The sequence below is a fragment of the Thalassophryne amazonica genome, chromosome 3, assembly GCF_902500255.1.
Source record: "Thalassophryne amazonica chromosome 3, fThaAma1.1, whole genome shotgun sequence".
NCBI lineage: Eukaryota > Metazoa > Chordata > Actinopteri > Batrachoidiformes > Batrachoididae > Thalassophryne > Thalassophryne amazonica.
This window is the reverse complement of record NC_047105.1, coordinates 126,312,351-126,384,439: the sequence shown is the minus strand read 5'-3', so window position 1 is coordinate 126,384,439 and position 72,089 is coordinate 126,312,351. Positions and strand designations below refer to the sequence as shown.

At 44.6% G+C, this 72,089-nt stretch overlaps 1 long non-coding RNA gene across 1 annotated transcript; it reads left to right on the top strand.

Moving 5' to 3' along the window:
• The first annotated feature begins 37,456 nt into the window (after window positions 1-37,456).
• LOC117507555 lies at window positions 37,457-41,413 on the top strand. The gene is made up of 3 exons (XR_004559747.1): window positions 37,457-37,470; window positions 39,971-39,975; window positions 41,092-41,413. It is a non-coding gene; the product is annotated as an uncharacterized LOC117507555 (long non-coding RNA).
• The last annotated feature ends 30,676 nt before the right edge of the window (window positions 41,414-72,089 follow it).

Below are 72,089 nucleotides of genomic sequence, written 5' to 3'. Positions count from 1 at the left end.
CGGCCATGAACTACACTTGGCAGTGACCCATATAGTCTATGGTCGGGACCACAGCAACGTCAGATCACATGGGGCTTCCCCCAACTTGCCAAGCGATGCTGGGAAGCACATGACAACAGCCAACCAGAGCAGACAAAGGCACGGCGATGTCAGCTGGCTGCTCACTCAAACAAAATAAACCAAGATGATGGAAAAATCTCAGGATTAGCGTATTTCTGTATAAATCTAATATGTTTCTTATATATTTTGTTAGTGAGAAATAAAGATTTTTAAATCTTAAAACACTGATTCTGGAAGCAAATATCACCTCTAATGTGATTTACAAGACACCTTATGGATGTCAGCATGCACGGCGTGTACACGCATCATGCGAGGTCAAAGGTAATTGCTGGTAATTTCAAAACCTTACGTGCACATGCACATCAGCATTAAGAAGAAAAAAAAATATTGATTGTTGAATTGCTTCCAGCTGAATATGTTCTCTCCATTAAAATAAGCTCTAATTTTGGACCATGTTTCAGAAATAAACTGACATTATAATACTTGGATTTCATTGGAAACTTAATTTGGTCAATTTTGTGAAATTGGAAAGGATCTACAACTTTAAGTTCCACAAAATAAAAATTCTAGAATTATTATTATTGACCTTATTTACTAAAGTCTAAAGTTGTCTAAAGATGTCTAAAGTGTATTTTACGTTATATTGCTGAAAATTTTTTTGATGCATCAATTATTTGAGTTAACTTACTAAATCGTGGAAAAAAAAAGTTGAGTCAACTTAAAAATGTAACTCAACCAACTGTGAAAGGTTTTTAAGTTTTCTCAACTTCAGGCCTGATAGTGCTGACTTGTTCTCTTGAATAAATCTTTGAGTTCACACAGAAGAGGAGGTTAATAAAAAAAAATAAATCATTGGTTTAGAGACTGTGACATAAAAACCTCTGATAGAAGAACTGACTTTATGATATTAGAAAGATCTACAGTGTGGCCAGAAAGTATTCACAGCACTTCACTTTTCCACATTTTCTGGATGCACTGTACGTACAGTCTTGATCTTGAATAACTGCAAACCCAGATACTCCCACTCCTCGCTCACCTTCTCAAGTACTGCAGTCAGGACATCAACTGATTCCTCAGTGATCACAGCATTGTCCACAAAGTCAAGGTCAGTGAACCTTTCCTCACAGGACTCCACAACAAACCACACAGTGGCGAGGTGGAGATGATGGTCTAGTGGTTAAGGCGTTGTGCTTGAGACCAGAAGATCCTCGGTTCAAATCCCAGCCTGACTGGAAAATCACTAAGGGCAAGGTCTTAAATCCCCTACTGCTCCCGGCGTGTAGCAGCGCCTTGCATGGCAGCACCCTCACATCGGAGTGAACGTGAGGCATTGTTTGTAAAGCGCTTTGAGTGTCTGATGAAGATGGAAAAGCGCTATATAAATACAGTCCATTTACCATTTTACCATTACAGTCTGTGGAAGTACTGAGCAGAGTAGGCAAAAATAAATGGCCAATCTTGATGCTTGCATCTCATTTCTACACTCATAACTAGAAGGGTTGATGGTTTCCTTCTTGGGTGTGAAGCCAGAATGCTCAAGGTTCTGAACTGCACATAGCTGCAACTGAATTCTATTAAAAACTGACCCATGCAAGTACCTTGCACAGCACAAAGAGCGGTGTAATACCCTTGTAGTTGCTGCAGTTGAGATGAACAGCATCTCCATCTGCCTGTGGGAGGTCAGACACCTCATCAGCAACTTCAGGCATTGGAAAAAAAGTTATTTTGTTGCTGCTCGGGTTTTTATGTTGACCTGAATCCTTTGCCTGTGATGGGGGTGTTGGAGAGGAGGATGTTGAGAAAACTGCTCACCATCAGTGACAACACCTCCCACCCCCCTGCATGCCACATTGACATCCTGTCAGAGCACCTTCAGCCAAAGATTGAGGACACTGAGGTTCCACCACAGAACACCACAGGAGGTCCTTCCTACCTGTGGCAATCAGACTGTATAACTCCTCCCCCTTCTGCCGGATGAATACATAATGATCAGACTTTTTCAGTTACTGGGAGTAGGGAGGGGTGTTATTTAAAAAAAAAAAATAAATAATTGGAAATCTGTAAATGTTTGCATGGAATATGGAAATATACACGGAATAAACCATAGCAGGACAAATTTTGGGCCATTTGGTTCCAAAAACCCATATGGACGGAGCCAGTGAAGATATCAGGTTCAAAAATCTTGAGAACCGCTGCACCTAGAGACTTGAAATTTGGCTCCAAATGTTGCTTGACCCCAAGTTTATGTTCAACTTCTATAGTAAAAATAAGCCTATCTGGTGTTTTTAAGAGTAATTGACAAAAAAAACCTAATTTCAGTACATATGTTACGATCAATTGTAACAAACAAAATCTACGTAGTTTTTATTTCAGGAACATCAGTTGAGTATAATCATCACATGTAAAGAATGACATGGTCACAATGAACTAATTATAAGCAACAGAGTGGTTTTCTACGTCAACAGCACATATACGACACACGCGTTACTTGGAATTTTCAAACGTTACGTCCATATGGGTTTTTGGAACCAAATGACCCAAAAATGATACTGTTATGGTTTATTCCATGTATATTTCCATATTCCATGCAAAATTTATAGATTTCAAAAATTTTTGAAATAACACCCCTCCCTACTCAGAGCTATGTGCAATACTGCCACACATCTTGTGCATAAACATGTTGTACTTATTGTTCTCATTGTAAAAAAAAAAAAAAAAAAATCCATGTTAAATTTTCATGTCAAATCAGATCTGCATTGTTATCTCCATATGCAATAGCTGATATGCCTTTGCTTTAGAAACTATTTAACACTCTTTGCTATGGGGTAAGATGCATTATCATCCTGACACATCATCATCTTCAAACCTATTTTCAGCTGACTGAATACAAAAATGTCACTGTTCATCTGTGCAGTGACTGTTGAGGTAATGTTTGCCATCTCTTCTGGTTGTTTCCCAGAAGACATTGAACCATGTGTCACAAACGAGTGGGGAAATTTGTTTGCTTTAGGCTGTAATCTTTATATGTTCCGGCACCAGACAAAAGTTCCAGCATCATCTCTCTGGCCAACACAGAGCTGTAATTTATCACTGAATAGCACGTTCATCAGTCATACCCACTCTGTTTCTGCATTACTCCAACCAGCTGTACCCTTTCTTTCTTCTCTTTAGGAGATTGTGCTGGTTCCTGTGTGGTTTTTCTACATGCATGACATTCAGCTGATTTCTTACAGACCTGCATCAAACCATGACTCCTGCTTCTACCATTTGGATTTATTTCTTTATTTTTTGTGTGTGCATTTTCTATTTCCAGATCATACGGCATCACCTTTTCAATTGCCAGGTCTCTTGTTGGTGACATATTGCTTTTCGGTAGAGCTCTTCTGAGCTCTCTGTTGCTCTAATGAGGACGTATAAACTTTACTGCATACAGAAAAGGAGCAAAGTTAACCACCTGTGCCTGGAAGGCTACATACGAGGTCTGTCAATAAAGTATAGGTCCTTTTTATTTTTTTCAAAAACTATATGGATTTCATTCATATGTTTTTACGTCAGACATGCTTGAACGCTCGTGCGCATGCGTGAGTTTTTCCACGCCTGTCGGTGACGTCATTCGCCTGTGAGCACTCCTTGTGGGAGGAGTCGTCCAGCCCCTCGTCGGAATTCCTTTGCCTGAGAAGTTGCTGAGAGACTGGTGCTTTGTTTGATCAAAATTTTTTCTAAACCTGTGAGACACATCGAAGTGGACACGGTTCGAAAAATTAAGCTGGTTTTCAGTGAAAATTTTAACGGCTGATGAGAGATTTTGAGGTGATACTGTTGCTTCAAGGACTTCCCACGGTGCAAGACGTCGCGCAGCGCTCTCAGGCGCCGTCGTCAGCCTGTTTCAAGCTGAAAACCTCCACATTTCAGGCTCTATTGATCCAGGACGTCGTGAGAGAACAGAGAAGTTTCAGAAGAAGTCGGTTTCAGCATTTTATCCGGATATTCCACTGTTAAAGGAGATTTTTTTTCATGAAAGACGTGCGGACGGATTGCAGCGTCGGCTCGCAGCCCCCGTGACGCTCCGCCACAGGAAAAACACCTCCGTTGGAAGCCTTAAGGACAAGTTGGAACATGTCCAGCTGTTAAACAATTTCTCATATACTCACTCCACTGAAAGCCATCAAAAGCCGCCTGGATTTTACAAATGGTTATCAACACGGAGGTGTTTTTCCTGTGCCGCCGCACCGCGCCAGCTGCGTCCCGACGCGCGGACCCGTCCGCACGTCTTTCATTAAAAAAATCTCCTTTAACAGTGGAATATCCGGATAAAATGCTGAAACCGACTTCTTCTGAAACTTCTCTGTTCTCTCACGATGTCCTGGATCAATAGAGCCTGAAATGTGGAGGTTTTCAGCTTGAAACAGGCTGACGGCAGCGCCTGAGAGCGCTGCGCGACGTCTCGCACCGTGGGAAGTCCTTAAAGTCACAGTATCACCTCAAAATCTCTCATCAGCCGTTAAAATTTTCACTGAAAACCAGCTTAATTTTTCGAACCGTGTCCACTTCGATGTGTCTCACAGGTTTAGAAAACATTTTGATCAAACAAAGTGCCAGTCTCTCAGCAACTTCTCAGACAAAGGAATTCCAGCGAGGGGCTGGACGACTCCTCCCACAAGGAGTGCTCACAGGCGAATGACGTCACCGACAGGCGTGGAAAAACTCACGCATGCGCACGAGGGTTCAAGCATGTCTGATGTAAAACTATATGAATGAAATCCATATAGTTTTTGAAATAAATAAAAAGGACCTATACTTTATTGACAGCCCTCGTATGTTCCAGCCAAGGTGGTGGAAATGCATTCTAACCCAGCATATGTGAATCACCTATCCTGCCCATTCACCAGTCCATAACAAAGCCATTGAGTAAGGCAGGGGTTGAACTGAAACACAGCCTGTCCCGAGTGGTTGCCACCAATTGGTAGCATTTTTGTTATCTCAATTTGAAGAGATCTCAGAAGATCCTAACTAGCCAAGTCCAAATACTTATGCTCCTTTAACTGCAGACTAATTCACAGTTTTGGACTTGTGCCGGTATTTGGTTAAATGTTTATATTTGGCCATGCCAACTATGAAAACCGTTTTACCCCGCCTCTCACTCTATAACTGCTGGGATAGGCTATAGCCCCCCTTATCCCCCACCCCGCCTTTGACCCTTGACTGGATTCAGCAGGTAGAGAAAATGAATGAATGAATGAATGATCCACTCAGGCAGACAATAAGTCTATCCCTATACCACTCAATAGAAACCATCTATCTGACACAGGCAGGTGAAATGTGGGTGCCCCCTTGGGCTTCTCTCGTTGCTGGGGTCCTCAACACAGAAGCAATGTCGGCATGCTGGACCATACACAGAGAAAAGCCACATGGCAAAAATGTCATGGCTGGCAGTCTTTCACAATGCAAGTGAAACTGCTCATCTTTGTCTCCATTACCAACACAAAGTCATTTTAGAGGTACCCAAGAATCCTTTGAATACAGTGTACAAGTATTTGATCCACTGTCAGTTTTCCCACCTACAAAAAATGGAGAGGTCTGTAATTAATATCATAGGTACACTTCAACTGTGAGAGACAGAATCCAAAAAAAAAAAAAAAAAAAAGATCCAGAAAATCACATTGTATGATTTTTAAATAATTAATTTGCATTTTATTGCATGAAATAAGTATTTGATCCCCTACCAACCAGCAAGAATTCTGGCTCTCACAGACCTGTTAATTTTTCTTTAAGAAGCCCTCCTATTCTGCACTCTTTACCTGTATTAATTGCACCTGTTTGAACTTGTTACCTGTATAAAAGACACCTGTTCACACACTCAATCAATCACACTCCAACCTGTCCACCATAGCCAAGACCAAAGAGCTGTCTAAGGACACCAGGGACAAAACTGTAGACCTGTACAAGGCTGGGATGCGCTACAGGACAACAGGCAAGCAGCTTGGTGAGAAGACAACAACTGTTATGATTATTTATTAGAAAGTGGAAGAAACACAAGATGACTGTCAGTCTCCCTCCTTCTGGGATTCCATGCAAGATCTCACTTCGTGGGGTAAGGATGAGTCTGAGAAAGCTCAGAACTACACAGGAGGACCTGGTCAATGACCTGAAGAGAGCTGGGACCACAGTCACAAAGATTACATTAGTAACACATGTTGCTGTCGTGGTTTAAAATCCTGCAGGGCAGCAAGGTCCCCCTGCTCACGCCAGCACATGTCAAGGTCCGTTTGAAGTTCACCAGTGACCATCTGAATGATCCAGAGGAGGCATGGGAGAAGGTCATGTGGTCAGATAAGACCAAAATAGACCTTTCTGGAATCAACTCCACTTGCCGTGTTGAGAGGATGAGAACAACCCCAAGAAAACCATCCCAACCATAAAGCATGGGGGTGGAAACATCATACTCTAGGGGTGCTCTTCTGCAAAGGGGACAAGATGACTGTACCGTATTGAAGGGAGGATGGATGGGGTCATGTATTGTGAGATTTTGGCAAACAACCTCCTTCCCTCAGTAAGAGCATTGAAGATGGGTCGTGGCTGGGTCTTCCAGCATGACAATGACCCTAAACACACAGCCAGGGCAACTAAGGAGGGGCTCCGTAAGAAGCATTTCAAGGCCCTGGAGTGGCCTGGCCAGTCTCCCAATGAAGTTGGGACATTGTGTGAAATGTAAATGAAAACAGAATACAATGATTTGCAAATCCTCTTCAACCTTTATTCAATTGAATACTGTTGTGAAAGTGTAAGTACACGGACCCACAACAGGGGGCGCAAATGAACGGACAATGGAATAGGTCAAATAACACACTTTACTGTTGTGAATATGCACAACAAGTACAACAGATTACAATAATAGACAAAGTCAAATTCACACAGGTGTCGTGTGGGCAGGCTCGAAGATAGGAGACGCCTCTCCAAAGTAGACCCGGAACCACACGGTTTCCTCCGCCACCAGACCCCGGGAATACTGGAGCCGCCAAGTCCCGAACTCCCAGGTGGCCACTGCCTCCGCGTGTCGGACCTGGTACTGCTGGCGAGGAACAAAGGACAATTAAAGGAGGGCGCGTTCGCACCCAGGAATCCGAACGGCAGGTAAGTTACCTCCACCTCTCGTTGGAAAATACTCAGAGCAAAACACAAAAGTCACAAAGATCACTGTTAAACAGTCAGCTGAGCACGTTACCTTCTCAGTAGAAACGATATCTCGGCGATGAGGTGGAGATGCCGTCCTGCTGATATACCCCTGCAGATCCGATGATTGATGACAGCTGTCGCAGGTGATGGGTGACAGCTGTCACTCTGGCTGCTCCTGCAAGGCGGCAGCGCCCTCTAGTGCCTGGAGCCCGCACTCCAGGCAGGGCGCCCTCTGGTGGTGGTGGGTCAGCAGTACCTCCTCTTCAGCGGCCCACACAACAGGACCCCCCCCTCAACGGGCGCCTCCTGGCGCCCGACCAGGCTTGTCCGGATGGCGGCGGTAGAAGTTGGCCAGGAGGGCCGGGTCCAGGATGAAGCTCTTCTTCACCCAGGAGCGTTCTTTGGGGCCGTACCCCTCCCAGTCCACCAAATACTGGAAGCCCCGGCCCATCCGTCGGACATCCAAAAGCCGGCGCACAGTCCAAGCCGGCTCGCCATCGATGATCCGGGCAGGAGGTGGTGCCGGACCCGGAGTACAGAGGGGTGAGGTGTGATGTGGTTTGATCCTTGACACGTGAAACACGGGATGGATCCGCAGTGAGGCCGGAAGCTGAAGCCTCACTGCGGCGGGACTGATGACCTTGAGGATTTTAAAAGGACCTATGTACTGTTCCTGTAGTTTCGGGGAGGCTACTTGGAGTGGAATGTCCTTGGTCGACAACCACACCTCCTGCCCTGGACGATACGTAGGGGCCGGGGTCCGCCGACGGTCTGCATGGGCCTTTGCCCTCATCCGGGCCTTCAGCAAAGCAGAACGGGCGGCTCGCCACACCCGATGGCACTTCCGCAGGTGGGCCTGGACCGAGGGCACACCGACCTCTCCCTCAACCACCGGAAACAACGGGGGCTGATACCCTAGACATACCTCAAAAGGGGAGAGGCCGGTGGCTGACGACACTTGGCTGTTGTGGGTATACTCGATCCAGGCCAGATGGGTACTCCAGGCCACCGGGTGCGCGGCTGTCACGCAACGCAGGGTCTGCTCCATCTCTTGGTTGGCCCGTTCTGCTTGCCTGTTGGTTTGGGGATGATACCCAGATGAGAGACTGACCGTGGCCCCCAGTTCCCGGCAGAAGCTCCTCCAGACGTGCGAGGAGAACTGGGGACCGCGATCGGAGACGATGTCTGTTGGGATCCCATGCAGCCGGACGACGTGGTGGACCAGGAGGTCCGCTGTCTCCTGGGCCGTTGGGAGCTTCGGGAGGGCCACGAAGTGGGCCGCCTTGGAGAATCGGTCCACTATCGTGAGGATGACGGTGTTGCCCTGGGACGGCAGGAGGCACGTGACAAAATCCAGGCCGATGTGAGACCAGGGGCGATGAGGCACGGGTAGCGGCTGTAGCAATCCCGATACCTTGCGATGGTCGGCCTTGCCCCTGGCGCAGGTGGTACAGGCCTGGATATAATCCCGGACGTCTGCCTCCAGGGACGCCCACCAGAAGCGCTGCCGGACAACTGCCACGGTTCTTCGCACCCCTGGATGACAGGAGAGCTTAGAGCCGTGACAGAAGTCCAGGACTGCAGCCCTAGCTTCTGGTGGGACGTAAAGTCTATTCTTCGGCCCGGTTCCGGGGTCCAGGCTTCGTGCCAGGGCCTCCCGGACGGTTCTCTCTATGTCCCAGGTGAGGGTGGCCACGATAGTGGACTCCGGGATGATGGGTTCCGGTGGATCCGACAACTCTGTTTTGACTTCGTCTTCATGTACCCGGGACAAGGCATCCGATCTCTGGTTTTTGGTCCCGGGACGGTAGGTGATCCAGAAGTCAAAACGGCCGAAGAACAGTGACCAGCGGGCTTGCCTGGGGTTCAGCCGCTTGGCGGTCCTGATATACTCCAGGTTCCGGTGGTCAGTGAAAACCGTGAATGGCACGGACGTTCCCTCCAACAGATGTCTCCACTCTTCAAGGGCCTCTTTCACCGCAAGGAGCTCTCGATTGCCGACGTCATAGTTCCGTTCGGCCGGGGTCAACCTGCGGGAAAAATAGGCACACGGGTGAAGGACCTTATCGGTCTTCCCGCTCTGGGAAAGCACAGCTCCTATCCCTGAGTCCAAGGCGTCCACTTCAACCACTAACTGGCAACTAGGATCGGGCTGCACCAGAACGGGTGCAGATGAGAAGCGCCGTTTCAACTCCTTGAACGCGGCATTGCAACGATCCGACCAGGTGAAGGGGACTTTTGGTGAGGTCAGGGCTGTCAGGGGGCTAACTACCTGACTGTAGCCCTTAATGAACCTCCTGTAGAAATTTGCAAAGCCGAGGAACTGTTGCAGCTTCCTACGGCTAGTGGGTTGGGGCCAGTCTCTCACCGCCGCAACCTTGGCCGGATCAGGAGCGACGGAGTTGGAGGAGATGATAAACCCCAGGAAGGACAAAGATGTGCGGTGAAACTCACACTTCTCGCCCTTCACAAACAGCCGGTTCTCCAACAACCGCTGCAGGACCTGACGTACATGCCGGACATGAGTCTCAGGATCCGGAGAAAAGATGAGTATATCGTCTAGATATACGAAGACGAATCGGTGCAGGAAATCCCGCAAGACATCATTAACTAATGCTTGGAACGTCGCGGGGGCGTTTGTGAGGCCGAACGGCATGACCAGGTACTCAAAGTGACCTAATGGGGTGTTGAATGCCGTCTTCCATTCGTCTCCCTTCCGGATCCGAACCAGGTGATACGCATTTCTAAGATCCAGCTTAGTAAAGATTTTGGCTCCATGCAGGGGGGTGAACACGGAATCTAATAATGGCAACGGGTATCGGTTGTGAACCGTAATCTCATTCAGCCCCCTGTAATCAATACATGGACGAAGTCCGCCATCTTTCTTGCCCACAAAAAAGAAACCTGCCCCCATCGGGGAGGTGGAGTTCCGGATCAGCCCGGCAGCTAATGAGTCCCGGATGTAGGTCTCCATTGATTCGCGCTCAGGTCGTGAGAGGTTGTACAGCCTGCTGGACGGGAACTCAGCGCCTGGAACCAAATCAATGGCACAATCGTACGGACGGTGCGGGGGAAGGGTGAGTGCCAGATCCTTGCTGAAAACGTCAGCAAGATCGTGGTACTCCTCCGGCACCGCCGTCAGATTGGGGGGGACTAAAACCTCCTCATTAGCGGTCACACCGGGTGGAACTGAGGATCCTAAACATTCCCGGTGGCAGGTTTCTCTCCACTGCGTCACAACCCCAGACGGCCAATCAATCCGGGGATTGTGCTTCACCATCCATGGAAACCCTAAAATCACTCGGGAGGTAGAAGGTGTTACATAAAACACAATCTCCTCCCTGTGATTCCCAGACACAACCAATGTCACGGGCTCTGTCTGGTGTGTGATTAATGGAAGAAGGGTGCCATCTAGTGCCCATACCTCCAAAGGTGAAGGCAGAGCCACCAGAGGGAGCCCTAGTTCCTTTGCCCATCTGCTGTCCAGCAGATTCCCTTCCGACCCCGTGTCTACTAGTGCTGGGGCGTGAAGGGTTAAATCCTCAGTTAGGATCATGACTGGGATTCGTGCGGATCTACGGGGCTTCCCTGCGTGCGTGTTATGGCCCACCCTTAGCCCAGTATCTAAGGACGGGCATTGTAGTTTGACCGTTTGGGGCAGTTCCTCTGTATATGATCACTAGAGCCACAGAAAAAACACTCCCCGCGGGCCAGCCTCCTTTGTCTGTCATTTGATTTCACTTTGGCCCTGCTCGTGTCCATAGCTTCGTCAGCAGGGGGAGCTGTTGCCACACGGAGACCTCTGGCTGTGGAGCGTGGGGACGACGGCACCCTTTCGGACCCAGAAGGAAGAGGGACAACTCGTGCCCGGCCACGCCCCCCGCCCTGCTCCCGACGGTGTTCCCCTAAGCGGTTGTCTAAGCGTATAACCAGGTCGACAAGCCCGTCAAAATCCCGTGGTTCCTCCTTAGCCAGCAGATGCTCCTTCAGGACCGGAGACAGTCCGTTTATGAAGGCGGCGTGGAGTGCAACATTATTCCAGCCGGCCCTCGCTGCCGCGATGCGTAAGTCGACTTCATACTCTGCTGCACTCCGGCGCCCCTGTCTCATTGACAGTAGCATGCTCGAAGCGGTCTCGCCTCTGTTGGGATGATCAAAAACCTGTTTGAACTCCCTTACAAACCCAGTGTATGACGTTAGGAGCCATGAGTTCTGCTCCCAGAGCGCCGTAGCCCAGGCGTGTGCCTCTCCTCGAAGCAAACTGATGACATAAGCCACCTGGCTAGTGTCTGACACGTACATGACGGGACGCTGTGCAAAGACGAGCGAACAATGCATTAGGAAGTCCGCGCACGTCTCGACACAACCTCCGTACGGCTCCGGAGGGCTTATGTATGCTTCAGGGGACGGTGGGGGGGGGGGGGGGGGGTCGTTGAACGACCAGTGGAATGTCTGTGTCGGGCATGGGACCAGCAGGAGGAGGTGCTGCAGCAGCGCTCTGATCGCGCGCCTCCACTCTGGTGGTGAAAGCCTCCATCCTCTGATTGAGAACGACGTTCTGCTCGGTTACCAAATCCAACCGAGCAGTGAAAGCGGTTAGAATATGCTGCAGCTCACCTAACACGCATCCTGCTGGCGCCTGTGCACCTTGCTCTTCCATTGGCTGTTCAAGCTCTGGTTGACGCCCCTCGGGATCCATGACGCTGGCCGAGAAATCCTGTTGGGAAGGTGTTGTGACACGGACCCACAACAGGGGGCGTTAATGAACGGACAATTGATAAGCCAAAAAGTAACAATTTAATGTTGTGAATCGCACAACGAAATACAGACAATGACAGAGAATGTGGCTCGTCAATCATACACAAGGTGACGTGTGGGCAGGCTCGAAGATAGAAGACGTCTGGCAAGAGAAGAGCCGGATCCCACACAGCTTCCACCGCCAACGGATCTGAAGAACACCGGAGCCGCCAAGTCCTGTGCCCCAGGTGGCCACTGTCTTTAGCAGTCAGACCCGGTACTGCTGGCAGAAACAGAAACAGTTAATGGTGGGTGTGTGAATACACACCCAGCAATCTTTCAGTGCTTAATTCCTCCAGGAGGCAAAACCTCCACCTCCAGACACAGAATCACCCGTGCAGCTCCTGTCAGTCTCTTCCCTGAGTGGTAGCTGATTTCTCGGCGGGGAGGTGGAGTTGCAGTCTGGCTTTTATGGAGGATGTGGTTGATGAGTGACAGCTGGTGTTGATGATGAGTGACAGCTGTCACTCCCAGTAGTTCCGACGCCCTCTCGTGCTTGAAGCCCGCACTCCAAGCAGGGCGCCATCTGGTGGTGGTGGGCCAGCAGTACCTCCTCTTCAGCGGCCCACACAACACACGTGTGCTTGCGTGAGCCAACCTTGAACCTTCATGCGCATGCGTGATTTTTTTCACGCCTGTCGGTTGCGTCATTCGCCTGTGAGCAGGCTTTGAGTGAGGAGTGGTCCAGCCCTCTCCACGGATTTTCATTGTCAGGGAATTGGCTGAGAGACTGCCGCTTTGCCGATTTTTTTTAGAAACTGTGAGGCACATCCATGTGGACACCATTCGAGAAAGGTGGTTTTTGGTGAAAATTTTATGGGCTTCAAAGACATTAAGGGATGTTACTGTCCCTTTAAGGACGGCCCACAGCAGCTGTGGGGTACGCCGCGCTCCAGCTGCCATCGACAGGCTGAGCAACCATTTCATTTCTAAACGGATCGCTCTGTGGATCCATGACCATTGTGTGCAATTTCTGTGGTTATCACAAGAGCTGGACATCAACTATTTTCCTGCAGATTTCACTTTTAACAAGAGATTTTGTCATGGAAAGGAGCGGAGGCTTCGCGCGTCACGATGGATTTGCTGCTGGACCGACACAAAACCACCTCCGTTTTGGTCTCACAGGACGGCTTTGAGATGGCGTTCAGACAGCTGTTGGTGGTTTTTCAGTCGAGTGATTATCCAAGAAATTGTGGACGAGCCTGGACATGCCAGAACATGTTCTGTGACGCTTCATCACGGCGTTGCTTTGCGTGTCGCGGCACCCGCAACGCACGGAATTCCTCCGCACGTCTGTCTCAATTTGCCGAAAAAGTGCTGATGTCCACGTCTTTCACAATTCCTGTGCTAGTCCAGACGACGTCCCGGATAAAACACAGCATCCAGTTTGGAAATGAACGGCACATTCCACTTTTAATGAGGAGTTTTGTCATGGAAAGAGGAACGGACGCTTTGCGCGTCAGGACATCAAGAGAAACAAAGAACACCTCCGTTTCGGAGTGCCAGAAAGACAAGCTGGGACATGTCCAGCTCTCTACAATTTCTCTGATACTCACTCGACTGGTAAGCACCGAAAGGCATAGCATCCACAGTGAGCATGTAATCACAGATCCATTGTCAGTTCACCACATGTGTCAGAGGATGTACTTGTGTTACAGCCCAGTCTCACATTTTTTTTCGTGCTCCCGTGACGAAATGAGTCTGCTGCAGAAGCGGTTGATTACAGACCCGCAGTAGGGTCTGCAATTAACGTAAAGAAATGATCATTTTCCCGATAAAATACCCTCACAAGCAACGGCCGCTCTGATGGACCAATAGGGGAATCGTTAAGCAAAAAGTCTATTGATGTCAGTGGATCAAATAATTTCTTAACGATTCTCGAAAAGAACTGGTTCTTGATACACATCCCTACTCACAACTCACAGCTGGTGAACACATATTATGCCATGCAGGATATCACAACACGCCACCGCGATGCATGTGCATCGGTGGGCTCTCCTCATATGGCAATAAATAAGACCATATATCACCTTTGCAACGCGGTCACCAGCGCCTCAGTGCACGCTGGACAGCTAGACATGTGGAGCCGGCTGATGTGTTCATGATATAAGCGCATCACAGACCAGTCTCACATTTTTTTTCGTGCTCCCGTGCTGAAATGGGTCAAATTTTTGTGACTGTTTTTTTTTTAACTCACTATTCCTAACCCTACAACTACCCCCAACCCTAACCTTAACCATAACCTAATCTTACTCTTTCCCCCTACCCTAACCATAACCACCCTGACCCCCCTGCTTCACTTTAATTTCGTGCAGCCATCACAGAATGAATTAGAATGAATTTGTGCTGCTGTGACGAAAATGAGGTGCTTTTCGTCACAATATCACGAACCAATAGATTAATGTATAGTTCGTGTTGCTGAATCACGACTTCTTAACGTCTTAACTTCTTAACCGTGAGACCAGGTTGTTGTATTATCATGTTTTCATGGCTGTTAGACCTCATCCAGATGGCCACAGTGTGCGTCACAGAGACGCGTTGATGCACAGCACCTGTGATAGCAGTATAACGTCCAGAATGAACATGTAATCAAAAAGGTGATTTAAATTATTGGTTGAGGTAATAGGCTTTAAAAAAGGATTACTGATTGTTTTGAATGTTTGTTCTCCAAAGCAACGGGAAACAAGGTCAATATCCATTAGTCACTATAACATACTATGTAACTGTATGACATGATAATTAAGCAGAACAGATCGTGCAAACTGTTGCTTTCTTAAAAACATGTTTGTAAGGCATGGTATACTGAGACTGTACTGTATTGATTCCATGATTTTTTTTTTTACCAGGGTTGTACTGGTGATCCTAGCTGCAGAAACTGCTTCGCTAATCCTGAATCATTAAAAACACTTAAGTACTGTGTCACTGACAAAAATAGACCAGTCACATTAAAGTAGCTGATGCAGACATTCTGAGCAGATATCTGTGCAGCAAGTGTACGCCGACCAACGGGGCAGTGCTTTGTTCTAGAAGGTTCAGGTGCCTGAGTCGTGATCTCTATGACAAAAACCAGTCAGGATTTTCTCTGTTTTTATTTCTACTAAATCATAGACAAATCTTTGTAAATTAAAGCACACCAACACTGGTTAAGTACAAATATTTTGTTGTTGTTGCCTTTGTTTTAGCCCCTTACGGGTACATCGTCTCCTGTCTCTGGTCTGTTCTTTTGTCTCCCAAACCCCATTTTGCATCAGTCGGATGTTGGGGTTTCTGGTGAGGGAGGAGTAACAAGCATCCACCCTGATGCCTTATTGGCAGTTGCCTTCCCTTTCTCGCTTCTTTCTCTCACTGTAATGAAAGGAAGATTGAGGAGAGCTGTGATGTCGCCACCCTCCACCCATTCACACTTGTCTTCCCTTTCCTTGCTTTCATCTCCTCTGCGTGTGGAGATGGGTGGTCATGTGACGTTTAATACCCAGGGATTTTCTGCTGGGCATGCTCTGTTGCATCCCTCCCTCCCTTCATCCATCCTGAGGAGAGGTTGCCTGTTATTGTGCTGCATCCAGCCAGTCATTCTTCTCTCTTTCCCGAAGGATCTATTGTTAGACGCTGGTGCTGTTCACGTCGGGGCTGATTGATGACTACATGGTGTGTTAGAGCACAACACTGTCATGTACATACACACCCATGGAAGCGTAAGCGTGCAGGATTAAGACAAGCTGCACAGACGAACGCATGGCTGGTAAGTGACATGCATGATGGATGAAAGTTTGTTTTTCACCGATTTAATCATTTGACTGATTAATTGATTGATCATTTCGATACTATATTACACTTTAGTTGCATCATATTCAGCACTAAAAAAATTCAGCTTTTAATTGTGAGTTTATGTATCTTCTTTTTTCTTGTGCAAAAATTTGTCTTATGTTTTATTTTCATTTAAATTAACAAAACCGTTCTTCTTTTTTCCTTCAAACCCTCCTCAGATCAGTCTGTAATTGCACCCATTGTTTTTGTTTGCAGCACAGTTATACTGCTCAATAATAACAACTGATGCTGCTGCTGCAGGAAGATGTTTACACTTTATAGGACTGATTTGGAAATGACAGACGTAGGTACTGATGACATTTGACTCAAAAGCATGAGTCAGTCTTTGCAGTAATCTGATGATACTCAGATTACTCACAACTTTGACTATATATGTTGGAATGTATGGGGTGGTGTGTGTTTGTGTGTATGTATGTGTGTGTGTGTGTGTATATTGGGGGCTGATCCACTCATCAGCATGCCCATTAAATGATGCCCAACAATCCTGATGGAGTGAGAAGGATATGTGACCAATGGAAGTATGATCTGAACACTGTGCTATTGTGTGTGTGTTGTTTTTAGATACAGTATTGTAAATTGCAGACTGTTTTAATATCATGTTGTTAATGGCATAGTGGGGCAGTAATTATGACATATCATCTCATGACCAGAAGGTTTTGGGTTTGAGAGGAACTTGGGGTCTTTGTATGTGGATGTTGCAGTTCTTCCTGCCTGAGTGGAAACTTGCTTTCTCCCACGGTGCCTGTTTCTTGAAGTTTCAATTTCAATTTATTTTCATTTATATAGCACCAAATCACAACAAGGTTGCCTCAAGGCGTTTCACACAAGTAAGGTCTAACCTTACCAACCCCCAGAGCAACAGTGGTAAGGAAAAACTCCCTCTGAGGAAGAAACCTCAAGCAGACCAGACTCAAAGGGGTGACCCTCTGCTTGAGCCATGCTACAGACACAGGGAAATGTTGCCGGTCCACAGTATGGTTTCCAGAACAGATAGCACACCCATCTCTGGATGGAGCTGCACCTCAAACAGAGATAAAAGAAAAAAATACGTTGTTTGGAAAAGAAAACTTGTAAGCCTCAAAGACATGTTCATCTGGTTCCTCATTTGCTATATACAGTGTTTTCCTAATAAACAATTCATCTTCTCATTCATTCATGTACATGGTAGCTGTTTAAAAGAATGGTATAAAATCAAGTGCAGGAACTTGTTATTAATAATAAAGTGAATGAGCTCAAATTGAGCCGAATTGCAAATTGTTCAGTGAACAGGCAGGTATAAACAGTTTAGAATCCAAAAATGTTAATGAAGCAAATGAAAGAAAGTTTTAAATTAATGAATTGTAAAGAGATGACTGGGTGAAAAACAAAACAAAACAAAACAAAACCAAGCACCATTTAGCACCCCACAGTCCAATAACAGGCCAGTTTACTGGTGACTCTAAACTGTGTGCAGGTGTGAGTGGTTGTTTGTTTTAATGGGGGTGGCAGGATGACCAGTTGCTTTTGGCTTCAGCCCCCCATGTTCTACTGTAGGATGAGAACATTGTTCTAAAATTACCACTTAATGACTGCATAACAACAGAGTTTTATGATTCTGTCTGAGACGTGATATAGGCACAGAAAGGAACTAAAAAACAAGAATTACAGTGAACAAATTAGTGAAACTGGAGTGATTTTTAATTTAACCAGGTTAGTCCCATTGAGATCGAGACCGCTTTTGCAAGGGAGACCTGGACATTTATAAAGTTTCCAATCCACCTAACCTGAATGTCTTTAAATGTGGGAGGAAACCGGAGCACCTAGAAGAAACCCACGCAAACACGGGGAACAACACGCAAACTCCACACAGAAAGGCCACTGGTGGGAATCGATCCCATGACCTTCTTGCTGTAAGGCAACAGTGCTAACCACTAAGCCACTGTGTTGCCCGATGGTTGAAGGTCAGGCAAGGACAAAGTGTTTTTTGATTTTGAGAAAAATCAGCTAATGCTGCATTTACACATAACGACGGCAAGTCACGAATGCCATGAAGTATACATTTGTGGCCACTGATCACGAATGTAATGATTTGAGGCAGAGGCGTCAAGTGTCCTTAGGAAGTGCTGCAACTTGTTACCACGCGTTGCTGGAGAATTATCAGGAACCATTACGCACGGTCAAGAATAATGCGTTGTTGCGCGCGTAACAGTGCGCAACAACCTCAGTCACATTGTGAATGAGGTGAATTGTCTCCACCATATTCATCCAACCGTTAGTTGCTGAACAATTCCAATCGCTCCAGTTTACTCCTCAAAATCCACAGCAGAAGAACTTTGTGATTGCATGCTTAGTTGGGCTCTGTGCCATGGAGTGGCGGAGAAAGTAGGAGGAGACTGTGTGGCTCCACGTGGCTCTCGTCTCACTCGTTTTCCCAAACATCAGGCACATGCAGCAGGTGGAACACCTGCAGGAGTGCGCTGAGGAGCATTGCAACGAGGCTTTTGGCCAACTTGGTGCCACTGTCCTTCTTCAGCATACTGCAGCAATGAAACTGAATGCGGTGCAGCAGGGTTTAATTGTGCACACGTCAGAGAAGAACGCTGTCATGCTCTGTTAAGGATCTCCACTCATCAAGATGGATCAATACGCTCAGTTGTGACCTCCACGACTTGTGGCAAAATGAGGATGTGCGTGACATTCGTGGAAGATTTTTTGACAGCCAAAAACATGCTCCACGAAAATCACAAATCTCTCGCACTAACAAGAACTATTAAGAAACCTATTCAGATGCATTAAGTCACGTTAAGAATGTCGGGAATGTGCCATGAATGATGCAAATATGACATAACGCATCTTGCATATATGTAAACGCAGCATAAGAGACCTGGTCACGGGCCAAGGGCAACATTCTGACCCAGTGCTCATATGGAAATGTTCAGCATGGCTGTTTTGTGGAACTGGTTAAAAATACATCTTCAGATTACAGTTTCACAATACACCTTACGGTGCGATGGGACCTGGAGTAGTAAAATTTAGCCCACCCGCCTACCTCCAGTAGCCCTGCACCACCCCTGGGGGACCTGCTGTGTTACAAGGATGCAGGCACACAGGGAACCCCCCTAAGTCAACAAAGGGACATAGCTACTAGAAAACCCTCCCAGGCAAGCCAGACAAATACTACCCCAGACATAGCCCAAACCCCAAACACTCGCATAATCACATGACCTCTTGACTTTAGATAACCAGGTATGGTTAGACTAATTTAGAATGGCTATATCAAGAAACTAGTGAATCTACACCCATGGGTTACTATTAAACAAAGTCACATATCACCTTCCTCTTTGTCAGGAGACCTTTGACATTGTGTGACCTCAAAAAAAGGCCACACTTAAAGTGTAAACTGCTTAACTCCTGGAGCCAATACATATGAAACATGGTACAAGTGTTTTGTTTGTCAAAGATAAAGTGGTTCAATTTCAGACAGATTTGCTCAAAGGTCAAGGCCAAACACACCCACGTATGATGACACCACTATCACTGAATCATGACGGTCAGACAGGAGCAGGTGGCTCTGTGGTTTGACAGCTGGACTACCAGGTTATAGACTGGGATTTGATTCCAGGAGTCACCGCTACCTACCTGTGTTGCGTCCTTGGACATAAGAATTTCTGCTTCTTTACAGTACATCCAATTGTAAAAGGGTCCTGGACTTGGCCAGGACAGTAACTTATGATGGACTGCTGTCCACAGCCAGGTGGAGCTGTAGATTGTCCTCTGCATCACGGTGGTGGGCCTCAGGGCCCTACAGACTTACTTTTTCCTGAATCATAGAGAAGTACTTTGTGTGTATTGGCTTCAACCATGTAAGGCGTTGATGCTGCATTCTCTGAGTGACCCTTCTCATCTGACTTTCTTCCAGTTTTTCATATCCGCAGATAGATTTTGGCAGCAGGACAGACACATCCACATCACAGTAAGATGTTCTGTAATGAGGAGCACGGCCTCCGGCGCTATAAGAAGAAAGAGAGAGAAGGCAAATGCCGCCCTGAGGTGACACTTCTCTGAGCTACTCCATCAGTGCTGCCATGGCAACCAGAAGAACTGACTGAAGAGGTCATTAGTTCACTAATTTGTTCACCGTAATTGTTGCTTTTTATCACTTCTCAGAGAGAATCATAAAACTCTGTGTTGTTCTGCAGTCAAGTGGTAAGCTAACCCCAGAGGAGGCCTATCTGGAAAAAGAAAAGTTTGCAGTTCCTTGATTGGCCGGTTGAACCTGGCTCCAAAAGTGAGCAGATTCTCATAGAACCCATGTTAAAATGTTCAATTTTAGAGCACAAATAAAAATGTTTACAGACTGGTATAAAAACAGCTTTGGTCTCTATAGATAGTTACCTTGGGCAGCACAGTAGCTTAGTAATTAGCACTGTTGCCTCACAGCAAGAAAGTCACGGGATCAGTTCCCACCTGTAGCCTTACATGCTCTCCCCGTGTTTGCGTGGGTTCCCTTCGGATGCTCCGGCTTCCTCCCACATCCAAAGACATGCATCTTTAAATTTTCCATAGGTGTGCATGTGTTTGTTTGTCTGCATGTGGCCCTGCAACAGACTGGTGTCCTGTCCAGTTTGTACCCCGCCTCACACCCTATGACTGCTGGGATATGCTCCAGCCCCCTGTGACCCTTATTTGGAGTAAGTGGTTGAAGATAAGTGAGTGAGATAGTTACCTTGACAACAGTACAGGGGTGATTTTTTTTTCTAACTTCTTAGTTTAAGACGTTTAAAGCCATAAAACTGTAACTATTTCAGGGCTTGGCTGCTTTATGTGACAGCTCGTGTACTGCATGACATCTACAGAAGATGCAGCATTTGTCAAGTACACACACACACACACACACACACACACACACACACACACACACACACACACACACACACACACACACACACACACACACACACACACACACACACACACACATACGAGGTCTATTAGAAAAGTATCCGACCTTATTATTTTTTTCAAAAACCATATGGATTTGAATCACGTGTGATTACATCAGACATGCTTGAACCCTCGTGGGCATGCGAGAGTTTTTTCACGCCTGTCGGTTACGTCATTCGCCTGTGGGCAGTCTTTGAGTGAGGAGTCGTCCACCCGCTCGTCGATTTTTTCATTGTTAGGAATGGCTCAGAGACTGTTGCTTTGTTTGATAAAATTTTTTTCAAAACTGTAAGGCACAACTGAGTGGACACCATTCAATAAATTCAGCTGGTTTTCGGTAAAAATTTTAACGGCTGATGAGAGATTTTGGTCTGGTAGTGTCGCTTTAAGGATGGTCCACGGCGCCTGACCGGGATCTGCGCTTCGAGGCGGCAGCGTCTCGCCGTTTCAAGTTGAAAACTTCCACATTTCAGGCTCTGTTGACGCAGTAAGTCGTCAGAGAACAGAGAACTTTCAGAAGAAGTCGGCATGAGGAGTTTATTCGGACATTCCATTGTTAACGGTCATTTTGTAATGAAAGAACGTGCGGGCAGAGTCGCATGTCGGGCTGGACCCGACCGCGGGGGGTCGCGGCAGGAAAAACACCTCCGTTGGAAATCTTAACGGGCAAGTTGGAACATGCCCAAGCTGTTAAACAATTTCTCAGTTACTCACTTGTTGAAAGCCATTAAAAGCCACCTGAATTCTACAAATGGTTTTCAACACGGAGGTGTTTTTCCTGTCGCGGCGCACACAGATTTGCCGAGTCGTCACGGAAACGACTCGGCGAATTTGCGCGTACGTCTTTCATTAAAAAAATGTCCTTAAACAGTGGAATGTCCGCATAAATTCCTCATGCCGGCCTCTTCTGAATCTTCTCTGTTCTCTCACGATGTCCTGGGTGAATTAAGCCTTAAATTAGGATGATTTCAGCTCGAAACAGGCCGACGACAGCGCCTGGAAGCGCTGCAGGACGTCCCGCTCCGTGGGAAGTCCTTACACCGACAGAAACACCCCATAATCTCTCATCAGCCGTTAAACTTTTCACAGAAAACCAGCTTAATTTCTCGAATAGTGTCCACTCAGATATTCCTCACAGGTCCAGAAAAAATTTTGATAAAGCAACGAGCGCCGTCTCGAGCAGCGTGTGAAACAAAGGAATTCAGCCGAGAGGGCGGGACCACATCTCACTCAAGGCCTGCCCACAGGGAAATGACGTCACCGACGCGTGAAAAAACTCACGCATGCGCACGAGGGTTCAAGCATGATTGGTGTAATCGCATGTCATTCAAATCCATATAGTTAAAAAAAAAATAAAAGGGTCGGTTTATTATCTAAGAGACCTCATAGAGTGCATCTGGAAAGTATTCACAGTGCTTCACTTTTTCCACATGTTTTTATGTTACAGCCTTATTCCAAAATGGATGAGCTTGTTTTTTTTCTTCAGAATTCTACACACAATACCCTATAATGAGAATGTGATTTTTTTTTTTTGGTAATAAAAAAAAAATCACATTGACAGTCTTTGCCATGAAGCTCAAAATTGAACTCAGGTGCAGCCTGTTCCTGTTTCCACTGATCATCTTTGAGATGTTTCTACAGCTTCATTGGAGTCCACCTGGGGTAAATTAGTTGATTGGACATGATTTGGAAAGAGTCACACCTGTCTACATATAAGGTCCCACAGTTGACAGTGCATGTCAGAGCACAAACCAAGCATGAAGTCAAAGCAATTGTCTGCAGAGCTCCAAGATGGGATTGTCTCAAGGCACACATCTGGTGAAAAGTACAGAAACATTCCTGCTGCTTTGAAGGTCTCAATGAGCCCAGTGGCCTCCATAGGTGCAGCAAGAACCCAATGGTTCCCAATGGTTTCCAATGGTTCTTAGTTTAAAGGTCATGTTCAACACCCACAGTTTTGCACACTTGGATGGAAAATCACCAAATTGCATATTTGTGAAGGCAAACATGTTAAATGGACAATACAGACTATTTTGCACATTTGAAAGTCACAATCCTCAGTGCACAATGGTAGTAAATCAGCATGCGTCTTATTTATTTTTTTTGGGGGGGGGGGATGTGGTCTTGGTGCATGTTTTTTTACATACGAGGTCTATTAGACAATAAACCGACCCTTTTATTTATTTTTTTTAACTATATGGATTTGAATGATGTGCGATTCCACCAATCATGCTTGAACCCTCGTGCGCATGCGTGAGTTTTTTCACGCGTGTCGGTGACGTCATTCGCCTGTGGGCAGGCCTTGAGTGAGATGTGGTCCCGCCCTCTTGGCTGAATTCCTTTGTTTCACACGCTGCTCGAGATGGCGCTCGTTGCTTTATCAAGATTTTTTCTGGACCTGTGAGGAATATCCGAGTGGACACTATTCGAGAAATTAAGCTGGTTTTCGGTGAAAAGTTTAATGGCTGATGAGAGATTATGGGGTGTTTCTGTCGCTGTAAGGACTTCCCACAGAGCGGGAAGTCGTGCAGCGCTTCCAGGCACTGTCATCGGCCTGTTTCGACCTGAAACCATCCTAATTTAAGGCTTAATTCACCCAGGATGTCGTGAGAGAACAGAGAAGATTCAGAAGAGGCCGGCATGAGGACTTTATGCGGACATTCCACTGTTTAAGGACATTTTTTAATGAAAGACGTACGCGCAAATTCGCCGAGTCGTCACGGAAACGACTCGGCGAATCTGTGTGCGCCGCGACAGGAAAAACACCTCCGTGTTGAAAACCATTTGTAAAATTCAGGCGGCTTTGATGGCTTTCAACAAGTGAGTAACTGAGAAATTGTTTAACAGCTTGGGCATGTTCCAACTTGCCCGTTAAGGTTTCCAACGGAGGTGTTTTTCCTGTCGCGACCCCCCGCGGTCGGGTCCGGCCCGACATGCGACTCTGCCTGCACGTTCTTTCATTGCAAACTGTCCGTTAACAATGGAATGTTCAAATAAACTCCTGATGCCGACTTCTTCTGAAAGTTCTCTGTTCTCTGACAACTTACTGCGTCAACAGAGCCTGAAATGTGGAAGTTTTCAACTTGAAACAGCGAGACGCTGCCGCCTCGAAGCGCAGATCGCCGTCAGGCGCCGTGGGCCGTCCTTACGGCGACACTACCAGACCAAAATCTCTCATCAGCCGTTAAAATTTTTACCGAAAACCAGCTGAATTTATCGAATGGTGTCCACTCAGTTGTGCCTTACAGTTTTGAAAAAATTTTGATCAAACAAAGCAGCAGTCTCTGAGCCATTCCTAAACAATGAAAAAAACGAGGAGAGGGTGGGCCACTCCTCACTCAAAGACTGCCCACAGGCGAATGACGTAACCGACAGGCGTGAAAAAACTCTTGCATGCCCACGAGGGTTCAAGCATGTCTGATGTAATCACACGTGATTCAAATCCATATGGTTTTTGAAAAAAATAATAAGGTCGGATACTTTTCTAATAGACCTCGTACATAAAGCCTGACTACATCAGGCCCAAAGTGTCTTGGCTGTGTCAGATCCAGTAGAGATTTCAGATTTCCACGTGAATTTTATTCACACAGGATTTCTGGAACAGTTTGTTCCCACATTTTGCATATGGTCTTTGAAATCATGTGTACATGTCATGACAGCACGTCACAAAGCTCTGCACTGTACCTCTTACACATCTGTGCTGAAGCACAGATTCACACAGCAGCCAAAGGATGAATGAATAATTTTGTGTTATGCTTGTGTAACACCATGGTTTAGTCAGTATAACAGGAGAAGCTGAACATGAGAAATGTCACTTGTTAAAGGTACAGAGAAAGAGCAGCTCAGACACAGACACGGAATACAGCTCTCTCAACATCAGGCGCTTTTTTCAACACTCTGCTACCCAGATGACAGCAGCACTCAAAGCTTATATCACTCTCTTCCAGTATGACAGAACCACCTTATAGTTCCTCTGCAACAGTGTCAAATATGGCAAGTGTGTCAAATACCACGGGACCCACTAAACCATGGAAGAGGATGTTCATGTATGATAACACGCTGGGAGTAGGAATACAGGTGGAATGAATTCATAATAACAGATAGTAATATTACAAGAGGATGCACAGTTTTCTGTGTAGGTGGACACAGGCCAACAACTGGACACAGCCTGTTGCTGGGCAGCACCCAAGAGGGTGCAGGTTTTCTTTGCAACTACCCTCTTCATCAGGTTTTTTCACTGATTAACTGATTCCATCTGCTCAATGTGATGTTAATCACTGAAATCATCTGTTGGAGTGGGTGGCTGGAAAGAAAACCTGCACCCTCTTGGCCCTTTCTGGAATGGTAAATGGTAAATGGACTGCATTTCTATAGCGCATTTCCATCTGTATCAGACGCTCAAAGCGCTTTACAATTATGCCTCACATTCACCCCGATGTCAGCGTGCTGCCATACAAGGCGCTCGCTACACACCGGGAGCAATAGGGGATTAAAGGCCTTGCCCAAGGGCCCTTAGTGATTTGCCAGTCAGGTGGGGATTTGAACCCATGATCTTAACCACCAGACCTTCACCTCCGTCTAGTCTCCGTCTCAGTCTAAGACCTCTGTTTGATAGCTTAAAATTCAGGTATTGTTGTCCTACAGTGCATCCTGAAAGTATTCACAGTGTTTCACTTTTTCCACATTTTGTTATGCTACAGCCTTATTCCAAAATGGATGATTTTGTCCTCAAAATTGTACTCACAAAACCCCATAATGACAATGTGATTTTTTTTATTTTTGCACATATATATATATATATATATATATATATATATATATATATATATATATATATATATATATATATATATATAAAGAAATCACATGCACATTGGTATTCACAGCCTTTGTCATGACAATCAAAACTGTGCTCAAGTGCATCCTGTTTGCACTGATCACCCTGGAGATTTTCTACAGCTTAGTTGAAGTCCAACTGGAATAAATTCAGTTAATTGAACATGAGTTGGAAAGGCACACACCTGTCTACATTTGACATACTTCAAACTTTGAGTCACAAGTTATTGCCAAATATCTGAAAAAAATTTCATCATAAAGAAATGGTACTTCTTTGTGTTTTTGTTGTTTGTAAGGGTAAAACTACCTGCTCTTTCAGAATTTAGCAATCAAAACTGTGTAAATATAATGCAGATGCTTTATATAGCAGACGGTCACCCCTTTGAGTCTGGTCTGCTTGAGGTTTCTTCCTCAGAGGGAGTTTTTCCTTACCACTGCTGCTCTGGGGGTTAGTAAGGTTAGACCTTACTTGTGTGAAGCACCTTGAGGCAACTCTGTTGTGATTTGGTGCTATATAAATGAAAATAAATTGAATTTTTTTTAAATGCTTATTTTTTGGTGTTAAACCTTAAAAATACCCTTAAATAAGGTGCCTTTTGGTGACATCTAGTATTAAATATGTGATTTCATTATGTGGTGACTAAGTGAATTCATGTTCTGGGCTATAGTATAAGGTTAGTTCTAACTTTACATGTTGTGTTCTTTTGCTTCAACTTAAAATTTAAGCTTTCCAGGCAGCAGTGATTTCTTCCTTCATGTTTATTTGTTCAAGGGCTGAGTGACAATTTTGTTGGCAAAATTTGACATTTTAGGTAAGACTTTAAGTATATTTTACTACATGGTGGTGGTGTTTTAAAAGTTGTATTCATAAACTGCATATCAAAATAATCAGTGAAACATATGCAATTGAATGATACTTTACAATAAGCAATATCTAACTGTAATTAAGAAAAATTAACGTTTTTGTCAACTCCCCTTCCCATTTGCACATTTGCATATAGCTCACCAACTGCCTAAACTAAGTGATCAGGGGAGAAGGGCCTTAGTCAGGGAGGTGACCAAGAACCCGAGGATCACTCTGTCAGGGCATTCCTCTGACCTTCCAGAAGGACAAACATCTCTGCAGCAATCCACCAATCAGGCCTGTATGGTAGAGTGGCCAGACAGAAGCCACGCCTTAGTAAAAGGCACATGGCAGCCCACCTGGAGTTTACCAAAAGGCACCTGAAGGACTCTCAGATCATGAGAAACAAAATTCTCTGGTGTGATGAGACAAAGATTGAACTCTTTGGTGTGAATGCCAGGCATCATGTTTGGAGGAACCCAGACACCATCCCTACAGTGAAGCATGGTGGTGGCAGCATCATGCTGTGGCGATGTTTTTCAGCAGCGGGAACTGGGAGACTAGTCAGGATTGAGGGGAAGATGAATGCAGCAATGTACAGAGACATCCTGGATACAAACCTGCTCCAGAGCGCTCTTGACCTCAGACTGGGGTGACGGTTCATCTTCCAGCAGGACAATGACCCTAAACACACAGCCAAGATATCAAAGGAGTCAAATATCAAAATATGACATTGTATCATGATGTATATGTAAAATATTATTTTGTTTTAACTGAAATACCCATGGTGTTCTCACATTCTTTGTACATGTAAATAAAAATAAATAAATGAATAAAAGTTTTCTTAGTTTTTTATTTTTAAGAAAGTTGCAAAAAAAATCTTGTCATTATGGGCAGTTGTGAGGAAGGATAAAATAATTCATTCCATTTGGAATAAGGCTGTAACATAACAAAATGTGAAGAAAGTGAAGTGCTGTGAATACGTGTGTAGATGAATGAACATTTGTGGGCTTTTGTTGCAGCCAATCACTTCAGTTGATGATTTCATTGATAAGCTCCTCCCAGTGTTGTATAAAGTACCGGAAAATCACACTTAAGTAAAAGTACAGATATCCATTAAAAAAATGACTTTGGTAGAAGTTCAAGTAACCGATTGAAATGCTACTCAAGTAAAAGTCTTAAAGTATCTGGTATTTATTGTACTTAAGTATGACAAGTAATGTACAACTAAATGTACTCAAGTATTGAAAAGTACAAGTAAATGTTAATAATCAAAAACAAACTGATTTTTTTTAAATAAAAGTTTATCTAGGCTTGTAAATGATTGGTAGTATTAGTCAAAATACTGAAAATTGTGCACATCACACAAAAACACTTCAGAAACAAGGTTTCAAAACCTAAACGAGAGTAGGCTACTCACTAAGTGTTCACAGGAAACAGTTATTTATTTCTATATGTCAATAAAGTATAGGTCCTTTTTATTTTTTTCAAAAACTATATGGATTTCATTCATATGTTTTTACGTCAGACATGCTTGAACCCTCGTGCGCATGCGTGAGTTTTTCCACGCCTGTCGGTGACGTCAGTCGCCTGTGAGCACTCCTTGTGGGAGGAGTCGTCCAGCCCCTCGTCGGAATTCCTTTGTCTGAGAAGTTGCTGAGAGACTGGCGCTTTGTTTGATCAAAATTTTTTCTAAACCTGTGAGACACATCGAAGTGGACACAGTTCGAAAAATTAAGCTGGTTTTCAGTGAAAATTTTAATGGCTGATGAGAGATTTTGAGGTGATACTGTCGCTTTAAGGACTTCCTGTTGTGTGGGCCGCTGAAGAGGAGGTACTGCTGGCCCACCACCACCAGAGGGCGCCCTGCCTGGAGTGCGGGCTCCAGGCACCAGAGGGCGCCGCCGCCTTACGAGAGCAGTCAGGGTGACAGCTGTCACCCATTACTGGACACAGCTGACTCCACTCAGCACGGGGGTATATCATCAGGACGGCGTCTCCACCTCAGTGTCGAGATATCGCCTTAAGACTGAGGTAATGTTCTCTGCATTCATATTCTGAATAACCAGCTAAGACTTGTAAACCTTTTCAGGACTGCTGACTACTAATAGCTAAATTGCTTGGATAAGTACTCACCTTCCTGCTATATATTGTCAAGAGGTGGAGGCGGCTTCTCCCCTCTCCGTTACTGGGTGCTGTCGCATCCACATCTGTGTGTTGTTGCTCTCTCCCGCCAGCAGTACCGGATCCGACGAGCGGAGGCAGTGGCCACCTGGGAATTCGGGACTTGGCGGTTCCAGTATTTCCAGGGTTCGGTGGCAGAGGAGATCTGGGTGGTTCCGGTTCGACTGAGACGGACGTCTCCTACCTTCGAGCCTGCCCACACGACACCAGCGGATTCGACCCCAAATTGTTAATTGTTGTATTCGTTGTGCTCGTTTCACAACAGTAAAACTTGTTATTCACCTTCCTCCATTGTCCATTCATTACGCCCCCTGTTGTGGGTCCGTGTACCTACACTTTCACAACACTTCCCACAGTGCGAGACGTCGCGCAGCGTTCCCAGGCGCCGTCGTCAGCCTGTTTCAAGCTGAAAACCTTCACATTTCAGGCTCTATTGATCCAGGACGTCGTGAGAGAACAGAGAGGTTTCAGAAGAAGTGGTTTCAGCATTTTATCCGGATATTCCACTGTTAAAGGAGATTTTTTTAATGAAAGACGTGCGGACGGGTCCGCGCGTCGGGACGCAGCTGGCGCGGTGCGGCGGCACACGAAAAACACCTCCGTGTTGATCACCATTTGTAAAATCCAGGCAGCTTTTGATGGCTTTCAGTGGAGTGAGTATATGAGAAATTGTTTAACAGCTGGACATGTTCCAACTTGTCCTTAAGGCTTCCAACGGAGGTGTTTTTCCTGTGGCGGAGCGTCGCGGCGGCTGAGTTCAGTTACATGGATCTTTTAATGACAGTTCATGACAATACAAGTCACTACACGGCAAATTAAACTTTATATTGGATATGGACATGCAGACCTTTGCAAACAGAGAGAGGTATAATGTCCACTCTTACACGCACTGGTTTCGTCATTCCTGAAAATGAACCATTTTTGGAATGGTCACACTGAGACTCAGACGTTCTTCCATGGGCATGTCGTTAGGGTGCTACGCTCAAGTTAAATGCCACATGGTGGAATGAATCTAATCCCAGCCAATTCACTCCAATCCACCTAGCATAGCTGATCAGAGGTAAAGCAGGATGAGAGGCTTTGATTCAAGCCTGCAGCCTGACTCCATGCTTACGGTGCATCCGGAAAGTATTCACAGCGCTTTAGTTTTTCCACAATTTGTTATGTTATAGCCTTGTTCCAAAATGGAGTCAATTTATTTTTTCCCGCAACACCCCATAATGACAACATGAAAAACCTTTTTTTTTTTGGCAGATTTATTAAAAATAAATAAAAAACAACAACAACAACTAAGAACTCACAAGTACATAAGTATTCACACCCGCTTTTGTTGATGCAAATTTTAGAGCCTCAAGTCTTCTTTAACATGATGCTGCAAGCTTGGTGCACCTATCTTTGGGCAGTTTTGTCCATTCCTCTTTGCAGCACCTCTCAAGCTCCTTCAGGTTGGATGGGGAGCGTTGGCGCACAGCCATTTTCAGTTCTCTCCAGAGATGTTCAATCAGATTCAGGTCTTGGCTCTGGCTGGGCCACTCAAGGACATTCACAGAGTTGTCCCGAAGTCACTGCTTTGATAGCTCTTTTTTTGTGCTTATTTTTATTTATTTATATGCACAACAAATATGAGAACATCATGGTTGTTACAGTTAAAAACAAAATAATATTTTACTTACACATCATGATACAATGTCATATTTTTGATATTTTGACTCCTCTGATATCTTGGCTGTGTGCTTAGGGTCATTATCCTGCTGAAAAATAAACTGTCTCCCCAGTCTGAGGTCCAGAGCGCTCTGGAGCAGGTTTTCATCCAGGATGTCTCTGTACATTGCTGTATTCATCTTTCCCTCAGTCCTGACTAGTCTCCCAGTTCCTGTTGCTGAAAAACATCCCCACAGCATGATGCTGCCACCACCATGCTTCACTGTAGGGAAGGTGCTGGTTTCCTCCAAACATGATGCCTGGCATTCACACCAAAGAGTTCAATCTTTGCCAAAAGGCTCTCAGACAATGAGAAACAAAATTCTCTTATCTGATGAGAAATACTAGCTTCTGTCTGGCCACTCTATCGTATAGGCCGGTTGGTGGATTGCTGCAGAGATGGTTGTCCTACTGGAAGGTTTTCCTCTGTCCACTTAGGAATGCTGGAGCTCTGACAGAGTGACCATTGATTTCTTGGTCACCAGCCTGACTAAGGCCCTTCTCCCCCAGTTGCTCAGTTTAGACGGGCGGCCAGCTCTAGGAAGAGTCCTGGTGAATCCAAACATCTTCCATTTGTGCCTGATGGAGGCCACTGTGCTCATTAAGACCTTCAAAGCAGCAGAAATGTTTCTGTACCCTTCCCTAGATTTGTACCTCGCGACAGTCCTGTGTCAGAGGTCTACAGACACTTCATGCTTGGTTTGTGCTCTGACATGCGCTGTCAACTGTAGGACTTTATATGTAGACAGGTGTGTGACTTTCCAAATCATATCCAATCAACCGAATTGAACCTCAGGTGGACTCCCATTAAGCTGTAGAAACATCTCAAGGATGATCAGTGGAAACAGGATGCACCTGAGGTCAGTTTTGAACTTCATGGCAAAGGCTCTGAATACTTATGTACATGTGATTTATTAGTTATTTTTATATTTTTAATAAATTTGCAAATAAAAAAAAATCACATGTGTACAATTTTGAGGAAAAAAAATGTATTTCATCCATTTGGGAATATGGCTGTAACTTTAAAAATGTGGAAAAGTGAAACGATATAAATACTTTCCGGATGCACTGTAACATATGCATGATTGTATGCATGCAAAACATGAAGAAGAGACCATATATGTGCAGGGCAGTATTGACAGAAATACAATTTTGCAGTTTTGTTTGCTTTTTTCATTGAAATTTGAATGTAGTGGAGATGCTGAAGGCCCTATTTTTTAAAATGTTTTTGGGTTGTAAGTTTTTACTCACGCAATGATGATTGGTCCAAGATTGAGTTATTATGCAAACATCATCATGGGTTAAGCAGTGGAAACCTAAGTTGAAAACCTCAAAGTAAATCATTTGTTGTAGCCACTGAATAGGTAAAATATCAACAAAATTCTGCATAATTAGTCATTTCAGAATGTTTTCTTTGCATTTACTGAGGTAAACAGGCACACGTACACCTTTGTAGGGATCTTTTCCATGATAGCAAATGTTTACTGACATTTTTATGTATTCAGAGTCGACAAGAAGTGGTTTTGTGATTTGTAATAGTTGTATTGTTTTTTCCCCTAGAAATCAGACGTCATCACCTAAATATTTTTAAATGACTTAATGGCGAAATGAAGCAGAAAAAGATTTTAATACAACTAAAAAATAAATAATAATAAAAAAAAGAAATTCTTCTCTATGTCACTCCACCACCAGGCTGCATAAATGATGATGCAACAGACAAAAGCTGCACTCGGCACAATTTCCCCAATCACACCCACACAAGGTTAGAGGTTTTTCAGAATTGTGTAAGTATCTTGGTAAATTCTTTCACCTGTCTTTTTCTTGCCTGATATTGAAGTGTCTGCCACACTGACGGACTGAGAAAATGTATGAGTAACATACAGTTGTGTTCAAAATAACAGCAGTGTTTAAAAAAGTGAGTGAAGCTCAAAATCCTTAACAAACCTTATATTTCCATACACACAAATGCACTGAGAACACTGCCTGTTCTATTCCAAATCAAAACATGAAGAGAAAGTGAAGACAAAAAGGAATATTAGGCTGTTCAAAAAAATTAAAACATTTAAAATAGTATAGTCTCCATTTTCTTTACAAACTCAAACATGCATACATACATCTTCAACCACTTAACTGGGATCGAGTCGCAGGGGCAAAAGCTCCAGCAGGGGACCCCAAATTTCCCTTTCCCGGGCCAATGGTATATACTGACGCATTCCCAGGCCAGTGTGGAGATATAATCTCTCCACCTAGTCCTGGGTCTTCCCCGGGGTCTCCTCCCAGATGGACGTGCTTGGAACACCTCCCTAATGAAGCGACCAGGGGGCATCCTTACCAGGTACCCATATCACCTCAGCTGATCCTTTCAACATGAAGAGGCAGCGGTTCTACTCCAAGCTCCCAACAGATGGCCAAGCTTCTCACTCTGTCTCTAAGGGAGACACCAGCCACCTTCCTAAGGAAACCCATTTCGGACGCTTGTACCTGTGATCTAGTTCTTTCGGTCATGACCCAACCCTCATGACCATACGTGAGAGTAGGAATGAAGATTAACCAGTAGATTGACAGCTTCACCTTTTGGGTCATCTCTCTTTTCATCACAACAGCACGACAGAGCGAATGCAATCCTGCCCCTGCTGCCCCGATTCTCCAGCCAATCTCACGGTCCATTGTCACCTCACTCATGAACAAGACCCCGAGGTGCTTGAACTCCTTCACTCAGACATTTACTGCATAAACTGAAAACTGCTTAAAGATTTATATTTCCTGTGATCCACTGAACTGATATTTAGTTTTATAACCACTGTTTGAGAACTGCTTCACATCTGTGTTGCATGGCATCGACAAACTTCTGTTACCTGTGAATAGGTATCCAAGCCCAGGATGATTGGTATACATTCCACAATTCCTCTGCATTTCTTAGTTTTTCCTCAGAAACAACACTTTTGATGGCACCCCACAAGTTTCTCTATTGGATTAAGGTCCTGGGATTAGGCTGGCCACTCCATAACATTTATCTTGTTGGTCTGTAAACAAGATGGTGCTCACTTGCTGTTGTGTTTGGGGTCACTGTCTTGTTGAAACACCTATTTCAAGGGTATTTCAGCTTCAGCATAAGGCAACATGACCTCTTCAAGTATTTTGATGTATTCAAACTGATCCATGATTCCTGGTATATGATAAATAGGCCTGACACTATAGTATGAGAAACATCGCCATATCATGCACCATGTTTGACTGTCTTCACAGTGTACTGTGAATTTATTCTGTTTTTGGGGGTCATCTGAGAAACTGTCTGTGGCCCCAAAACCCAAAAAGAACAATCTTGCTTTCATCAGTTCACACAATGGTGCGCCATTTCTGTGTTGTTTAGCAAATTGTAACATCTTCAGCACACTGTTTTTTTTTCAACAATGAAGGGAAAATCCTATTAATGCCACTAAAATTCAGACGGCTCAGCTCAAAGTAGGGTCCATTCTTCAGTCCCTCAAGGTACGTCGGGCAGTCCTTGTCCACCATGAGCAGAAGAAATCGACTACCCTATTGGGGTTAGGTGTGGAGGACTCGCCTAACCTCCTTATTATGGCCTGGATTCTGCCTCTGGAGTCTCCACAAAACAATCCTGGACTCCTGCAGGGGACCAGGAATGAATGTCAGTCCAGTGAGGACTCCTTAGCACAGGTTACCTGAAAGGTCTCCTGCAGAAGTCCGGACTCAGTAAACCGAGGTGCCTCCTCTTCAGGGGGCACCCCATCCAGCAGGTTTACCACAGCCCTAATGTGCTGTGCCTCAGCAGTAGTGAGAGATCTTCACTGGTCGTCACCAAGATAGACAAGAACCTGCAAGTCTCCCCCACCTCCAGAGACATGGGACCTTTTGTATGTTTCTTTGTGGGCTGCTGAGCACTCCCTGGCATGGAGTCAACAGTCTACTTTTGCTAATGCTCAGCGGATGTGACAGCTTTACCAGGGGAGCCCTGTGAGGGAGCACCCAGGGGCTGATGTGCCATGCCCAGTCCCTTACCCTTTCTTTTTCTTTTGCTTTCTGTTTTTTTTTTTTTTTTTTTTTACTTTTTCTGCCGCTCTGGAGAGGTGCCAAAAATATCCTTCAGGAGAGTCCTTTCACACCTTCCGACAAAGGATGGACATGATCGCCTTCAGAATTGCTGTCAGGGTTAACAACATCTGAAGCTGAAGCCTCAATCGCAGCACTTCCTTCCAGCTCCGAGTTCCCCGCATGCGGGGCATGAGATGTTCCCAGACTATTATTGACAAGCCCAGCTGGGTTCCCTACTGGACAAGTCAGGGGCTCAGATGTATGACCAACCAGGGCGTCTGTTCCCTGCCCACCCTGTGCTGGGTCCCTGGTGATTTTAGAACCCTCATTCACCAGGTACTCAGGGCCGGTCCCTGAATTGCTACCCATGATTGTGTTAGTCAATTTGCTGCAGGCCGCGGGCCCACAACTAATGGATGCTGACTCCATCTGGGTTTGAATTCAGAGTTTTCCATCTTCTAGATGGGCGGTCAACCAACCTAACAGGTCCCACCTACCTGACAATTTTGGTCCACAGCCTTCCAGGAAGCTCCAAACAAGTACCAGCCGTGCAGAACACCCTCTTAGCCCCAACCACTGACCAAGACCAATTAAGAACAGAAAATTAAGAGGAAAAAAAGCATTAGAGTAACAGTGTCATGTTGAGATTTTGGTATTACGGTTTTTCTGTTTAAACTAGTCTTTTGTAAATTCTACAGTGATATATGATTATTTTAACATACTGTATTTGTACTGTTGAATTGCCAATTCAGTTTCATTCCACATTTTACAAATGATTGCTGTAAATGAAACACTACTCCATTGTTTTTCTTTTTTACAGTTTTTTTATGTCATGACTTTACAGGAGTTTCCCGTTAATTTCACAGACTTTTTTTGTAGCCCATTGCAGTTAACACTGTCCATCCTCATCCCAGGGCTCTCTGTTCCATGGATCCAGGTCAGAATGAACAAAATCAATGGCTTTTAGAAATGGTAAATGGACTGCATTTATATAGCGCTTTTCCATCTGCATCAGACGTTTAAAGCACTTTACAATAATGCCCCACATTCACCCCGATGTGAGGGTGCTGCCATACAAGGTTCTCACTCCACACCACGAGCAACTAGGGGATTAAGGACCTCGCCCAAGGGCCCTTAGTGATTTTCCGGTCAGGCTGGGATTTGAACCAAGGATCCTCTGGTCTCAAGCCCAATGCTTAACCACTAGACCGTCACCTCCCCTGTCACAGCCAACTGCAATATTCACACAAAAGGAACTCGACATCTTTCATCAAATTGAAGATAGCGGGCCAGATTCTCATTTCACAACAAGGCATATAATGCTGGACAGGTTTACTACATAGTACTCTACAGTTTATATTTCTTCATGATGGATGGAAATGAAGCCCAGAACATATTCGGTGACTTGGAAATGTTCATGTGTCCATCACCGTGTGACCATGTGACCTATCTAAAGAAAACTGGCTGTAAAAGCAATGATTGGTTATCAAAATTATTATGAGCTCAGAAAATGGAGGCACTGTGTATAAGAAAAGGAAGTGGCTACGTAAAATTATTATAATTCCCAAATGTTTAATGTGATCGTTTTTGTTTTGCTGAGTGTTGACATGACAAACATGAGGAGATTGTTTCAGTCCAATCTATTGTTGCATCATTCAGAGGCAAAGGTGATATTTATGGACCTGTCTGTACGCTTCATCTGCATGTATGTGTGTTACTTTCAGTCACATGATACATTTGTGGAAATAAAGAATTGCCACCAGGTTTTCTTCTTAAAAAGCTTTGAATACTTGACTAAAAACGTGTGCTGGAGTTTTGTATGCGTAGATCCTGAAGCATATTTTGTTTCTTAACCCAATAATGGTTACCATGTGGTGAGGATTAAAAGGTTAAGCACAGGCACACACATGCTTTGTAACCATGGCAACAGCCACCAGCACTGGGGCAACCCCATGGTAAATAAAGTGGGGACAAAGGAAGGTGGAGAAAGTGAGGTTATCAGGGCTGCATTTTCTCTCTTTTCCACATGGAACTGGTTACGTATTTAGAAAAGAATGGACTCGGTGGCAGCAGCAGAGCTTTGCAGTTTTCTTTATTTCCCTATGAGTCTGTTCACACATGTTTTACATATCTGACTGTGAGATCATGTGTGTGGGGTATGAAGCGAGACAGGGAATGAGAGGTCAGAAACCTTATCCAAACCCAGCACGCAGAAATCCAAAATAAATGAGATTTAAAATCAGATTATACATTTTATGTCAGGTTGGTGCTCCTCTGTTGTCATCTGTGCCCAGTGTGTCCTGACATTCTGTGTCTTCTGGACCCTGAGCCCCAGTAGGCTGGTGCTAACTTCCAGAGACTCCCCATGGATCAAACCCCAGTACATCGCACGTTATATATCCAGTCAAAGCTGTCAACCCTTTTATTTCCTGTTATTTACATAATTTGTTAATGTTAATTTACTGTCTTAATGTATTCATAAATTGGTTCTTGTTATCATATACACACTATAATAATAATAATAATTAGCAATATTATTTTATTTTATTTTATTATTTCTTATATTTTGTCATTTGATTTTTAAATGGACCACAATGGAAATAAGTGTTTTCACTTTCGTGTTTCATTCATCATTTACAATGATGTTATTTACATTGATCATACTAAATAAAATTACACACACACACACACACACACACACACACACACACACACACACACACACACACACACACACACACACATGCTTTTAATATACAGAGGATTTACTGCCCCCTGCTGGAATGGTAAATGAGTCCAGAATTTAATGATCAACGTCCACTGTTCACTGCTGCTAGCTAATATCCCTAATTTCTCAAAAAATATTTGTCCTATCAATGTTCCCTTTTGGCCGCATTCATTCTTGACCCAAAATACATAAGCATACCAAACGGCAAATCTCAGCTCTCCCCAGTTTGTCCATGATTGAAGCCAAACACATGCACATACGCACTTGACTGCACGTGTAAGCTTCAGATGAAATTGATATCATGGATATTTGGTTGTGAGCATTTGCCTCTTTTTCCATTAAGGGTGTAAGTGAGCGTTTGTCTACACACCTCCCTGGATACTGCATCTAGTCTGGCGTACTAGTGGACTCCATGATCATTTGGACAAATCCTTTGAGGTTTTCCTGTTGTTGCTTTAATAGAGGCATGAACATGTCTTTTTGCTGCTGCATCATTTCAGTCACTTGAGAGAGCAAAACGTACTTCTCATCTGCTTTAGCCTCTATTATAGTTATTTTTGGTGGCATTTTATGGCACAGAGTGAACTTTCTTGCGCTGCTGTTTACTAGTGCAGGATGTTGTAGCTGTTAGCTGGCGTACTGCTATCAGTGCTCCTTGTTGCTAGCTAACCGGTTAACCAAGCATAACTCTTTTCCTGAAAGTCCAAACTCACAAAAAAGTTTCCTCACACAGTTGTTGATCGGTGTGTTGACGCCGTACAATGACACCTAATTCCAACCAATTGTCTGACTAATTACAACCTTTAGCTCAGCAGAGAAGAGCTTTGTTTATGTCGTCAGAGACACAGGAAGTCCGTCCGGGAAAGTGGTCTGTGTTCACACCAAGCAGACTGGTGGAGACCAGTGGAGATGCTGACCAACTGTGTCAGCATCTCCAGTGTATTTGTATTTGAACAGACTATAGAGACAACAGCAGGCGGTAATCTAGCATGTATGTTCTGTGCATATGTAAATCCTACTTGCCATTAGGACCCTGTTCACACTGGAGCTTGCAGTCTAGTTTAAACCAGATTCAAGATGGATTGCTTTCAAGCCAGATAGCGCTCTGACTTGTTTTTCAAATCTGGCTCATTCTATCAGGCCGCATTCAGACAGGGGTTTACAGTCCAACTCAACCCACATTACACCCAGTCTGGCATCTCTTCACTGGCTTCCTGTCCAGTGAGATCAGATTTTAAGGTTCTGCTACTAGTCTATAAAATTGTTCATGTACTAGCACCTCCCTACCTAGCTGACTTAATTAAACCTTACGTACCGGCCTGGGCTTTGCGTTCTCAGAGTGCAGGACTACTTTGTGTCCCTAGGGTGAATAAGAAGTCTGCGGATCATAGAGATTTCTCTTATCGTGCCCCTGTTCTGTGGAATGATCTCCCTGCATCAATAAAACAGTCAGATTCTGTGGAGACTTTCAAGTCCAGACTTAAGACGCACTTACTTTCCCTTTCGTATGGCTAACATACTGGCATAGTATAGTTCTACGCTTGTTACTCTTTTAATTAATTTTATTAGGAAAAGGAGCGTGCCGCGGCCTCAACTTTACCCAAATTCTGGGTCTGTTAGTGAAGCTTAGGGCTAGTGGCCGGCAATCACTTTAGTATTTCCTGTTTTTCTTGTTGTTTAATGCTGGCAAATTATACTGTATTTCTTGTCTTTCTGATGCCTGATTCTGTTTTTTCTCTCTGTTTAAGGTGCAGCTCCATGCAGAGATGGGTGTGGCATTTGTGCTGGAGACCCTCCTGTCCTGTGCACCAACAGCATTTCCTGTATATTCGTTTTGTGAATTGTTTTGTAATTTGTGTCTGTAGTATGGCCCAAGCAGAGGGTCACCCCTTTGAGTCTGGTCTGCTTGAGGTTTCTTCCTCAGAGGGAGTTTTTCCTTACCATTGCTGCTGTGGGGATTGGTGAGGCTAGATCTTACTTGTTTGAAGCACCTTGAGGCAACTCTGTTGTGATTTGCTGCTATATAAATGACATTAAATTGAAATTGAACCCACATCCTACACCAGACTGGAAAGTTTGGGTTCTGTGCTATTGTGTACAGAAAATGAACTGAAAATGAAAACCTGACATTAATCTGATAAATTTTATCCCAGAGATTCCTTTGACTCGAGCCAAATTCCTTGACATGGTAACAACATTCCGATTTACCTGGTTTTCCACAGCTTGTCACTGCACTAAAATGCAGCAAATGGTACCAAAATATTCATTCACAAATGCATGTCCCCCCCCCTCGCCTTTACAAAATCCTGGATCTGCCTCTGGATTCTGACTTTCAATGTACAGGTTCAGACTGTGGACTTTTGAGGTCAGGTCAGATCATGTAGATGCAGTTTTGTATATAGTTATTTTGTGCAAATGCGGATTTTGTGGGGAGAACTGCACGTTGTACAACAAACTTTCCAGTCTGGATCCTGTGATGGTTGTGAGCGTGTGTGTTTCTGTGTGTCAATAAGGCACCACAGAGTTGCACAGACGTACTCTGACGTCCTGAGCTCATCCTACACGTGAGTCCTAATTTAAGTCATGCATGCACGAGCATGGGGTGCTGCTGTTTGATGTTTACTAATGCGGAATAACGGACATCTTGATAGATTATTTAACTGCAGAGTTGAACCTGTTTGACTCCTTCAAACAGGTTAAACTTGAATTTGTGTAATAGTTCAGAAAGGAATTAATTTCTAACCTCACAAAAGTTACGTTTTTAAGCTCACGTCATCACCCTGCAGTCTGTCGCTGCACATGACAATTTTGTTGTGACGGTTTTCTGGCGCCAACATCGGAATGAGTGCGGGTGTATGTGCTCACGTGCGTGTGCATTTCTGTGTGGTGGCACTGCAGAAAAAGAAGTTTGTTGAACACTTTAATGGAGAAGACACAGAGCGCACCGTTTGACGCCATAGTCCCGAGCTAGCTGGATTCAAGCCGCATTTGCGTTCAGACTGCAGCGAAATCAGCTAAAATCCAACACAACGTACCTCAGAGAGGTGGGTTGAATAGAATCCATCTTAAATCAGTTTAGCACAGTTCAAATTTAGAAAAAAAACCCCATCAGTTTTAAGCAGATATTTTAATCAGCAGATACAGCCTCATTCTGAACAGGGTCTAGGTGGTGCTTGTCCTGAAACTACTATATAAATGCCCCAGTTTCTTCTTCTTATTGTAATTATCATTATATTATGAGTATTATTATTCTTATTTTGTGTATGCATCCTTCAGAGAGGGAATCTGAAAGTTGTGAATTGTAATTGTAATTGTAATTGTAAGCATTTGCTCATCATTTCCACTCCACTTTAACTCATCGTTCAACTTTGCAAAGGATCAATAATGATTTCGAGGAAGCTTCAGTTGGTACTGGCCTTGTCAGCCCCTGGACTTTGGGTGTTGGAAGAACAGACAAAGTGGAGGCAAAAAAAAGGGGCAAAACCACAACAAAAAGGTGAGATTTTGGATAGCGCAGTGGCACGCACAAGGGGCCTACATGGATCTTAGTCTGGAACTGGAACAGAAAGAAAGATCAGATTTTAGAAATTTCGCTCCTCTTTTCACTGATCAGGCCTACGCTCTTCTTGTGCGCTGACTTGCTAAAGCTGAACAGCCAATCAGCATCCACACAAAAACCGATGCTGACCACCGCCGAGTCAACATCTTGAAAAAACTGCTGAGCGCACAAGTGCAGAAAAGCCAATAGTGTGAGACACACTCAGCCGACCTCTGATGAGATCAGAAGGCCGACTGCTGGTTTGGTGTTAACAAACCTTCAGGCTCAATTTGAAATGTCAAAAAAAGAAGAGACCCCTGTTTTTTTTTTCCTCCACTATTCCTTGACATTGATGAAGAATGTCATGAGATCAAGGAAAGATCCATTCATCCATTTTCTATACCTGCTTACTCCAATTAAAAGACAAAGGGGGCTGGAGCCTATCCCAGAAGTCACAGGGCGTGAGGCAGGGTACGCCCTGGAACAGCACGCTAGTCTATCGCAGGGCTCAAGGAAAAATGTGAAGGATAATTCATAAGGACACAGGAAAAGGCAATTATGGTGTTCAGAGAATCTGACTGCACTTAGAAACACTACGTAATAATTACCCAGCAATGTTACTGGTGTGAGTCTGCTGTTATGCGACTGCAGTTTTCTGAAGATGGGCTGAAAAATGTGTATCTTCACCCTGTGAGTTCTGACCATGTTGTTTTCCACAGGCTATAATAGGAGCAACATGATTAAAAATATGACTTCATTGCCAAGATTGAAACTGAAAAGAAAAAGAAAATACAGGCTACTTGCTTCCAGTCTGATTTTGCTGTCAAACTGAGGAATAAAACCACATAAAAAATAAATAAATTCACATCAAAGAAAGCATGGTGCAGCCACTGCAGGTCCATTCCAAGGAAGAGGAAGGAGGAACAAGGAGGGCCTCTGCTGTTTATTCCATCCTAATTAGAGTGAAACACAATCTAATGACACCGTAGGCAGCCACAGTCCGACATCCAACTACAGATGTAGAGAAAGGAGCAGACCTTAATGTGCATGTTTTTGATGGCAGGAGGAAACCAGACTGCCCAGAAGAAAACTACACAGGCACTCCACAAAGACAGGAACTGGGCATGGGTGGAATCCAACCATAGAGCTTCTTGCTGTGAGGCAAGAGTGCTTATGACTGTTCCAGTGTGTTGTCAAGGAGGATTGTGTTCCTGTAGAAGAAGTTGAGCTGCTAAGACTCTCTGAGTAGGTGAGCAATAGTGTGAGCATTTGTTCTTTTTCCTGCCAAACTGGCAGAACCATTTATATACATATATATACACATATATGACATTTGTTCTTGCAAGACAGATACCATGTAGTGCCTGAGTGAACGTGTGTGACCTTCATCTGCCCTTCCTGATCAGCCTATAACATTTTATTTAAAGCTAACAGATAATTTCTATCAGGAAGGGCTGACCACCAAAACAACATGGAGACAGACAAGAATGAAAGACAAGTGGTGACAGTAATAACTGTGAGGTGATGAAAAAATGTGAGACACCAAGTAGGCGGAACCCCAACAATCCATTATATCAGGACAAACAAGCACACATGAACAAGCAGCGTCATCAACAGTTTGTTGTGAGCATCCATACCCTAATCTAGGACACCAAAGTCTTGATCTTCTTGAAAACACCTAAAACTGAATTGTGGTGACAGCCACAAACACCTAACCATCCACACACAGAGACCCAGATCACATCTGATCTCTACTGTGGCTGGTGTGTTGGGCCAAGACAAGAGTACAGAACCTTAAAATATGACATGGACCACACAGGCATGCCAGGAGGAGAAACAAGGAGAAAAAGGACAGTAGAAGTGGACAGGGGACCAGGAAGGGTACTCACTGCGGCCACCGGGGCAGCCCGACAAACTGCCAGAGGAACGGCCCAGGTAGAGCCAAAATGCACCACCACACCACACCTCCCGTCACGGAGGCACAGGAAGCAACCCCACACACAAGGGGAAGCACACAGGGCACTGGCATAGGCCCACAAAAGGGGGCACCCCAGAACCGCACCATCCGGGCCACAGCGCCCAAAGGAAGGAGCGAGCGGTGGCGTGGATGAGGAGCCAAGGAGCCAGCATGACCAAACCCCAAGCCTGGACAGGGACCACCAAGCCAACGAGGGCGACCTTGCCCCCAGACAAGGGGCGGGACCAAAACCCTCAAGCTGGGAAGCAGATGAGACTCCCACAATACCCGAGAATCCCCCAACACAGCCAGCAGGACCCCCCAAGACCCCACACCAGCCCCTCATACCCCCCCAGACCCCACCCCAAACACAAAGCCCAAGATCAGGAGACCACCCAAGCAAGAGCAGGGCAACCACCCCCCCCCCCGCAGAAACCATGCCCTCATCTCCCCAGCAGCCATCCACCCCCCCAGTGTGTCATCACACGTGCCCCACCACAACATCCACCTCCCCAACGAGCCGTGGCACCCTGGGCCCCACAAGCCCCAGAGTAGGTCCCCGAGACCACGGCAGAACAGGACAGACGATTTCTCTTTAATCTAATGCCTGAAGACATATAATAACACTAAGCAAGATGGCGGCTGTCTGGTAACAGCTCAGCTTAATCTAGTGGATTACAGAGAAATCAATGTTATGAACCCTGGGTCTCTCCTCTGCACATGTCCAAACCATGTCAGTCTCACCTCTTTGACTTTGCCTCCAAACCGTCCAACCTCTGCTGTCCCTCTGATGTGTTCATTCCTAATCCTGTCCATCTTCATCAATCCAAAAGAAAAATTGCATCTTCAGCTCTGCAAACTCCAGCTCTGCCTCCCCATTTATTACAAAATAGTTGGCACACACCACATGATTTTCATTAAATATCCGCCAAAGGAAGTCTCATGGCTTGGGGGGAGAGGACATGCTTTGGTATTTAAACCAGGTGACCTTTGACCTCATTTCAGCTAAAGGGCCAGAAGAACTGTGTAATGCAGCCTGACTGTTAATATTCAGCTGCAGCTGTTCAGAGAGTTCGAGCTCCGTCTGCAGTCCAGCTCCCTCATCATTCGTGACACCACACACACTGACACTAGTTCTTTACATAGATACTAGTTCTTTGGAATGAGACAAGTTATGTTGGGTAGTGACTGTATGTTTGGAACACAAGGGGTTTTGATTGCTGGCTACTCCTGCCTGGAGGGGGTGATGGATGTGATGTGTCAGTGGTGCCAGTGTAGATCATCTCGTCGAAAGGATCTCCACTGTGCAACTACCCCTCTCCACCCTGGACTTTAACACCTCCCCCCGTCAAGTTTACCGACCTCTCTTTACCGCACAACTGCACATGCGCATGTCCCTGTCGTGATGAATCCCCCCCCCCCCCCCCGTCATCTAACGACAATATTCTGCTTTAAAGAGAGCGTGTGTACATACAAGTCTTTACTTTTTTTAAACTGAAAAGACACATTACTGTATTTTTATGTAAAGACAAAACTTAGGTGAACCACCAGTAAGTATGATCTGAATTCAAAGGTAAGAAATGACAGGACAATCAGCTTTTTATTGAAGGCAGACAGTCCTCTAAAATCTTAATTTGTGAGATTATTTGCATTAATTTACATGGACACCATATATGGACCCTAAAAAAGTTTCATAGGGTGAGTGTATATAGTTTAAATTGAAGAGCATTTTCACTATGAAAAAAAGACAAGGGTGACACACATCATAAAATATGCACACATTCTTACATTCAAATCTTATTTCTCACACAGGAAACAACTTGTTGTTACTGTCCATTTGGTTGCTCCCATTTTTTTGTGTTCAGGGTCGCCACAGCAGATACAGCTAGCCAGTGCATGTGTGGAAGCTGGCCCCTTGTTACCTCAGCCCTTTTGTGGTGGCCCGGGTGATCAACCCTACCGTGGTTCGGCTTCATCTGTCCTGTTATCTGTGGATACATCCTTCTTTTCACGTCTCACGCCTCAAGCCAGTACACACCAGCCCATTGTGCAGGACTTCTCTCACCCATACAGTCTTGATGGGTTGTCTGGGGGCTCCCTTTGGGGGGGTACTCTTGTGCTGCCTTGGTGTTGCTCTGCTCTGCTGTACCTCTTTTCCCCAGGTGCCTCAAAATGGAGCTGATTGACCGCACCTGGCAGCAATCATCCACACCTGTATATCAAGCCTGGTTCATCCACTCCACCTGGTAACCTGGCCCCTCTATCCTTTGTGATAGTTTTTTTCATGTTACTCTTGACCCTGCTTCACTTGTTTCCTGATTCACCTTTTCGCTCTTTTTGTTCCAGTGTTCCTGCTTGATGTTAGCTCCGTTTGCAGCTGCCTGGTTCTAGTTCCCTGCCACTCCACTCATTCTGGTCTAGCCTGTGTTTCTATGCTTCAGTGTCTCTATGAACATTAGTGCATCAGCATTACTTGTTGTTCAATAAACCGTCATCGTATTTTGTCACTACAGTTCCCTACATTTTTCCCTACATTTTTTGGGTCCATTGAGTTTCACTCACCCTCACATTCACAGATCAATGTCAGGGTACTGCTGTGCAAGATGCTCACTACACACAAAGAGCAACTTGGGGATTAAGGTCCTTACCCAAAGGCCCTTAGTCATTTTCTGGCCTGACGGGGGTTTGAACCAAGGATCCTCTGGTCTTGAGCCAACCGCTTACCCATTAGACCATCACCTGTTGCTGTTCAGCAACTACTCTATCGATTCATTATGGCAACACTACAAAGTCTATGGGTAACAGGAAATTATGGGTAGGGAAGTTTGAAAGAGCAACAGTGACTATCAACACTGAAGTGACCTTGAGCAAGGCTCTTAATCCTTTTGGTTGAGCGTATTTTTCTTGCACAACCATGACATCAGTGTGAGTGTGTGAATGTCACTTGTCATTACAAAGGACTTTGTGGATCTGTTTTAGAAGGAAAAGTGAGAAATAAATATAATCCATGAAGTGATCACAGAAACAACATGAAAATTCTCATGAAGACCCGAGCACTGATGGTCTTTTTGCCACTATTTGGGTTTAAAGAACCTAGATTTGCTAACATAAACCCTTCTAGGCAGATGTCAAATCATATGACAGGAACAGGCTAACAGCAGTGGTAGTGGATTAGATCGCTCTCATTTGATGGCAGAGTAACATCTGCATTCTTTAACAAAGAGCTGAGGGCAGGGCTAGGGTTGCATAACTGGGGTAATGGATGAACAAATCCGGGGGGCACCCACAGTCTGCCAGCCTAACAACAGTGAAGATTTGAGTTGCATTCTCTCTCTCTTTCACTCACTCACTCAGTCACTATATATATATATATATATATATATATATATATATATATATATATATATATATATATATATATATATATATATATATATATATATATATATATATCCAAGTGGCCTCTTTGTGCGCATGTGCGTGTGTATGTCTTTGATAATGCAAAAAACCGGGGAGAGCTGACATTTGCTTATGTATTTTGGGTCAAGGATGAACGCTGAGACGGAAAGTTAATAGGACAAATATATTTGGAAAAATTTGCAATTTTAGCTAACCAGTAAAGAATTGACATTGTGGGGCAATGCACCATGGAGTTTCGGAGTTTTGAGGCTTCAAATGTTATGTTATTGTGGTTCACACTTGTTTAACAGTGTTGTTAGTGCTACTGATTTGTTTTGTGTTTTTGGAGTTCAATTGGTTTAGCCAGTTTAGTTAAGTCTCATGTTGCTGTCACCATGAGCGACTTATGAGGTATCTTATAAAACTAACCGGCAGTTTTATATAAAAAAAAAAACTATATGGATTTGATTGACATGCGATTACACCAATCATGCTTGAACCCTCGTGCGCATGCGTGAGTTTTTTCACGCGTGTCGGTGACGTCATTTCCCTGTGGTCCCGCCCTCTCGGCTGAATTCCTTTGTTTCACACGCTGCTCGAGACGGCGCGCGTTGCTTTATCAAACTTTTTTCTGGACCTGTGAGGAATATCCGAGTGGACACTATTCGAGAAATTCAGCTGGTTTCCAGTGAAAAGTTTAACGGCTGATGAGAGATTATGGGGTGTTTCTGTCGGTGTAAGGACTTCCCACGGAGCGGGACATCCTGCAGCGCTTCCAGGCACCGTCGTCGGCCTGTTTCAAGCTGAAATCATCCTAATTTAAGGCTCTGTTGACCCAGGACGTCGTGAGAGAACAGAGAAGATTCAGAAGAGGCCGGCATGAGGAGTTTATGCGGACATTCCACTGTTTAAGGACATTTTGTAATGAAAGACGTGCGCGCAAATTTGCCGAGTCGTTTCCGTGACGACTCGGTGAATCTGTGTTTAACAGCTTGGGCATGTTCCAACTTGTCTGTTAAGGTTTCCAACGGAGGTGTTTTTCCTGTCGCGACCCCCCGCGGTCGGGTCCGGCCCGACATGCGACTCTGCCCGCACGTTCTTTCATTACAAAATGTCCGTTAACAATGGAATGTCCGAATAAACTCCTGATGCCGACTTCTTCTGAAAGTTCTCTGTTCTCTGACGACTTACTGGGTCAACAGAGCCTGAAATGTGGAAGTTTTCAACTTGAAACGGCGAGACGCTGCCGCCTCGAAGCGCAGATCGCCGTCAAGCACCGTGGGCCGTCCTTACGGCGACACTACCAGACCAAAATCTCTCATCAGCCGTTAAAATTTTTTACCGAAAACCAGCTGAATTTATCGAATGGTGTCCACTCAGTAGTGCCTTACAGTTTTGAAAAAAATTTGATCAAACAAAGCAGCAGTCTCTGAGCCATTCCTAAGCAATGAAAAAATCGACGAGAGGGTGGGCGACTCCTCACTCAAAGACTGCCCACAGGCAAATGACGTAACCGACAGGCGTGAAAAAACTCTCGCATGCCCACGAGGGTTCAAGCATGTCTGAAGTAATCACACGTGATTCAAATCCATATGGTTTTTGAAAAAAATAATAAGGTTGGATACTTTTCTAATAGACCTCGTAAGTGTCATTTTTGGTACCATGAGTGAAATATGTAGTGTTTTCTTCCGACACTGTCTTTGTTACAGCAGCTGTGCGTACATGCGTGCAACTTTGATCACAGAGAAACTGTGGACACCTGATATTTTACGTTTCGCAGGCTTATGTATTTTGGGTCAAAGATGAACGCTAATGGCTCTTGCTTGCCTCTACTGGTGGTTGGCTCTCACTGCAGTATTGTATCACTTCCTGTTCCGGAGTACAGCGGTGTTTTGCTGTATCTGTTAGCTGTTTAATCTGCGCAGTTAGATTGATCTAGTTACCTAGATAACGATTTGCTTCACAGTGTTATCTTCACGTGCCTTAACTAAAGCACTCCCTCTGCTGAATCACCTCTAAATTATTTACACATTATTCACTTTGTGTGTTTTTAGGAATCCGCTAGCTTAGCGCAGCTACTAGCTCTTAGCCGGTTTAGCATGGTGGCTTCTCCTGTCTCTCCCGCACTTTTCTGCTCTGGGTGTGAAATGTTTAGTTATTCCTCAGCCTCCTTTAGCAGTAATGGTACTTGTAATAAGTGTAGCTTATTCGTAGCTTTGGAGGCCAGGCTGGGCGAATTGGAGACTCGGCTCCGCACCGTGGAAAATTCTACAGCTAGCCAGGCCCCTGTAGTCGGTGCAGACCAAGGTAGCTTAGCCGCCGTTAGTTTCCATCTGGCAGATCCCGAGCAGCCGGGAAAGCAGGCCGACTGGGTGACTGTGAGGAGGAAGCGTAGCCCTAAACAGAAGCCCTGCGTACACCGCCAACCCGTTCACATTTCTAACTGTTTTTTCCCCACTCGGCAACACACCCGCCGAGGATCAAACTCTGGTTATTGGCGACTCTCTTTTGAGAAATGTGAAGTTAGCAACACCAGCAACCATAGTCAATTGTCTTCCGGGGGCCAGAGCAGGTGACATTGAACGAAATTTGAAACTGCTGGCTAAGGCTAAGCGTAAATTTGGTAAGATTGTAATTCACGTCGGCAGTAATGACACCCGTTTACGCCAATCGGAGGTCACTAAAATTAACATTGAATCGGTGTGTAACTTTGCAAAAACAATGTTGGACTCTGTAGTTTTCTCTGGGCCCCTCCCCAATCCGACCGGGAGTGACATGTTTAGCCGCATGTTCTCCTTGAATTGCTGGTTGTCTGAGTGGTGTCCAAAAAATGAAGTGGGCTTCATAGATAATTGGCAAAGCTTCTGGGGAAAACCTGGTCTTGTTAGGAGAGATGGCATCCATCCCACTTTGGATGGAGCAGCTCTCATTTCTAGAAATCTGGCCAATTTTCTTAAATCCTCCAAACTGTGACTATCCAGGGTTGGGACCAGGAAGCAGAGTTGTAGTCTTACACACCTCTCTGCAGCTTCTCTCCCCCTGCCATCCCCTCATTACCCCATCCCCGTAGAGACGGTGCCTGCTCCCAGACCACCAATAACCAGCAAAAATCTATTTAAGCATAAAAATTCAAAAGAAAAAATAATATAGCACCTTCAACTGCACCACAGACTAAAACAGTTAAATGTGGTCTATTAAACATTAGGTCTCTCTCTTCTAAGTCCCTGTTAGTAAATGATATAACAATTGATCAACATATTGATTTATTCTGCCTTACAGAAACCTGGTTACAGCAGGATGAATATGTTAGTTTAAATGAATCAACACCCCCGAGTCACACTCAGGGGCGTAGGTTTGCATATGGACCATAGGGACAAGTCACAACCAATATTTTGGGATGGCAAAATAGTCCCTACCAATATTTAGAAATTTTTTTATATAACAAAATCATTCACTATTTTTTTGCAAACTCGATACTATAATTTTAGTCGTCACGTTTTGTGTTTTCGACGTGCCAGAGTGACAGGGTTACCCATGTTGCAATTTCATTAGCTCACGTTCTTCTCACATGGACGTAAACAAAGCGCATCTCGTGGCAGGCAGTGCGTCATTTGTAAAGTGGGAGGTCCCGGAGCACAGAGGATGGGTGGCTCCGGTGCAGTGTTGCCAGATGTACGATAATTATCGTATTTGTATGATAGTTTTGCCATCTGTACGATGTACGATCTATAATGGGAAAAAACCCAATATGTACGATAATTTCAGTTGGTTGCCCAAACACGCATCTCTCTCTGACACCCAAGAATCATTTTGCAGGTGTTGCACTCAGGCGGCATCAAATGCTGGCTTTGGGCGACCGGGACAGTCATTTGAAAGCCCGCCCCCTCTCATACAAAGTAATGAGTTCCCATCCAATCTTTACCGTGACAGGAAGATTCCCCAACCAACATCTTTTTTTTTTTTTCGAAACTTTATTTCAACAAATGCAATAACAAACGAACAAAACACAAGAGCAAAGAGATATACAAGAAGAATAAAAAAAAGTTAAAGTTCCTTATGGAGGTGTCAACATTTTTTTCTGTGTTCAACAAAATCTGCACAAGTGGCCATGGCATCGGATGACGACAGCGACCTCGAGGTTGAATTCGACTCTTTCTAGTCTGGTAATTAACACGTTTGTGTCCCTTCACAGAAAAAAAAATCTTTCTAGTCTGGTAGTGCATTTGCTTGTGCATTTGCGTTCTTGTTGTGCCATAGTTTCCCCATTACTATAATTACTGTTTAAAAATGTGACATAAAATTCTTTGTAAATTAAAAAAAAAACGCTAAAATAGCTACGTTGTATGCGTTTTGTTTGTGTATGATAATTTCTCCCAAAATACAATAATTTTGAGGTTTTGGTACGATAGTTTCATATTTCATATCTGGCAACACTGCTCCGGTGCAGAAAAACAAGAAGGGCGGGGGCTTGCGAACAATGCTGTGCGCCACACTTAAAATAAACTGCACACCCACCTTCACAAATGACACTAACATCCTGCCTTTTCCTCAAAAATTACTACATTTATGTTTGCTGTCTGTCTCTGTACTTTTCTGTCACTTTTGTGCTCTTTTTCATACTTTTCCCTCGTTTCAAAAGTCACCGAACGCACTTTACCGTAATATATGCAACATATAGCACACTGTTGGAAAGCACGGGTTCTTGGCTTGCTGTCAGTGTTGAAATTTTTCAGCGTGAGGGCTTACATGAGAATTTACGGTAATGAGAATCAGCGGCGCACTAGTGTGAAACTTCCGTGTTTTTCCTCTGCGTTATGACATCACAGGCTTACGTTTACCGTAATACACCATATATATCATTGTAAAGCCCTTTTTTTGTTGGCAAATTAGGTTGCCAGATACCTACAACTGCATTATTGATGAAGAGAATAGATTATACATCTTGGTTGCAAAAACTTTTTTTTTTTGTTAGCTCCACAAGTATTTTTTTTTGTTGTCTTGTTCTCTCAGGTGTAGGCCTATAGAATAGATTCGTGATTTTGGGTTTGTTATTTAAGCTATTTCTTTGTCTGCCTACACACTTAATAATGTAAATAAAGTGTTAAATTATTCAGCATTATGTCGTCATATGTTATGTATTATGCTGTACTTGTGTGTCTAATGGTATGAGTGGGTTAGGGGGTGGTGGTGGTGGGCAGGGGGGTGGTATTGTCCCTACCAAAGCTGAGACCAAACCTACGCCCTTGGTCACACTAACTGCCGAGGCTTATTAATTAATCAAAAACCCAGACAGAGCTTTAATTCATTTGAAAGCTTGACTCTTAGTCTTGTCCATCCAAATTGGAAGTCCCAAAAACCAGTTTTATTTGTTGTTATCTATCGTCCTCCTGGTCGTTACTGTGAGTTTCTCTGTGAATTTTCAGACCTTTTGTCTGACTTAGTGCTTAGCTCAGATAAGATAATTATAGTGGGCGATTTTAACATCCACACAGATGCTGAGAATGACAGCCTCAACACTGCATTTAATCTATTATTAGACTCAATTGGCTTTGCTCAAAAAGTAAATGAGTCCACCCACCACTTTAATCATATCTTAGATCTTGTTCTGACTTATGGTATGGAAATTGAAGACTTAACAGTATTCCCTGAAAACTCCCTTCTGTCTGATCATTTCTTAATAACATTTACATTTACTCTGATGGACTACCCAGCAGTGGGGAATAAGTTTCATTACACTAGAAGTCTTTCAGAAAGCGCTGTAACTAGGTTTAAGGATATGATTCCTTCTTTATGTTCTCTAATGCCATATACCAACACAGTGCAGAGTAGCTACCTAAACTCTGTAAGTGAGATAGAGTATCAATCAATCAATCAATTCAATCAATTTTATTTATATAGCGCCAAATCACAACAAACAGTTGCCCCAAGGCGCTTTATATTGTAAGGCAAGGCCATACAATAATTACGTAAAAACCCCAACGGTCAAAACGACCCCCTGTGAGCAAGCACTTGGCGACAGTGGGAAGGAAAAACTCCCTTTTAACAGGAAGAAGCCTCCAGCAGAACCAGGCTCAGGGAGGGGCAGTCTTCTGCTGGGACTGAGGGAGAGAACCAGGAAAAAGACATGCTGTGGAGGGGAGCAGAGATCAATCACTAATGATTAAATGCAGAGTGATGCATACAGAGCAAAAAGAGAAAGAAACACTCAGTGCATCGTGGGAACCCTCCAGCAGTCTAAGTCTATAGCAGCATAACTAAGGAATGGTTCAGGGTCACCTGATCCAGCCCTAACTATAAGCTTTAGCAAAAAGGAAAGTTTTAAGCCTAATCTTAAAAGTAGAGAGGGTGTCTGTCTGCCTGATCTGAATTGGGAGCTGGTTCCACAGGAGAGGAGCCTGAAAGCTGAAAAACTAATTCATGCATTTATTTCCTCTAGGCTGGACTATTGTAATTCATTATTATCAGGTTGTCCTAAAAGTTCCCTGAAAAGCCTTCAGTTAATTCAAAATGCTTCAGCTAGAGAACTAACGGGGACTAGAAGGAGAGAGCATTTCTCACCCATATTGGCCTCTCTTCATTGGCTTCCTGTTAATTCTAGAATAGAATTTAAAATTCTTCTTCTTACTTATAAGGTTTTGAATAATCAGGTCCCATCTTATCTTAGGGACCTCATAATACCATATCACCCCAATAGAGCGCTTCGCTCTCAGACTGCATGTTGTGAAAGTGTAGGTACACGGACCCACAACAGGGGGCGCAATGAACGGACAATGGAGAAAAGTAAGAACAAGTTTTACTGTTGCGAAAATAGCACAACTGATACAACAATTAGCAATTTGGAGATGTAAGCCGAAATCTGCTGGTGTCTTGTGGGCAGGCCCGAAGGTAGGAGACGTCCGTCCTAGTTGAACCGGAACCACCCAGATCTCCTCTGCCACCGAAACCCAGAAGTACTGGAACCGCCATGTCCCGAATTCCCAGGTGGCCACTGCCTCCGCTCGTCGGATCCGGTACTGCTGGCGGGAAAGAACACAAACACACAGGGTGGGATGCGACCGCACCCGGTAGATGAGAGGGGCAAAGCCGCCTCCACCTCTTGTCACACTGAAGCAGGAAAGGTGAGTACTTATCTGAACACAGATATATGTTGCAGAGGTGATTACCTGAAACTCAAGGTGATATCTCGGCACTGAGGTGGAGACGCTGTCCTGCTGATATACCTCCGTACTGAGTGAAGTCAGCTGTGTCCAGTAATGGGTGACAGCTGTCACCCTGGCTGCTCTCATCAGGCGGCGGCGCCCTCTGGTGCCTGGAGCCCGCACTCCAGGCAGGGCGCCCTCTGGTGGTGATGGGCCAGCAGTACCTCCTCTTCAGCGGCCCACACACAACAGGCTCCCCCCCTCAACGGGCGCCTCCTGGCGCACGACCGGGCTTCTCCGGATGGCGACGGTAAAAGTCGGCCAGGAGGGCCGGGTCCAGGATGAAGCTCCTCTTCACCCAGGAGCGTTCCTCGGGGCCGTACCCCTCCCAGTCCACCAGGTACTGAAGACCCCGGCCCATTCGACGGACATCGAGGAGCCGACGCACGGTCCAAGCCGGTTCCCCGTCGATGATCCGGGCAGGAGGTGGTGCCGGACCCGGGGTGCAGAGGGGTGAGGTGTGATGGGGCTTTATCCGGGAGACATGGAACACTGGGTGAATCCGCAGCGAGGCCGGCAGCTGAAGCCTCACTGCGGCGGGATTGATGAGTTTGCGGATTTTAAAGGGACCGATGTATCGTTCTTGGAGCTTGGGGGAGTCCACTTGAAGGGGAATGTCCTTGGTGGACAACCACACTTCCTGCCCAGGACGATACGCGGGAGCCGGGGCCCGCCGCCGGTCTGCATGTGTCTTCGCCCTCGTCCGGGCCTTCAACAAGGCAGAGCGGGCGGCACGCCACACCCGACGGCACCTCCGTAGGTGGGCCTGGACCGAGGGCACACCGACCTCTCCCTCGACCACCGGAAACAAGGGGGGCTGATACCCCAAGCACACCTCAAACGGGGAGAGGCCGGTGGCAGATGACACTTGGCTGTTGTGAGCGTACTCGATCCAGGCCAGGTGGGTACTCCAGGCCGTCGGGTGCGCGGCTGTCACACAGCGTAGTGTCTGCTCCAATTCCTGATTCGCCCGCTCTGCTTGCCCGTTGGTCTGGGGGTGATACCCAGACGAGAGGCTGACCGTGGCCCCCAGTTCCCGGCAGAAACTCCTCCAGACGTGTGAGGTGAACTGGGGACCGCGATCGGAGACGATGTCTGATGGGATACCATGCAGACGGACGACGTGGTGGACCAGGAGGTCCGCTGTCTCCTGGGCCGTTGGAAGCTTCGGGAGGGCCACGAAGTGGGCCGCCTTGGAGAAACGGTCCACTATCGTGAAGACGACGGTGTTTCCCTGGGACGGCGGGAGACCCGTGACGAAGTCCAGGCCGATATGGGACCAGGGGCGATGAGGCACGGGCAGTGGCTGTAGCTGCCCTGAGGTCTTCTTGTGGTCAGCCTTGCCCCTGGCGCAGGTGGTACAGGCCTGGATGTAGTCCCGGACGTCGGCCTCCAGGGATGCCCACCAGAAGCGTTGCCGGACGACTGTCACGGTCCTTCGCACCCCTGGGTGACAGGAGAGCTTAGAACCATGACAGAAGTCCAGGACTGCAGCCCTAGCCTCTGGTGGGACATATAGTTTGTCCTTTGGTCCGTTTCCGGGGTCCGGGACACGGGTCAGGGCCTCCCGGACGGTCTTCTCCACGTCCCAGGTGAGGGCGGCCACGATAGCGGACTCCGGGATGATGGGATCCGGGGGATCCGACGGTTCCGTTTTGACTTCATCCTCGTGCACCCGGGACAATGCGTCCGATCTTTGATTCTTGGTCCCGGGGCGGTAGGTAATCCGGAAGTCAAAACGGCCAAAGAACAGTGACCAGCGGGCTTGCCTGGGGTTCAGACGCTTAGCGGTCCTGATGTACTCCAGGTTCCGATGGTCAGTGAAAACCGTGAATGGCACGGCTGTTCCCTCCAACAGATGTCTCCACTCTTCGAGGGCCTCTTTCACAGCAAGGAGTTCCCGATTGCCGACGTCATAATTCCGTTCAGCGGGGGTCAACCTGCGAGAGAAATAGGCACACGGGTGAAGGACCTTATCGGTCTTCCCGCTCTGGGAGAGCACCGCTCCTATCCCTGAGTCCGAGGCATCCACTTCGACCACTAACTGGCGGCTAGGATCGGGCTGCACCAGAACTGGTGCAGACGAGAAGCGCCGTTTCAACTCCTTGAACGCGGCCTCGCACCGGTCCGACCAGGTGAAGGGAACTTTTGGAGAGGTCAGGGCTGTCAGGGGGCTAACTACCTGACTGTAGCCCTTAATGAACCTCCTATAGAAATTAGCAAAGCCGAGGAACTGTTGCAGCTCCCTACGGCTTGTGGGTTGGGGCCAATCTCTCACCGCCGCAACCTTGGCCGGATCCGGGGCGACGGAGTTAGAGGAGATGATAAACCCCAGGAAGGACAAAGAAGTGCGGTGGAACTCACACTTCTCGCCCTTCACAAACAGACGGTTCTCCAACAACCGCTGCAGGACCTGACGGACATGCCGGACATGAGTCTCAGGATCCGGGGAAAAGATGAGTATATCGTCTAGATATACGAAGACGAACCGGTGCAGGAAGTCCCGCAAGACATCGTTTACCAACGCTTGGAAGGTCGCGGGAGCATTAGTGAGACCGAACGGCATGACCAGGTACTCAAAATGACCTAAGGGGGTGTTAAATGCCGTCTTCCATTCGTCTCCCTTCCGAATCCGAACCAAATGATACGCATTCCTAAGATCCAGCTTGGTGAAAATCTTGGCTCCATGCAAGGGGGTGAACACTGAATCCAACAAGGGCAACGGGTATCGGTTGCGGACCGTGATCTCGTTCAACCCCCTGTAATCAATGCATGGACGAAGTCCGCCATCTTTTTTACCCACAAAAAAGAAACCTGCGCCCATCGGTGAGGTGGAATTCCGGATCAACCCGGTGGCTAATGAGTCCCGGATGTAGGTCTCCATTGATTCGCGTTCCGGCCGTGAGAGGTTGTACAGCCTACTGGACGGGAACTCACTGCCTGGAACCAAATCAATGGCACAATCGTACGGGCGGTGGGGAGGAAGCGTGAGAGCCAGATCCTTGCTGAACACGTCAGCGAGGTCATGGTACTCCGCTGGCACCGCCTTCAGATTGGGCGGGACTCGGACCTCCTCCTTAGCTTGGGAGCCGGGAGGAACCGAGGAACCGAGACACTCCCGATGGCAGGTTTCGCTCCACTGCACCACTACCCCGGACGGCCAATCAATCCGGGGATTGTGCTTAAGCATCCATGGAAACCCTAAAACCACACGGGAGGTGGCCTGAGTCACAAAGAACTCGATCACCTCCCGGTGGTTACCTGACACCACCAGAGTTACTGGAGGTGTCTTATGCGTGATTGGTGGGAGTAGGGAGCCATCTAGTGCTCGAACCTGCACAGGCGAGGTAAGAGCCACCAGAGGGAGCCCTATCTCCCTGGCCCATCTGCTGTCAAGCAGATTCCCCTCAGAGCCCGTGTCCACCAGTGCTGGGGCCTTCAGGGTTGAATCCTCATACAGGATTGTGACTGGGAGTCGTGTAGCAATGTGGGTGTGTCCCACGTGAATGTTTTGGCCCACCCCTGGCCCAGTCTCTAAGGGCGGGCGTTGGAGTTTAACCGCTCGGGGCAGTCGTTTGCCATATGCTCACTCGAGCCACAAACATAACAAGCTCCGTGGGCCCGCCTCCTTTGTGCTCCAGGTGCCCTAAATGTTGCCCTGCTCGTGTCCATAGCTTCGTCAGCAGGGGGAGCCGTAAGTGCACGGAGCGCAGGAACAGAGGAGCGTGGGGAGGGCGGAGCTCGATCGGACCCGGAAGGGAGAGGGACGACGCGTGCCTGGCCACGCCCTTTGCCTCGTTCCCGACGGCGTTCTTCTAACCGGTTGTCGAGTCGTATGACTAGATCAATGAGCCCATCTAAATCTCGCGGTTCGTCCTTAGCCACCAGGTGCTCTTTTAGGACCAGAGACAGTCCGTTTACAAAGGCAGCGCGGAGGGCAGTGCTATTCCAGCCGGATCTCGCCGCCGCGATGCGAAAGGCGACTGCATAGGCAGCTGCGCTCCGACGTCCCTGTCGCATGGACAGTAGTGCGGTTGAAGCGGACTCTCCTCTGTTGGGATGATCGAACACCGTTCTGAGCTCCCGTACAAACCCATCGTAAGTATGAAGGAGCCGAGAGTTCTGCTCCCAGAGCGCTGTAGCCCAAGCGCGTGCCTCCCCGCGAAGCAGGTTTATCACATAAGCTACTTTGCTAGCATCCGTCGCGTACATCACGGGACGCTGAGCGAAGACGAGCGAACACTGCATAAGAAAGTCCGCGCACGTCTCCACACAGCCTCCGTACGGTTCTGGAGGGCTTATGTATGCTTCTGGGGACGGAGGGAGGGACCGTTGAACGACCAGTGGAACGTTACTTTCGCGCGCAGGGTCCTCGGGAGGGAGAGCCGCAGCGGCGCCCGAAGGGCGTGCCTCCACTTGTGCGGCAAGAGCCTCCACCCTGCGGTTTAGGAGCACGTGTTGCTCGGTCATTAAATCGATCCGAGAGGTGAAAGCGGTGAGGATCCGCTGCAACTCACCGATTACCCCTCCCGAAGCCTCCGCCACGTCTTGGTCTTCCAGTGGCCGTTCAACAGCCGGTTGACGCCCCTCGGGATCCATGACGCTGGCCAAGATATCCTGTTGTGAAAGTGTAGGTACACGGACCCACAACAGGGGGCGCAATGAACGGACAATGGAGAAAAGTAAGAACAAGTTTTACTGTTGCGAAAATAGCACAACTGATACAACAATTAGCAATTTGGAGATGTAAGCCGAAATCTGCTGGTGTCTTGTGGGCAGGCCCGAAGGTAGGAGACGTCCGTCCTAGTTGAACCGGAACCACCCAGATCTCCTCTGCCACCGAAACCCAGAAGTACTGGAACCGCCAAGTTCCGAATTCCCAGGTGGCCACTGCCTCCGCTCGTCGGATCCGGTACTGCTGGCGGGAAAGAACACAAACACACAGGGTGGGATGCGACCGCACCCGGTAGATGAGAGGGGCAAAGCCGCCTCCACCTCTTGTCACACTGAAGCAGGAAAGGTGAGTACTTATCTGAACACAGATATATGTTGCAGAGGCGATTACCTGAAACTCAAGGTGATATCTCGGCACTGAGGTGGAGACGCTGTCCTGCTGATATACCTCCGTACTGAGTGAAGTCAGCTGTGTCCAGTAATGGGTGACAGCTGTCACCCTGGCTGCTCTCATCAGGCGGCGGGGCCCTCTGGTGCCTGGAGCCCGCACTCCAGGCAGGGCGCCCTCTGGTGGTGATGGGCCAGCAGTACCTCCTCTTCAGCGGCCCACACACAACACTGCAGGCTTACTTGTAGTTCCTAGGGTTTGTAAGAGTAGAATGGGAGGCAGAGCCTTCAGCTTTCAGGCTCCTCTCCTGTGGAACCAGCTCCCAATTTGGATCAGGGAGACAGACACCCTCTCTACTTTTAAGATTAGGCTTAAAACTTTCCTTTTTGCTAAAGCTTATAGTTAGGGCTGGATCAGGTGACCCTGAACCATCCCTTAGTTATGCTGCTATAGACTTAGACTGCTGGGGGGTTCCCATGATGCACTGAGTGTTTCTTTCTCTTTTTGCTCTGTATGCACCACTCTGCATTTAATCATTAGTGATTGATCTCTGCTCCCCTCCACAGCATGTCTTTTTCCTGGTTCTCTCCCTCAGCCCCAACCAGTCCCAGCAGAAGACTGCCCCTTCCTGAGCCTGGTTCTGCTAGAGGTTTCTTCCTGTTAAAAGGGAGTTTTTCCTTGCTTGCTCACAGGGGGTCGTTTTGACCGTTGGGGTTTTTCTGTAATTATTGTATGGCTTTTGCCTTACAATATAAAGCGCCTTGGGGCAACTGTTTGTTGTGATTTGGCGCTATATAAATAAAATTGATTTGATTTGATTTGATTTGAAAATGGGACGTTGATAGGACTAATATGTTTGGAGAAGCTATGGATATTAGCTAACAACATTGAACAATGGATGTTGCTGACTACTTTCTGGAATCACACGCCATTCCTGCAGGGGGCGGTAAGTCATCTTTATACTAAAAGCGTGAATGCGGTGAGTGATTTTATTTAGTAAGTTCAAAGTAAGCACATGATATAATTGTAAATACGTTAAAAATACATGGATGATACAAGAAAGTGAAAACACTTATTTCCATTGTGGTCCATTTAAAAATCAAATGACAAAATAGAAGTAGAAATAAAATAATAATAATAATAGTGTGTATATGATAACAAGAACATAAACAATTAATAAATACATTAAGACAGTAAATTAAATGTTTAAAAAATTACAGACTTTACAGGAATTAAAAGGGTTGAGTTCCTCTTCTAAAAATTGTTGAGGTCTAAGGTTCTAAAACCATTCTGGACTCACACACCATTCCAACTCATACAATATACTATACAAGCTTTGCTTAATTTATTACCACCCTTGAAAAATGTCAGCTACCTGTTTCATAAGCACTACCCAAAATAAGGGGAAACCGCTGAAATGGATTCTATATGGGTGTGTGTGTGTGTGTGTACATGAGTCCATTCATGCGTGTGTCACATTTTGAAATCACATTTAGATTTTCCTGTTGCCTCTTTCTGAGACATTACTTACCTGTATCTTATTGTAAATGGACACAAATGTGATGTCTGCACATAAGACCTTGACCCAGATTTCCAAGGTCATCTAAGATAAGGATTGACAAAGATACCCGTTGTCCCACCCCAAAATACCACCTTTTCTCTCAAAATATAATTGAAGAAAATAAGAATAACCTCAGGTTTCTTTTCAGCACTGTAGCTAGGCTGACAAAGAGTCAGAGCTCTATTGAGCTGAGTATTCCATTAACTTTAACTAGTAATGACTTCATGACTTTCTTTGCTAACAAAATTTTGACTATTAGAGAAAAAATTATTCATAACCATCCCAAAGACGTATCGTTATCTTTGGCTGCTTTCAGTGATGTCGGTATTTGGTTAGACTCTTTCTCTCCGGTTGTTCTGTCTGAGTTATTTTCATTGGTTGCTTCGTCCAAACCATCGGCATGTTTATTGGACCCCATTCCTGCCAGGCTGCTCAAGGAAGTCCTACCATTATTTAATGCTTCAATCTTAAATATGATCAATCTATCTTTGTTAGTTGGTTATGTACCACAGGCCTTTAAGGTGGCAGTAATTAAACCATTACTTAAAAAGCCATCACTTGACCCAGCTATCTTAGCTAATTATAGGCCAATTTCCAACCTTCCTTTTCTCTCAAAGATTCTTGAGAGGGTAGTTGTAAAACAGTTAACTGATCACCTGCAGAGGAATGGTCTATTTGAAGAGTTTCAGTCAGGTTTTAGAATTCATCATAGTACAGAAACAGCATTAGTGAAGGTTACAAATGATCTTCTTATGGCTTCGGACAGTGGACTCATCTCTGTGCTTGTTCTGTTGGACCTCAGTGCTGCTTTTGATACTGTTGACCATAAAATTTTATTACAGAGATTAGAGCATGTCATAGGTATTAAAGGCACTGCGCTGCGGTGGTTTGAATCATATTTGTCTAATAGATTACAGTTTGTTCATGTAAATGGGGAATCTTCTTCACAGACTAAAGTTAATTATGGAGTTCCACAAGGTTCTGTGCTAGGACCAATTTTATTCACTTTATACATGCTTCCCTTAGGCAGTATTATTAGACGGTATTGCTTAAATTTTCATTGTTACGCAGATGATACCCAGCTTTATCTATCCATGAAGCCAGAAGATACACACCAATTAGCTAAATTGCAGGTTTGTCTTACAAACATAAAGACATGGATGACCTCTAATTTCCTGCTTTTAAACTCAGATAAAAATGAAGTTATTGTACTTGGCCCCACAAATCTTAGAAGCATGGTGTCTAACCAGATCCTTACTCTGGATGGCATTTCCCTGATCTCTAGTAATACTGTGAGAAATCTTGGAGTCATTTTTGATCAGGATATGTCATTCAAAGCGCATATTAAACAAATATGTAGGACTGCCTTTTTGCATTTACGCAATATCTCTAAAATCAGAAAGGTCTTGTCTCAGAGTGATGCTGAAAAACTAATTCATGCATTTATTTCCTCTAGGCTGGACTATTGTAATTCATTATTATCAGGTTGTCCTAAAAGTTCCCTAAAAAGCCTTCAGTTGGTTCAGAATGCTGCAGCTAGAGTACTGACGGGGACTAGCAGGAGAGAGCATATCTCACCCGTGTTGGCCTCTCTTCATTGGCTTCCTGTTAATTCTAGAATAGAATTTAAAATTCTTCTTCTTACTTATAAGGTTTTGAATAATCAGGTCCCATCTTATCTTAGGGACCTCGTAGTACCATATTACCCCATTAGAGCGCTTCGCTCTCAGACTGCGGGCTTACTTGTAGTTCCTAGGGTTTGTAAGAGTAGAATGGGAGGCAGAGCCTTCAGCTTTCAGGCTCCTCTCCTGTGGAACCAGCTCCCAATTCAGATCAGGGAGACAGATACCCTCTCTACTTTTAAGATTAGGCTTAAAACTTTCCTTTTCGCTAAGGCTTATAGTTAGGGCTGGATCGGGTGACCCTGGACCATCCCTTGGTTATGCTGCTTTAGACGTAGATTGTGGGGGGGTTCCCATGATGCACTGTTTCTTTCTCTTTTTGCTCCGTATGCATCACTCTGCATTTAATCATTAGTGATCGATCTCTGCTCCCCTCCACAGCATGTCTTTTTCCTGGTTTTTTTCCCTCAGCCCCAACCAGTCTCAGCAGAAGACTGCCCCTCCCTGAGCCTGGTTCTGCTGGAGGTTTCTTCCTGTTAAAAGGGAGTTTTTCCTTCCCACTGTTGCCAAGTGCTTGCTCATAGGGGGTCGTTTTGACCGTTGGGGTTTTTCATAATTATTGTATGGCCTTGCCTTACAATATGGAGCGCCTTGGGGCAACTGTTTGTTGTGATTTGGCGCTATAGAAGAAAAAAGTTGATTGAGTTGAAGTTGAAATATGCAAATGGATTAAAAAAATTTGACGTTTTTGGGTATATTTTGCCTTCTCAGCACCTTCTCTAAATACTAAATTTGCATTGAACACCTGTGGCAAATCATTCATCCCAGCTCACTTGAGTCAACTGCATTTGACCTTGGACCTCAGGGTCATGGTTAGTCATGAAAATGACTCTTTCCTGTATTATTTGGGCTTTTCCCACCCAGTTTTCACTGTCCCCTGCCATGAAATATAGGAACATAGGAATGTGTCCGTCTATGCTTATCTGATTACTTTTTCAAAGCGCTGTATCAGCATAATAGGCGGTGGAACCTCAGCCGAATATTGCCTTGTCAGGTCTGTAACTTTGGAACAAGGTTCACCATATGAAAAGCTATTTTTAATATTTAATATTCTCCACTTGATGTTACAAACAACAACAAACCTGCAGTTAACACAGATTGTGTGGCACAAACAGAAATAATTTGTTGAATAATTGCAACAACTGCCTTTATTTTGTGGTCTCAGTTGTAAATTTGGTGTATGATATTACTGAGGACATGAAATGCAATTTGAAGAATAAAACACAAAATGATACTTTTGTCATGAACTTGGTTATGGGGCCATTAATGTCTAGTGTATACAGTGTGCAGAATTGTTCAGAGTTATTTATTTATTAATTTATTTTTTATTTATTTGGAGAGGTGTGACATTTGAAAAGCGTGACATCCAAATGGATCTGTGCTGGACCAGCTGTGGCAACCCTGAACAAAACACAGGCAGATGAAAGATGAACAACAACCAAATATGCTGAAATAAAATTTGGGAAGAATGTGATACACATTGTTTGTTTTTCAGCTGCTGCAGATTTTATCCAGGGTCACAACAGCACAGCCAGTACAGATGCACTTTGGGATTTGGCACAAGTTTTACACTAGATACCCTTCCTGATGCAACTCAACTTTTACATGGAGAAACACGCACAGCTCACGGTATGAATTACAATCTGCTTAGCTTCTGAGACCTGACAGGATCAGGCATACACACAAAGCAGATTCATTCATTTATTCATTTCTATACCCATTTATTCCAATCAAGGGCCATGGGGGGGAGCTGGAGCATATCATAGGGTGCATACACCCTGGACAGGACACCATTCTATTGCACGGCCACATTGTAAACTCCACACAGAAAGGCCACAGGTGGGAATTGATCCTATGACCTTCTTATTGCGAGGCAACAGTGTTAACCACAAATCCAACTGTGATGCACATTGTTTTTGCAAAAACAAAATATTGTCACTAGGAGTATATTATTCAAGTTTTCACATGGTTTAGTTTTTTAAATAAGCAACCAAATTTCCAATAAATCATGAAATTCAAATACAACACTTGTAGAATGACAATATGTAAATGGTAAATGGACTGCATTTATATAGCGCTTTTCCATCTGCATCAGACGCTCAAAGCGCTTTACAATTATGCCTCACATTCACCCCGATGTCAGGGTGCTGCCATACAAGGTGCTCGCTACACACCGGGAGCAATAGGGGATTAAAGACCTTGCCCAAGGGCCCTTAGTGATTTTCCAGTCAGGTGGGGATTTGAACCCATGATCTTCTGGACCCAAACCCAACACCTTAACCACTAGACCATCACCTCCCCTCCCCTCCCCTGAAATCGATAGAGCTGGACTGATTCAGTGGTTTCAGGCTTTTGTGTTTCCATGCAGACAGATGAGTGAGAAGTCAGAATCTCACGAAATTATGATGCATGTGCACTGATTATAGCATGGATGTACATGCATGAGCTATTTCTGAGGCTGCACTGTCATCAACACACACACACACACACACACACACACACACACACACACACACACACACACACACACACACACACACACACACACACACACACACACACACACACACACACACACACGAGAGGGAGGGAGAGTGAGACAGAGGGAGAGAGAGAGAAGATGATTGCTATCAGTATGGTTGTTACAGCATCTCTATCAAATATAATTATGTTTGACTGCCTCCTGTTATGTTTCCATAATATATGCATATTAAACATGTGCAGATCATATTTGACATTACATGTAATGTCCCAGGGCAACATGGGGGTAACATCACCCTTTGTGCTGCAGTTTCACAGAATGAGCTCTCCACCGTGATGCCAATATGGGCCCTTACAACACAGATCACATTCTCACATTTTTGGACCGATTACACAACCTCGTCACAGTAATTAACCAAATGCACCAGACTGTCGTCTGGGACAATGTGTCATTCCACCGCTCTGCTCTGGTGCAGAACTGGTTTCAACACCATCCACAGTTTACAGTATACCTTCCACCATATTCTCCATTTACAAACCCCATCAAAGAGTTTTTCTCGGCATTTATATCTCCGGCCCCAGGCTCAGGTGCAAATGTGTGTGGTAAGATAATATGGTTTTTAGAAATGTGTATATAGTTTTTACAAGAGTGTTTCATTTTGCACAGGATTTGAGGTGTTCTGCATATTGTGTGTGTGGTTGTGCTAATTGTGTGTTGTGTTTTGAAATTCCGATCCCTGTTTTCAAAATCGTGCTTAAGCATTCATAAAAATAAAAAAAAACGCTAATGAAAGAAGTCTAGTATCTGAAGTGAGATGTCAGATTTTTGGAGGCACTGCATAAACATAAATTCATTGATGTATTATGAAACTGAAGCAAATGACAGCCTCATCATCTTGTAAAGTTTGATTTCGCAATAAGATTCTAGATATAAGATTTTCCCGTGCAGTATCATTCCACAGTTGTACATAATTTCTCATTTTACATTTTATATTTTGTGCACATTTTATTTTTACTTGTACATATATTTAGATCATTTTTTTGTTACATTTTATTTTATTATCTTTTATTTGGATAAAAATGACTCGCACCTTGGATAAGCACCTTTTGGAGTTGAACTCAAATCTTGTTGCAATGTAAATTACAATGACAATAAAGGTGATTCTGATTCTGAAGATTAAAGATCATAAGTACCAATGTTTTTGTTTGTTTTGTTTTTATATTTTAATAATCAGATTAATGTGATAATTGAAAAAGTTGTGTTTTTGCTGATTTTGTTTTTGCTGTTATATCCTTTTGCAAAAATATCTGATAATAATTACCCCAAGGACAAATACCACAGTTGATTTTACCTGTAATAGGTGTAAAGCTCACAGTTTTAAAAACTATAATAAAATGAAACAGGCTTTGAATAGAAGTTATTAAATTTGAGATGCATATAGCAGCCAGCAGGAGTCACTTTGCAATAGAATCCCCAACAGCTAAAAGGACTCTCTGGCAACAGGGCCAGAGCTGGATTTTAGCCTTGTGGTCGGAGCAGCCGCCTCCCGTGCCGACCACGAGTTCACGTCCCAAGCAAGGTGGGAGGAGCGACCAACACGATGCAGAGAGTACAGCCGCAAGGCTCCATCTATGCTGTGTCTCCTTTGCATTCTGAAGCTGCATGAGAAGAAGAGGGCACGTGTGCTTCCACTTTTATCTGCACCAATTCACGCCAATTGGTGAACCATTCCTACTTGTAGGTTCTCTGGCACGATTGGTAGCAGTTTGTGATGAAACATGGCCACACTGGATGTGAGTGAACTGTGCACTATTGCTGCCAGCTGATATGTGCTGTCTTAAATCAGCAGCGTTCACTGGCAGTCAGATGTGCATGTTCTGACTGCACACTATGGTGTGTAATGTGTGGTTTGGTTGCCTACTATAACTTCATCCCAATTCTCCAGTCAGGCCCATGCCAACCACAGCATATTGCACTCAATTGTCTCCTGTCACTTCTCATTTTTTATGCCTGATCAGCAACTATTATGTTGGATTGCTCACTATTGCAGGGTCATGATTTGTCTCAACCTCACGACTTTTTTGAACATTTTGAACTTTCACAATAGTTCACAATGGTCTGCAATTCCAGTATTGAATGAATGAAAACTGTTTATTTCGAACATTTGATACAACAATTACAAGATAGATCAGTAAAGACAACAACAAAAAAGTTCCTACTGTGTACCCAACATGTCCAAAAAGGGGTAGGGTGAAGCATCAGCTTATTTTTCCCTACCCCTTCTTCCCCACAACCAGTGATACCCTTTGCCACATATACACATAGATTCCTACACACCTAAACCGATATCAATATATATATATATATATATATATATATATATATATATATATATATATATATATATATATATATATATATATATATATATATATATATATATATATATACACCTACACAAACGTAAATATACACCTACACATAACTACTTACATACAAAATACTATATATTTACAAGCCGAAGCAAAAAACAAAAACACCCTAACCCTCATTACCCTTCCTCCTCCCTATACCTAGAAAAAACCATATTTTTGTACCGCTGTTTGAACTGGTTCATGCTTGGACATTGCTTGAGCCCCACTCCCAATCTGTTCCACATCCTCACCCCACAGACAGAAATACAGAAACCTTTTAATGTTGTTCGTGCCCACTGATGCTTTAAATTAAATTTCCCCCTCAGACTGTAATCCCCTGATCTGTTAAAAAACATATTTTTAATATTTGCTGGAAGTAAATTGTTTATTGCTTTATACACAATTTGTACTGTTTGAAAATGAACCAAGTCTGTGAATTTTAAGAATTTGGATTGTAAAAATAGTGGATTTGTATGATCTCTATAGCCAGTATTATGAATAATTCTTATAGCTCTTTTCTGCATTACTGATAGTGATTGTGTTGTACCTTTATAAGTATTACCCCATACCTCTGCACAGTACTGTAAATATGGTAAAACCAGTGAGCAGTAAAGAATGCGGAGTGAGTTGTGGTCCAGAATATGTTTCGCTTTGTTTAGAACTGAAATGCTTCTTGACAGTTTACTTTGTATATGTTTTATATGAGTCTTCCAGTTTATCTTATCATCTATTATCACCCCCAGAAACTTATTTTCATGTACCCTTTCAATATCTACCCCCTCGACTTGTAACTGAACCTGTATGTCTGTATTACAATAGCCAAATAACATGTATTTTGTTTTACTTAAGTTTAATGATAATTTGTTTCTGTCAAACCATATTTTCAATTTTCCCATTTCTATACTGATCCTCCTCAGTAACTCCTGCAAATCCCCCCCGAACAAAAAATGCTTGTGTCAAATGCAAATAATACTAATTTTAATATTTTGGAAACATTGACAATATCATTTATATAAATTAGAAACAGTTTTGGATCCAATACTGACCCATGTGGGACGCCACAAGCATTGTCCAAGCATGATGATGTATATTCCCCCAACTTCACAAACTGTTTTCTGTTACTTAAGTAGCTTCTCACCCAGTGCAACACCAACCCCCTAATCCCATACTGTTCAAGTTTATTGATTAATATGTCATGACTGATTGTATCAAAAGCCTTTTTAAGGTCTATAAATATTCCAACTGAATGTAATTTGTGGTCTATGGCGTTTGTAATCTCCTCAACTGATTCTATTAATGCAAGTGATGTTGAACTATGTGCTTTGAATCCATATTGACTATCAGTAAGTAATTTATGTTTATTTATGAATTTGTCTAATCTATTATTGAATAACTTTTCTAATAATTTGGAAAATTGTGGAAGCAAAGAAACAGGTCTATAATTTGTGAAGTGGTGTCTATCCCCAGTCTTATACAGCGGCACAACCTTAGCTATTTTCATTTGATTGGGAAATTTACCGGTTTGAAATGATAAGTTACAGATGTATGTTAATGGTTCTACAATCCATTCAATGACCTGTTTTACCACCACCATATCAATTTCATTTAAATCGGTAGATGTTTTATATTTACAATTATTCACAATGTCTATAATTTCTTTTCCATCCACTGCTGTGAGGAACATTGAACAGGGATTTCTTTCTATGAGATTATTATCCCAATCCTCAGGTTGGGAATCGGGAATTTTTTCTGCCAAGCTTGGTCCAATATTTACAAACTCATCCTTATTTTCCTTCTTGACATTATTATCAATGAAATACTGAGGGTAACTCTGTTTTTTATTGCCATTTTTGATAATGCTATTTAATATATCCCATATTCCTTTAATATTGTTTTTGTTATTATATAATATGTTACTATAATATTCCTTCCTACATACCCGTATAATATTAGTTAATCTATGTTTGTATTTCTTATATCTATTTTCTGCCTCTTTAGTCTTTACTTTCATGAATTCTCTATACAGTGTATTTTTCTTATTACATGCATTTCGTAACCCTTTCGTCATCCATGGCTATTGTGGTAGTATTACCACATACTACTCACAATAGCAGGCCCCAACTGGGTATCCAATTTTTATTTTTAGCCACTATGGTATATAATTGCATGCCTGAACTCAGCAATGGGAGATCTGCTTCAGTCTGATCACCCTGCCAGGATGGTGGACACCTCTGTGGGCTCTGATGACTGCCAGTCAACTACTAATCTTCAAATTTCAATGAGATTAAAAAGGTGGTGACACAGCCCTGCAGGGGTGTGGACTGCTCTATCGGTATTGCAGGCAATCTTTGCTTCCTTCTGGAAGACAGATATCATCCGAACAGACTGGTAGAAAGCACTTGTCCCCCTCTAGGAAGGTATAACCAATCACCTGGTTTGCAACAACTATACGGCCATTTTGCTGATCTCTGTCCTGGGCAACCTATGTGCAAGGGTCATTCATTACAGGATTCAGGACCACCTATTTGCCACTCATCAACTAGAGCAGACTGGGTTTATGTCCAAGAAGTCAACCAAGGACTGTATCGTTGGTCTATGAATGCTCAGTGAAACATGAATTTCAGAAGTCCTTCTTGATTTTTCATCAGGCGCTTGATTTGGTTGATTGAGCTGCTCTGTGGACCATCCTTCCTGTGGTGGGGAAGAAGAGTCTTTTACATCTTCTCAGTAAATTCTGGTATATAACAGTGTTCTAGCTTCTAGTCCAGAAATGTTGGTGCATTTGTTGGTGAGAACAGATTCACTAAACCTTGACTTTGCAGATGATGCTGTGATCTTCATGGAATCAATGGATAAGCTGATTGTGTTGTAGTGTGTCCCCTGCTCATGTCTTAGTGTCCTTGTTGTCCAGTCCCCTGTCTGTTTCTGTGTCTACGTTTGTATGTTTATTGTCTTCTGCCCATGCCCCTTTTGTGTTCAGTGTGTGTTCTCCCATGTCCCACGTCGGTTTGCACTCTGCTCACTTTGAGTTCGAGGTTATTTTCTGCTTGTGCTCCTTCATTTAGTTTTTGGTTATTTTGCAGTCCCTGCTGTAGTTTCATTATTGACTTCTTCTTTTGTCCTCCTTATGTGTTCATAGTTCTTGGTGTTATGTTTTCCCAGATTTTGCACATTATACACTGCTGGGTTCCATGTTAATTTTTGCCTTATGTTCTTTGGTTTTGTGATTTTCTTCTTCTTAGGTTATGTTTTGCTATTGTTATGTTTTCTTTGTACTCACCCTTAGATGTCTGTTAAGTTTTGAGTCACCTTTTGGTTGTTAATTTGTCATGTGTATTTTGACCTTGTCTCCCTAAATCACACACCTGTTCTTCATTTGTTTGTTCATTTGTTTTTGTATTTAAAGCCACACATTTTCCCTGTTTGGTTTTCAGTTCCTTCGTTTGGTCACTCTGTGATTGTTAGAAGTATTTTGAGATTCTTGGTCATTATCTGTTTGCTTCTTTATAGTTTTTTGTGTTAGATCATTTTGCTGTGACCACCGTCATAGGCTTTGGTGTTGTGTTTAATGTCTGGACTTTTCTATCACGTAATTCTCACTTTGTTTGTGTTTGGAATTGTTGTGTGTTTTTGGAGAAATAAATCACTTTTTTGCACCTTACCATCTGCTTGGTTCAACTTGACATTGAGAAACGTAACAGAATGTGGTGTTTGTAATACCTGGCTTTCCAGTTGCCTCCATCACAACTAAGACTCAGGCTTTCATTGGCTTCATGGACTGAGTCATCGGAAGTGTATCTGTATGTGGTCAAAGTGTTAAACTTGTCCATAGATTCACTTCTCCACCAAATTTGATTGAAATCTTTGAGAAATCCTGTTCACAGACAAATGAACCCAACAGCATACTTTCTTGGTGGACATACAAACCTCAGGCAAAAAGGGTTAGGCTTAGCCTGAAGGAGCAACAGTTTTTTGGTGCAGATCTACAAATGGCCTAGATCCATTTGTTTTAAATAATTGCACAATAGGTGACTTGGCCTTGATGAACAAATCCACTGTAATGAGCTCGCTTGTGGTTAATTTGGAAATGGCATCCAACCCATTCAAATACTACATTGTAACACAGCCAGAGGTTATACAATCTGCACATGGCGTAAAGACCTAAAACATGCATAAACATGATCTAAGCCTTTACACTGTGTGTTTTCTTTTTAGGAGCATTTGCATTACAACCACCATTGATTTGGAAATATGTACCTGAGTGTTTTAGATACAGATGCTATAGTACACATACTCATTGTGAGTATATAGACCAGGCTCTGTGTGTGTGTGTGTGTGTGTGTGTGTGTATGTGTGTGTGTGTGTGTGTGTGTGTGTGTGTGGTTGGGCTTGTATTAACATGTGAAGAAGACAAAAGATGAGCTACATTCTTCCAGTCGTGTGCCTCAGTCAGTCCTGTAAAACCTCCTGCTTGCCACACACACTCCTCTCTTCACCTCCTCTCTGTCTTTTAACTGACTGACACTCCCTACATACCTGTGTTTTGCTCAGATACCACTTGTGACTCATGCTGAGTAACACCAACACCCATAATCACAGGACGGACACAGACACTATGAATGTAGGTTTAAACCAGCGTCTCATCCACCAGGGGGCCATAATACAGTCAAAATACATACTTAACAAATGTATATTGCTGGATTATAGGACAACAATAGCATTGAATGGGTAGATGAAATTTGGACAGTTGAGTGTTGTGGTACAAATAGTGCACATACAATCAGATGTTGTTTAATATATTTTTGATGGAAATCCCAGGGGATGGTCATCTTCTTATGTTAATGTTTTCGTCATCTCAAATCCAAATGTCTTCAGTGTACTGAGAAATAAATGAAAGTGGCATTGTTGTTCCATGGCTCACAGATTGCTGTACAGGTTTTATTTGAACTTAGGCAGTTATTAAAAACTGGTCAGGTGGAAAACAGTCAGTCTATTCTTAGAACCCTGTTCAGAGTTGTTTTAAAGACAGCAGCACTCACTGGAGTAAATGGTTATGCCAAGGGACCTTTCTATTCTTTTTCCATCTCCAAGGGGGTAACCAACAGGCACAGGCCACCTGTGCACTCATCTGGACAGACTTACAACCAGTCAGAGCAACATAATATACAAATAACTAGAAGCACTCAAAGAGTGCAAACCTCCGCCAAGGCCATAGGGTCACTGACCCTAAAGAGATTCCCTCCTTGGCACAGTGATCTATTCAACAATTCAGTGTTACAACCAAAACTATGATACATACACTTTTCTTTCCTTTATATTTGACATCATTGACCATAAAAACATACCACTAGAACTTGGAATCACTTTTATGTCTTTATTAGTTCAAAAGTTATTGGATTGAAGCAGCAGGACCTTCGTGGCTGGGACGACGGTGGGGGATCGAACCCATGCGGCTCGTACCAAAAGACCGTTCCTCTACCAGGTCAGCCAAAGGGGAACTCCCCGTTAGCCAAGCTAGCGGGAACGTCTTTTCAATTGGGACCTGGGACTTTCATCCCGCTACACATCTCCCCACCATTTTTGACTTCGTCCTGAAGTCACAGGTGCATGTTAGCATACTCTGTGATCCACATCCTATTCGTGATGCCAGACTGAAGCAGCAGGACCTTTG